A 72,089-nucleotide genomic window follows, 5' to 3' on the forward strand; every position below is an offset into this window, starting at 1 on the left:
TCAATCTGACCTTGATGGAACAGCATTCCATTTGCAGGGAATAGTGTGATCAAACATGCAGTGGTGGAGATTGCCATCAGATTGTAATATTCCAGTACCTGGAAAGTGTTGAAACATCTGCTTTCACCGCGGTCTAGAAAAGTGAATCTCAAGTGAAATGCAAGTATAATGGAGGCCAGTGCTCTTTGCTTTGTACACTGCTTTGATTCTACAACATGCAACAATGTAGTGATCTGTTTCAGATTGTCATTATTCGAGAGGGTTCTTAGTAACAGGAGTGGAAAAGGAAGACCTCTCTTCCTGTGTTTCTGCCCTATGCTCTTAAGCCAGAAAAGGTACCAACATCACTGACCTGACCTTGTCTCAGGTATCTATCAGAATCTACTAGAATCATTCTAGTGAAAGGTAACTAGACGTCCAAAGGACTTAAAAGGTACACTATAACCTTTGTATACTTTATCTACCTGGTGAAACAAAAATGTCACCTGTGTGGTCCCCTTCCCTAGAAATACCAGTATGTTTTTCCAGTGCATGGCAGAACTTTGCAGGTAAAACTGGGATAAAGGTGAAGAACAGTCTTAAAATTCTAGTCCTTGAACAGCACCTAACACACAACAGGTTTTCAGTAATCTTAGCAACAGTATTCACAAATAATGACCATCAGCGTAACTGCTCTCTTGTGCCAAAATACATTACCATATTACTTTTTTTCCTTCAGCTTTACAACTTGGGTTCTATTATTGTTTCCGTTTTACAGATTAGGAAAGTGAGGCTCAGAGATGCTAAGTCACTTGGGCAAGGTCACAGAGCTTGTAGGAGGTAAACCTGCACCCTTACTGTTGGATCCTACAAACCAGACCATAATTTAAGTCCTTCAAAATATACCTCAGAACATTTGAGTAAATTAATGAATAAATCCTCCTAGTCAGACTGACCAGATCATTATATTAGGTTCAGCTGTAAGTGGAGGAAAGTCATAATCATAGTTGGACAGTTAATACAGTAATTTACTTGCTTTGAATTTTCTAAATGATGTTTAGCTAGTAGTTTCATGATGATAACCATCGAATAAAAACAGGCATATTTTTGGTGTTTGGGATAAGATCTCATATTGAGTAAAATACATATTGATTCCTAGACCTATATGATGTGAGTAACAGATGACATTGAGATGCCATCTAGAAGTACTCCTGTGCAGTTCATCATGTCAACCCAGCTAATAATTTTAGAATGTTCAGAGTGAATAATATATGCAGCCATAAAGCATATTTCTAATCAATGCAAATAAAATTTTTCCTATGCTAAACCCAGAGTTAAGTTATAACACGCATCATAAGATTAATGGGCCATTTTTTCTTCATCACTTTGCTAAATTACTTAGTCTGGAAACCATTCAGAAGGTTGCGAATTGGGGCTGAGCAGTAGTAGTGAGACTGTGCCTCTGATGATGAAACTATTTCCACCCCGACCCCTACCGCTCCCTTCTTGGGAAAGAAGGCAACATTTCTCCTAGAAAAAGTCACAGGTTCATAAGCTGGCTTGTATAATACGTTTGGAGGAATAGTGTGTCTTTTAAGCAGCGCCTATCTCGGCATATAAAATAATTTTTACCTACCATTTAATGAAATTAACACTCACTTTGAGGCTAGGTCTTTTGCCATTTGACTCCTGGATCACGTCTATGGATATATTTTTTTCTTGAGACGAAGTGTGAACCCAATATAGGATCCATCATTCAGTCTATCTAGCTGATGTACATCCTCTGAAGCACAAGCTCCGTGAGGCCAGGCACTTGATCTGCTCTATCAGTGTAGCCCTGATGCCTAGTGTCTAGCTTTTGGAGATTCTTAATAAACATTTGTACTGAATAAGGTATGTATATGGCGAGCAAAAGTTGGCTTCCCATTTTACCGTCAAGAGTACCCCACTCATGTTCTGTGAACACTGGATAGCAGGATCTTACTATGTTATTTTCCTGCTCCCTTTGCAAGTTTCCTGAAAGGGCATTCCTGTCCTTAGAATGTCCATCTCCTCCCATCTTCCTGGAGAATAACTCTTCTTTCTTAAATACTTAGCCCCATTATTGACTCTTTAAGATTGAATGTATTACCTCCTTACAAACAGAAAAATGCAGTGCTTTTTTTTTTTGGACATTTATCACCAGAAAATTATTCTAACACCTGAAATTCTGGACCGAAAATGCCTGGACTAGTGGTTCTCAAAGTCTGGTACCCAGACCAGTACATCAGCTGCACGTAGGAATTTTTAGAAATGAAAGTCTTGGGCCCTGCTCCAGACCTACAGACTCGGACACTCTGGGGGTGGGCCCACTACCTGTTTCAGCAAGCTCTCTTGGTGATGCTGATGCATACTCAAGTTGGAGACCCACTGCTTAGACCTAGAACTTAAGGTTTAGGCTTTGGACAGATCTGAGTCCTAAACACTACAGAAACACTGGAGTGACCACGAGCAAGTTACTTCTGGGAACCTCTTAGCATCTGTGTGCCTTGCTTAGCTAATAGTGATTTTAATTAATTAGAATAATGCACACGGTGTACTCGAGAGTAACCAAAGCATACTTTATGTTCCATAAGTTCTAGCTGTTTACCATTATCATCAATCAGAGCTTACTGACACGTCCTGAAGACATTCTTCTAATAAGTGTAATAATGTGGTTTGTAAAATTAACAGCTTAGAAGAGCATATTACGAAGTTCATCAGACAGGGTCTCAGCAGCAGATCAGGGGTACATCAGTAAGGATAAATTGAGCCCAATGTAGAGAATCAAGAGATAGCGTAGTGCCCTGGGTTCGGTAAAAGTGTGGCTACTTTATAGGAGATGAAAGAGAAAGGAAGCCTTGCTGGAGAGAGAGTCCTCCCCAAAGATGCTGTGACGCCCCACAGAGAAGCACTATATGTTAGTTGGGGGATGCGGCCAACTCCCAGCAATTTGGCAAGAATTAATACCCTAACTTCACTCCCCTCCTTCATTCCCTACAATCTTCTATTGGTACTCTTCATTGGTGAGCCAAACAGAAGCCAGAGCAAGGACACTTACTAAGCTAGGCCATGCAAGCCATCCATATAGAGTTGGGTGGAGAAAGGATGTGGAAGGGCAAATAGGACATATTTCCCGCAGGTGGTGAGCGAGCTGTAAAATCACTCGCCCTTCTAACATCATTGCCATTGCAGGAGCACGGAGGAGCAAGTGGTTAGTTCTGACTTGGCAGATCCAGGAGACTGCAGGACAGAACTGGTATATGAGTTGGGCTTTAAAGGTAGATTTGAATTTTAATGGAGAGTATGGAGTAAGAGATGGTGAAGAACCAAGGGAAAGGGAGATTCATTGCAAATGGAGAAAAGAAAAGTGGCATAAAGACAAGGAAAGTCAAGACTCATGGAAGAGATAGCAAATACTCTGCGTGTGACTGGAGCAGAGAATGGGTAGACGAAGGCTGGAAGTTAAGATGAAGTCATCCTTGAATAACATTAAAGTTTCCTCCTTTAACCTCAATTTCCACCTTCTACTCGCTTCATTAACATTGGAAAATTAAAAGTGAATTTGAGTGGGCTGGTGACAATGGCAGTATGAAGCAAAGAGAAGAGAATAAGAGTAAAAAATTTAGTAGTATCTTGGTGAAGCTGGGTAAATGATGGGTGGTGGTGTCACGTCAAAGCATGGGCAAGTGATTGTGACAAATACAGGCTTATTTCTTGACTATATGACTTCAGTTAAGGTACTTAAGCCCTCTAGGCTGCAGTCTCCCAACCTGTAAAATGGGGATAAAACCTCGCTTCCTCCAAGGTTTCTGTGAGGATCTAATGATCAATGGAAGTAAGAGTTGAGTCCAGTAATCAGTTTTTAATACATATAAACTAATGTGAGGATAAGGGTAAGAATACTTGCTATCATTTATTGAATACTTATTATGTGTCCAATATTGTGCTAGTCTATTTACATATCTTTTCTCACTTAGCTTTCTTTTCTCTTATCTGCCTTTCTATAGGCAAGAGATAACTGATGGCTCAGTTATGAGGAAACGCAGTTGTGAGGAAAATGTCAGAGGGAAAATGTACCAGAAAGTTAATTCCTAATGGATCTGTCAGCCTTAAACAGAGCATGTCTGTGCTAAAATGTGTAAAATATCTGTGCTAAAACTACTTAATTGGACAAGTTTTGATAAAGTATTAACTTAATGAATAGGCATAAACAGCTTGGAGCTTTTTGGAGGGTAGGTGGTAATATTAGTATTGGTGTGATGACTTTTGAAAGTTCTATGGCGTATAGAATTCAAAAAGAAGACCCGGAAAGGGGGAAAACTCTCTCTGAAAGTTATTGGGGAAGTCTGGCTAGTAAGACTCCAAAAGGGAGAATCAGTAAGAGGCCAGGTTATTCATAGGCCTTCTAAGAATGTGTCCATGAGAAATATTTACAATGATTGGATGCCGGAATAAAGGAGAACACTGGCTCCACAAATGGTAACTTATTTTATACAAACAGGCTAATGATACAAATAATGAAAATCTGATGGAGTTTTGAGAGTTTCACTGACCAAACTGAGACAAAAGTGCATAACAGCTAGATGCTCATAGTTTTAATCAGTTCACTTTGGAGTCAAGTAAAGATAGCACCTGAAATGGTAAGGGACGTTTATGCAAGGTCACAAAGATTTGTGGTGGTGCATTTGGGATATAAACCCATTCCCATGAGAATTCTTTCAGAAGTCAAATGTTTGCTTGTCAAAAATAGCATGAACTTACTTCCAGGAAAAGTTCCTAAGAAAAAATAATTTGAGTAATGAAGCACACTGATGTAACAGTTAATTTAAGAACCCAGAAATAGAGGTAAAGAGTACAGCAATTATGGGTTAAGAGTCTGCATAAATTCCCCTGGAAGGGGGATATGGTCAGAGATGGCAATTTGAAAACAGTGAGTCACCAAAAGTAAAAGTTTAAATTACAAGCTGTTTTGGGGGTCTTCAAGAGAGATTTTATAGATTGAACAACAACAGCAGCAAGGATAAGATATAACGCTGTCATGTAGACTGCAGCCTGAAAAGAAAGCATTGCAGAGAAGCCACATCATCCTGAATTTATATTTCCGTGCATTTGAACAGATTGGAGAGCAGTAAAGTTGTTTTAAGAGCGAGTGATTTAAGTCAGCCAGCTTGTGAATAATATGAGATATTTTTGCATTTACATTAACTTATGTCCATAAATAACGAACTTTAACAATGAACAAAATCCATAATCCTGATAATGCTAAGAAAACTGGAAAGATACCTTTACCTTGAAAAGACAGGATAAAGAAGACAGCATAGAAATTTAGGGAGATTGCAGTTTTGGAAAAATCATATTAACATTTATTAGCTGCTACAGCTTTGAAATGTGATGACTTAAAGAAAGAAGTAGACTGTTGATTTCTAAAAGGTAATGTGTTGGCTGAAAGAGAAGAGAATCTTGTTGAGACCTAAAGTGTTCTTTTAAGGATATATTTCAATGTCATTTCAAAAAATAAACACATTTCCCATAACCAAACAGTGAGGTTAATGGAGTAATGCAGGTGGAAGCTTTTTGGCCCAAAGGAGTTCCATCCTTTGGAACAAAGTTTTATTGTTAAACACACCATGACCCAGGCCTGTGAGTGCCAGCACAGTGGCTGTTTTTACAAGATCTGGTACAATATTCACAGTAGTTCTGGCCTTAGCACTAGGCAAGGACCATTCTTTTTGTATCTTCCTGATTGCTTCCTCTACAGAAATGGGATAATCCCTCCTCTTCTAAACTGGAAAGTAGTTTCTTCCCTCAATAAAACTAGTTTCTTCTCCAGGTTGAGCTTTTCCAACTCTCAGAGGTCTAAAATGAATGATATGAAACATACTATATTTGCATCTATTTTTATTTAAGAGTTATCTAAGGAGATTTATCTAATTAAATAGGAATTTCCTAACAGATGCCAAAATAAACAATCAACAAGTTTTCTTTAAAGATCATATATATTATATAACAGATCCACCTAAGAGTTACAATATAAGTAGGTATACAATTTAACTATTTGAAGATAATTTTTCTTCTTACCACTGAAGCAATAAGCAGGTAGTAGTACAATTTGGGGAAAACAATATTTCTGGCTTTTGTTTGTTTTATTTTAATTTGTGATATTCATGAGATCTTTTGTGAAGCCTTTGGGTATATAGTAAAATTAATGGGTTTTTAACTTTGTATTGACTCGTATGTTTGTAGGTTTTAAATTTTTCTTCTGGCTTCAATTTATACTATCTCCTTTTACTTCTTCATTTAGAAATAACGTATTTTTCTCAGGATTGCAATCTCAGTGCAGTCCTCTACTTTTCTGTTTGTTGGACGTTCTCTTAGACATCTACATTTTTGTCTAGTTAGTACATTTCTAGTTTTTTATATAATTGATAAGAACTCTTTAATCTTATGAATTCTTTATATTTTCTCTTTGGAGACAAGATTTATAGGGATTTCCTTGGGCTTAAACTAGAAAGAAAAAATTTGCATATGAAATGTTGAAGGCTTTGTTACAAAGTGGGTTAACATTATATGTATGTTTGAAATAAACTCCTTCAACCAGAGCACCTAGCTGTTAACCTCCAGATTAATATCTATCATAAAATATGTGCATGCTTCCAACACATGGCATTGCCTCCTATTACTGCATGTCCAGGAGAAATGGTTTTGTCTTGTAGCAAAAGGCATTAGCTCTTTGCACATTTTTTTTTTTTTTAATGACAGCTATCCAAAAATCAAGCTGAACCCTTTTACGTGAGGGCAGAAAAGGACAATTTTTAGACGGGTCTAATATCCACTTGTACCTTTCAGTCACTTAGAGAGAAGGCTTAGACCCCTGAAGCCCAAAGTCACAGGTTTTTTAGGATTATGGTGGTATATACCTCCAGTTTATAGGAAAAAAATGCGTTGTAGAAAATCCAAGTTAAATTAGGACTAAAATCCAAGTTAAATCTAGAACTAAAGTTTTACTGCTCCAAATACTTGTAAACTCTAGGTTACTGCTCTGTTGTCCATTTCGTCAGTTGCAGAATATTCAAGTTAGTCTTTCAGTGCTAACAAGAACATAAAAATGCATTATGTCTAAAAGCAGAACGTGATTGCCAAGCCAGATCTGCGCATTACCTGAGAGTCTGGGGGGCCACCCAAGCGGCATCTACTTGTCTGCTACTGACCTTCAGTTAGACTTGCTCAAGAATTGTTACAATGTAATAACATACACCCTTATGTACTCTTGAGTTTATTGAAAACACACAGCAGATGTGCACACACACACACATACACACGAGCACACCAGCACGCACCTACTCTAGAGCCTAGCATTTTAAGAGTCAGAACTTTTTATTTGCTTCTGGATTAAGATTGGAGCCTGTATTTCCTCAGCATGCCAATTAGAAACTCTATAAACAATTCAAAACCAGCTTCTTAAAATTCTGTTTTACAAAAATTGATGTTAAATATTGTCCTCAGAGAGTTCTACTCTGACTTTTCAAATTGTTTTTTTCTCCCTTCATGGGATAAACAGTTAGGGTTTCTTTTTCTTTGTTTTATCTCTCATTGTAAAAAATTCTATCTTAAAAGCTGATTTATTATTTCTTCCTTTGCATGGATGACATGGGAACAAAGATGATATTTCATCAGTCTTGTTTTCATTTAAGTTGAAAGGTTATATATTTCTACTATCTACTGCAATACTGCTAAATATTTTTATAGTGCTTGTAAATCTTATGACATTATTTTTTTAGTTTGTATTTAAGGCATTTACTCAAAAGGGACCATATGCCTCAGTTCATGTCACTCTATCATCAGTGTGTATGGTCACTCTATTTTCTAATACTTTTAAGATTGGTTTTGGCCCCGATGTTCCTCTGCCAGATTTATTTCCTTTATTTTCCCCTATATAGCACCATTTGGGCCATTTAATATGTAATTTCCCAACTCACCTTTCATAGTTATTTTAAACATATGTATATATTTGAAATACCGAATTGTTTTGTATTTTCTAATTTTTGCAAAAGTAGTATCGACTAGAAATCACATCCTATTCTTTTATTTTTTCTACACAAAATTATTGTTTTAAAATTTGTCTACGTTGCGTCATAGAAATTATTGCTTCTGGCCACTGTCTAATATTCCACCATATGTTAATACCATGTTTTGCTTATCCATTACCCTGGTGATACATACTTAGGCTATTTTCAACACTTTATGTCCACCATAAAGCATTAATACACTCTTTCCACATGTCCCCTTGAGTAACAGTGCAGAGTAACAGTGCAGCCGTGGAATGGCTGAGGTAGAAGTCATATATATGCCTTATTTCACAGATTCCTCCCCAGAATAGCTGTACCATTTTCCCCTCACCAGCAATACTTGGAATTTCTCTCTTGCCATATCCTTTGTCACCACATGCTGTTAATCTGCATTTTTAAAAATTAATCAATTTATGTATTTTTGGCTGCATTGGGTCTTCGTTGCTACACTCAGGCTCTCTCTAGTTGCAGCGAGTGGGGTCTACTCTTCGTTGCGGTGCGCAGGCTTCTCATTGCAGTGGCTTCTCTTGTTGCGGAGCACAGGCTCTAGGCGCGCGGGCTCAGTAGTTGTGGCTCCCAGGCTCTAGAGCGCAGGCTCAGTAGTTGTGGTGCGCAGGCGTAGTTGCTCCACAGCATAATTTGCATTTTAACTTCTGGAAATTTGGCATGTGTGGATTCATATGAAGTAAGGTGTTTTAATTCTGCATTGCTCTGATTCTAGAAAAGTTAGGTCTTCATATACTTTCTTGCTATTCATGTTTTCCATTCTATGAATTGCCTATCATGACCTACGCTCATTTTTCTATTGAGTATTCAGTGTCTTTAGAGATGTAGAAGTTTTTGTATTCAGATTTTGAGTCCTTTATTGGGTTTTAGATAATGTATATGTCTTCTACCCATCAACTGTTTTTCAGTCTGACTTTGGTATCCTTTATTGTACATAAAATTCTAATTTTTTATTAAAGTATAATTGATTTACAATATTATGTTAATTTCAGGTGTACAACATGGTGATTCAATATTTTTATAGATTATGCTCCATTGAAAGGTACTATAAAATATTGGCTATATTCCCCATGCCCTACAATATATCCTTGTATCTCATTTATTTTATACATAGTTGTCTGCACTTCCTAATTCCCAGTCTGTATCTTGCCCCTCTCGCTTCCCTCTCCCCACTGGTAACCACTAGATTGTTTTCTATATCTGTGAATCTGTTTCTGTTTTGTTGTATTCATTCATTTGTCTTATTTTTTAGATTCTACTTATAAGTGATATCATTACAGTATCTGTCTTTGTCTGACTTATTTCATTAAGCATAATACCCTCCAGGTCCATCTATGTTGTTGCAAATGGCACAATTTAATCATTTTTTATGGCTGAGCAGTGTTCCATTGTGTATATATGGCATGCATTCTTTATTCATTCATCTGTTGATGGACACTTAGGTTGCTTCCATATCTTGGCTATTGTAAACAATGCTGTTATAAACACTGGATGTGGGTGCATGCATCTTTTCAAATCAGTGTTTCTGTTTTCTTCAGCTATATACCCAGGAGTGGAATTACTGGATTATATGGTTGTTCTGTTTTGTTTCTGTTTTTATTAACATCTTTATTGGAGTATAGTTGCTTTACAATGGTGTGTTAGTTTCTGCTTTATAACAAAGTGAGTCAGCTATACATATACATATGTCCCCATATCTTCTTCCTCTTGTGTCTCCCTCCCACCCTCCCTATCCCACCCCTCTAGTGGCTACATCAGTTAACATTCCCACCAACAGTGTACCAGGGTTCCCTTTTCTCCACATCCTCGCCAAGGCTTGTTCGTTTTGTTCTTTTTTATGATAGCCATTCTGACATGTGTGAGGTGATCTCTCATTGTGGTTTTGATTTGCATTTCCCTGATGGCTAGTGATGTTGAGCATCTTTTCATGTGCCTGTTGGCCATCTGTATGTTTTCTTTGGAAAAATGTCTCTTCAGCTCTTCTGCCCATTTTTTTAAATCAGATTTTTTATATTAATAAATTTATAATTTTAATATAGTTAAATTCATCACTTTTGCTTCATACAATGTATGCTTCTTTATTTTTCAAAGATCTATTTCATCTCTTACCCTGAAATCACAAATAAATTACCTTGCAATTTCTTTTATTCTCTCTAGATTTTATTTTTCACATTTAGATATTAAAACTATTGTATTTTAGTTTTGTACATTAGGTGGAATTATATAACATAATGGTTAATAGAATGATTTCTGTGGGGTTTAAGTTCCAGCTCCACCATGTACTTCTTAGGCTAGTCATTTTATCTCTCATACCTCAGTTTTTCCACCTGTAAAATGAGGATAATAGTTTATGCCTTGTGGAGTTTTTTGTGAAGATTAGGTGAGCTATATAGGACTGGGTACAACATAAGTGATATCACTAGGTTAAGATCCAGTCTCATATCTCTTTTTAAAATGAGACTGTTGGGCTTCCCTGGTGGCGCAGCGGTTGAGAGTCCGCCTGACGATGCAGGGGGCGCGGGTTCGTGCCCCGGTCCGCGAGGATCCCACGTGCCGCGGAGCGGCTGGGCCCGTGAGCCATGGCCGCTGGGCCTGCGTGTCCGGAGCCTGTGCTCCGCAACGGGAGAGGCCGCAGCAGTGAGAGGCCCGCGTACCAAAAAAATAAAAAAATAAAAAAAAAAATAAAATGAGACTGTTTCCCCAAAAGCTGTAATTCAGCTTCCTCCATTGGACTATGATTCCATCTCTTTCATGTGCCAACTTCCTATCTGTATATAGCTCTATTTCTAGGCCACCTGTTTGATTTGTTTTCTTGTTTGCCGTTTCTTCCAAGGGCATCACACAGTTCTTATCTATCATGACTTCCCAATATATCTTAATGTATAGGGCACATTCTCCATTTTGAGCTTATTTTTCAAAACTACCTTAGCTGTATGGAGAACTTTATTCTTCCAGATACATTTTATTTTATTTTATTTTAATTTTTTTATAGGAGATAGAGCAATCTGCTCTTTTTTTTTCTTTTCTTTTTTCTTTTTGGCTGCATTAGGTCTTCATTGCTGCGTGCGAGCTTTGTCTAGTTGCAGCGAGGGGTGGGGCAGGAGGCTACTCTTTGTTGTGGTGCACAGGCTTCTCATTGCAGTGGCTTCCCTTATTGCGGAGCACAGGCTCCAGGCTCGTGGGCTTCAGTAGTTGTGGTTCGTGGGCTCTAGAGTGCAGGCTCAGCAGTTGTGGTGCACCAGCTTAGTTGCTCCGTGGCATGTGGGATCTTCCTGGACCAGGGATTGAACCCATGTTCCCTCCATTGGCAGGCGGATTCTCAACCACTACGCCACCAGGGAAGTCCCCCAGATACGTTTTAGAATCACTTTTTTATGCTGTCCCTCAAAAAAAAAAAAAAAAGCTTGGCCTTTTATTACAGTTGCATTTAATTTTATAGATTAATATAAGGACATTTATATTTTTATAGCAAGTCATCTCATCCGTACCTGTGATATATATTTCTTTTACTCATGTGTCCTCTAATAAAGTTTTCATTATGAAGATTTTCTGCATAATTTATTAGGTGAAACCCCATACTCTCTATAGGTTTTGTTACTATGGTAAATTCATCTTGTATTGTATCTAGGTATTGATGCTATGGAGGAACACAATTGATTTTGGTGTATTAATTTTTTTCCAGCCCCTATGTTGAGCTCTTTTCTTAGATTTAATAGCTTATTGATTTTCCTGTGTTTCCAATGAAATACATAATCAAACAATCTATAAATATGACATTTTTATCTATATTCTTCTAAACCTTCTCTCTCTTTCTATTTCTCTCAATACACAGCTCCAAAAAGGTCAGTTCCAATAGACCAGTAATGTTAGAAATCTTTATCTCAATTCTCTCCTTAAAGGAAATGCTAATTTTTTAAAAAAATTAGTAGTATAATAATTTTTGTTAGTGTATACATGTGCCATGTATTTTTGGTATATAGCCTTTATCAAGGAAAGATAGTTATTATTTGGATCTAGTTTTATAAAATTTACCCTCCCCAATAGATTTTGAACCTCATGGGATGCTTTTTATCTCCTCTATCTAAAAAGAATGATGATATGATTTTCTCCTTTTTTTTTAACTAATACAGTGAATCACATGAATTGATTGGCTGATACCGAACCAACCTTGCATTCTCAAGGATAAACCCACTTGACCAAATCGTATTAGAGTATAGATTAGCTTTTGCTGTATTACAAACCACCTCACAACTTAGTGGCTTAGGGAGATCAGCTTGGTGCTTTGTGACCACCTAGAGGGGTGGGATAGGGAGGGTGGGAGGGAGGGAGACACAAGAGGGAAGAGATATGGGAACATATGTATATGTATAACTGATTCATTTTGTTATAAAGCAGAAACTAACACACCATTGTAAAGAAATTATACTCCAATAAAGATATAAAAAACAAAACAACAAAAAACTTAGTGGCTTAAAATAGGAATTACTTGGCAATTTGGGACTGGATTCATCTGGGTAGTGTTTACTTTTGGTTTTATCTGGGCTCCTTCATGCAGTTTTAGTCAACTGATGGATCAGCTGAGTGAGAGCTGGTCTGAGACAGCCTCACTCACAGGTTTGGTGGTTGGCATGGACAGTGGGAGCACCTGGTCCACTTGTCTTCAGAACCTAGTGGGCTAGTCCTCGGCAACTGAGCCATCAAGCTCTTTTGCTATTGTCTCATCATGTGGGTTGAGTATGCCAAAGCCCAGTCCTGCTGAAGTGGTGACTCAGCAATGAGGGTGTCAGAAGGGGATTGTACCATAATTTTTGAAACATCCTATCACAATGTTTTTAATATACCTTAAAACTCCGTGGAATAATAGTGTATTTAGGTTTTTGACTTATATTTTTAATAAGGAAAATTTGATTGTAATGTTTTTTTATATTGCCCCTGTTTGGTATAATATTCTTCTTGCACCTCTAGCCCCATTATTCTAGCTTGGCGTACTTAAAATGTATTGAAGGGAATAGAACTGAGTATTGCATCTTAAATAAAATAGTCTTGGACAAGTGGTTCCCACTTATCACTGAGGTTGTTCAACAGGCTGCACTCTCACAGTGGACCATTGAACCCTTATGCACACCAAGCATTACATCTCACTTACACCTTACTAGCATTCTTGTGCTGGTTCCTTGATTTTAATTTAAAATGTAATAAGTACTTGAAAAAATACAAAGTAAGAAGCAAAAACCCTCCATCACCATAGTCTCTTTCCCTCACAGGGGAAGCAACTATAAAGTTAAGATGTCAATTTAAAAATATTTACAAGATGAAAATGATTCTTAAAAGTCCTTGGGGGCATTTAATCATTGAAGGGTATGCTGAAGAAGGTAAGTGACAGTTTGACCTCCAATCCAGAGACTATTGGCAATAAGTGTAAACAGCGCTCTAACAACATGGCCTAATAGAACTAAAGAAAAAGCTAGGATTAGGATTATTGGGTCCAAATTCACATTATTCCTAATGAAGAACCTTAAAATCATGAAATATTGACTGATCTCTAATTCTAAGTCATTCCAGAATGCTATTTTCTATGTCAAAGAGTGGAGTTTGAGAGAGAAATAAGAAGGAATAAAGTCCAATTTGGTTTTAAAGAATCACGGAGAAATGAAGATTGTTTCTTTCATAATTTCCCTGTAGATAGAGCTCTTCTATGAGTGACTGTTTCACTAAAGCAGGGAAATACAGGGGGTTATCCAGAAAATCATATCAGTTTACTTCAAGTCAGTCCTCTTCTGGGCAAACACATCTTTAACTTCATTTGTATTATATAGTATTTTAAATTATGAATTGTTTTGTCTTCTCAGGTCAGTTTCTTCTAGCCACGTGGGTTTGTTCTCTATTTATTCCTTCCGTCTTCCCTCTCTTCCTTCTTCTCTCCTGTACTCCCTTTTTTATTAGTGAATTGGAAAGACGATTTCCTTATATATGCTAAACTATGCAATAGCAAAACCCCAAAATATAACTAACATTTTATGAAGAAGACAATAACGAAAAAAATTATAGTGGAAAAATCTTAGGAAACTGGAAGGAATTTGGGGGTCTTTCTGTCTCGAAGTAGATTTGGAATGTGCATTTCAGGCTCTCTTTTATAATGCAGGGTTGCTAGTTGAGCCTTTATTTTGTTTCCAGAAAAACAATCAGCTTACATATTTTTTTTAAACAAGGTTTTCTTCACCTTTGGAAATTAGTAATGATTAAAAAGAATATTATACAGTTAAGTGATGTCTAATTTTTTTCCTCATGAGTTCACCGTACTTCAGGTTATAGCCCTGATCTGTTTAATCCTCCAACAATCCTGAGAGGGAGCAAAGGGGCAGATGTTCTTTCCTCATTTCACAGATGAGAAAACTGAGGTTCAAAGATTCAAAGTGAGGTTAAGTGCTTCTGCCAAGGTCATTCTCTGAGGTGAAGCTGGAGCCAGGAATAGCACCTCATCCTGTTGTTTTCTCTCATGTGATTCTCCATCCGCTGACCCACTCTGACTATAAAAACGCACTGTACCAGGCCTCACACAGTCCCTGAAACGTCCTTTTAGTAGGACACTATGGTAGTGACAAGATTGAACAGATATAAAGAATGCTGTAAAAAAGGACCTGTCTTTTTTGTTGACTCCATCCCATAAAATTCCACAGCCACACTGCATGAGAAACATGAGACATCCATTAAGATCATGTTCCCATTAGTTCCCCAAATCTAGCTAGAACTAGATTTTGCAGAAATTGAAGACACATCTTGTGGCCTGACTGCTGAAAATGAGTGTCTCGGGAGTCAGAGAGGCATTGCTGCTCAACGAAGTCAAGAATGCCCTTTGCTAATTGTTTCTCCTCCATTTCTGAGGGAATTTAAATCCATGATCGGCACCATATATTATACTTCAATACTGTTCATCATCCATCTTGTACGTATTTGCAGGAAAGAATGTTGCCCAAGTCATTATATCCCGCCATGATTCACAGTCGTATGACCTTAGGTGGCAGCTCAGCAGGAGCTTACCGGTGCCTTAAGTCATCCCTGTTGTGGACATACAAGAGCGTGACCTCTGACTTCCCAAGCTGTCTCTTCATGAAATGAAAATGGAACTGAGAGTTTAGGGGAACGTTTTGAAAGTGTCTGGCTCTTGTAGTCATCTAATGAGGTCCTCATTTCTAGCTGCTAAGCATGCCCTTTAATTGGTGGTCACTCGAAAATCAATGATAATATAACTGTCCAACTCTTTGGAGCTATTTTTCTCTCTGCTTTCTATCCTGCAAGTACACGATAAAAAGCAACCACCCATTCAGCCATTATCTTGTGTCACTTACTATTCAGAGATCAGTCTTCCTTTATGTGCTCCTTCAGGAAAGACCTGGGTTGTATTTTTCACTTGCCTTTCAGGCAGAGAGTAGAGTCCTTGGCACAGATTAAGTCCTCAAAAATGTTAGATGGGTGGATGGGTGGGCAGTGGATTGCAGCACATGAGCAACTACAGTAGCATTGTGATACATGACAAGGAAATGACCTCAGTTGGGGAAATAAATGCCTAGCACATATGCCGCCACTTTCCCCTTCCATCTTCATTACAGTCCTTACTAATCTATTATGACATTTTTCCCCATTGGGTCTAGACGTGACCTCAGGATGCTTGTAGAATATAAACAGTCCTGTGCAATGTAAACCTGGTATAATGTAAACAATGCTTTACTGTTTGATTTGAGTTGGGACACGAGAAGAATCCTATTTTCCGTCCATAACATAGACGTTGGGAATAATAACTAATGCTCATGTAAACATATAGATTCATAGGATAGAAAAAATAATTTTTAAGAAATGACCTAGTACAGACTCAGGGGGAAAATATATGTTAACTTGATTATAGAAATTTGGTTCAGCCACTCAGCTTCAACCTTCAAAAATCATGTCACTTTTTATTTTAAATCAACGTATGAATCCAAGGAATAGCAAAATAAACCATTAACCTTGCAGAACAGGGCCCTTCTAGATACGATCTCGTTAGGACCTGATCCTCCATGGTTGTATCTACACAGAGGGGTAATGCCAGTCCCCTACTGGGAAGTTGAATTGGAGGAAGAGATAGACAGAGATACTATGGATAATTCTAGACTGACATGGTCATCAAGAAGTCCTATGAAAAATAATTTCTGGTGAGTATAGAGTAAATCATCAATGAGAAATGGAGAGGATTGGAATTAAGTAGACTCATCACTAGTCCGTGGTTATTACCAGTGTACCAGTTTAGCAATGAATTACTCAAGGTAATTGATGCTAGGTGGTATAACAAACACTCCTGAAAGCCAAGTGTCTTAACTTAATAAATGTTTATTTCTCTTGTCAGAGACCCGTGTGAATTAGGTGGTTCATTCTTAGCAGATTGCTTTCAAGTAGTGAATCAGGAACCCATGCCCCCTCCACCTTGAGGTGTTGTCTTAAATGCATGACTACCTAAACTACAGCAGAAGGGAACATGGGCAATCATGCATAATATCTCCTGGCCAGGCCTGAAAGTGGTAGACCCATACCCTTTCGACAAGAATGCAAAAACTTGACCTCTGCCTGGCTCCAAGGGAGGTTAGAAAAGGTCATTGTTCTGTGTGTCCAGGAAGAGGAGAATGAAATGCATCTCACTGTCTCATCCATAGCTGAAGGCAGGTAATCTGTGACAGAGAGCAATGTTTGCAGATGGTGATACATGAAGATTGAGGAAGATTGATTTCTCAGTCATTGAGGAGTACTGTTCCATCTAACTGAGTTCGGAATGGTAATAAAGTCATCCACTGAAAACTTACCAATCTAGTTTGTGTGCAAGGTATTATGAATTATAGTCTTACCGTTAATTTAGCAGACCCACAAATATTTACATCTACCAAGCACCGTGCTGGCAACTGCAGCTTACCAGTACTTCTTTCCTGGGCCCTGGATAATTTCCAGTAGTTGGTATCAGGATCTAAGCTATCCACTTGATGTGGACACTAGTCCCCTTGTAAGCCCTCTCACAGGAGCCTTTAACCATTCGTGGCCAAAAACAAAGGAAATGGGCAAGAGTTACTGCTCTGCTTATCAGAAAGTGTCTCCTAAAGTCTTGTCTCCTAAATCATTTTTCTGGCCCCTTTATAGTAATTCTTTCTTTATTCACATTTCTTGGCCTACTGAACACTATAATCAAATCCGCCCTCAATTTTCTTTTTCCTGAAGTATATAAAACTACATTTTCTTCAGCCTTTTTTTAAAAAAAAGGATAATTATCTTGTTTATTTGTATTTGGAAAATCTAATGAGATCACACATTTAAAAATCACATACTATCAAAAGATAGATAGTAGTAGTAATTCCTTCTGGAATATTTTTCCCCCTCATCCAACCAATGTTAGGTCCCTTACCCCCTTTCTTAGCAACTTTTATTAATTTCTTACGTGTCTATCAGAAGTTTTTTGTGGCAAAGGTACATGTGTATGTTTCAGAGGTTACTGTTGTCATGAATTCACAGAAGCCAGAGCCTGGAAAGCATTAAGTGGTCCTGAGCACCCCATTTCCAATGAGAGAGCGTAGCAGTGCTCAAACGGCTGGGTGTCCTATAATTCAACTCAATTCTGGCACTATCTACCTGTAGATAGCATCAGATCTCACGTTAAGGGCTCAGTCCAGCAGGAATGCACACACACACTTCAGGTGCCAGTCACCAAGTATATGTTGTCACCTGTGCTTCTGACCCTTGTACCACAGATCAGAGGTTCCAACGACCCCCTTCTTAGCTTTAATTAATTTGCCCAAGTGACTCATAGAACTCACAGAAATATTCTATGAACTAGATTAACCGGTGTATTATAAAATGATAAAACTCAGCAACAGCCAGATAGAAAACATGTATAGGACGAGGTATGGGGAGAAAGCATGGAGCCCACTCTCCCCAAATCTCCATGTGCTCACCAACTGGGAAGCTCCCTGAACCCTGTCCTTGGGGGTTTATGGAGGCTTCAGTACACTGGCGTGACTGAATAACTCATTGGCCATGGGCGATTGAGCTCAGTCTTGAGTGGCTCTTCCCTGCCCTGAGGGCAAGGGGGTGGGACTGAAAGTTCCAACCTCTAATCACAAGGTTGGCTCCACAGGCTGCCCGCTCCCATCCTTAGGTGCTTTCCAAAGATCACCTTGTTAACATAACAAAAGACACCATTATCATCTCATCACTTAGGAAATACCAAGGGTGTTAGAAACTCTGTGGCAGAAACTGGGACAGAGACCAAAAATATAATTCTTATTACTCCTAAAGCACAGTTATCTAGGTAAATGTTTGTATCACCCCAAACAGGCAGTAGTCACCAGGGAAAATAAGTTAATTGCCAGTCTTTTCTATTAATTTTTAAAAATCAGATTTAAGAAGAGAATTTTTTTAATGGCCAGTGAAAATGTCTCTTACTTTAGCTCTTGCCCTTTTCTACTTATTATTTATTTTTTCAATTTTTAGTTTAGTTTTGAAAAGTGTCTTTAAGTTATTTTAAGGTTAGAACCGAACCTTCCAGGGTTAAAAAAATATTGCGTCTCTTGAAAGAGATTATTTTAGACTTAGTGAAATGGATTTGATGCTAGAGAACATGTGACATCATACATTTGACCTTTTTGAAATGATTTACGTTATATCAGCTACACTTTAAGTCCAGCAACTGTAACCAAAAAAAAAAAGAAAAAAAAACCCTACTAATTAAGGCAACTTTGCAGATTGATGGCATTAGATTATCAATTAAGATCTCAGTTTTAAACCAGATTTTTCCTCTAAATAGTGATCCAAAGAACACTAGTTTTAGGGTCAGTCTAATTAGTCAGACAGCTTCCTGATTGTTTAGCGCCTTCACTTGAAGTTTGTTAAATATTTTGAATATCACCTATGCTCCCATGGGACATTAGTGAATGTGAAGTCAACAAAAGAAAAAAAAAGTAAGAAAAAGGATTTTGTAGTAAAATAAACTTGAGAAATCCTGGGTTCAGTAAATTTAAACATGTTTCGTGACTGCAGGACTTTTGAGATGTGGAATGAGCTATAATGTGCTCTGTGAATTTCACTGCTAAGTAGAGTTTGGTCTGAAGTGTTTTTAAACTTTATTTGGCTCTACAACCCTTTGTCAGTGGAACATTTTAAAGGCCTCTTTGTTTCTAGCAACTTTGGAAAATGCTGTTCTGGTCTCAGTTAAGCCCTTGAAATCTTAGCATTTGGAAGGAGATCCACACACAAGCTCATCCAATTTCTGGTACAGAAATCTACCATGTATCCATGCTATAGGCTCACTCAGCTGTGGATGAGTATTTTGATAACAAAATGCTCACTACCCATAAATCAGCTGATTCTATAGTCGGAATGCTGGTCTGTTAGGAAGTTTTAACCTTTTAAGTGCCTTTTACTATTAGAAAATTTTAAGTTTTAAAATTTGGTCTATTGGACCTAGATCTGATCTCTGGATTAAGATAAGTCCTACTCAAGTAAAAGAATCCTTATTTTTCAAGGATGATTTGTACATGAAAAAAAAAATCCATATACTTAAAATCATCTGTAGTGACTGAAGAGTAATTGAAAATACATTTGAAAATAATTTTCATTTGAAATTTATGTCAAAATATGTTATTATATAAACGAATCCAGTATATTTTCTGTTATAGCCAGTAAAATTTAGGTTAAATTTTAATTAAGCACAAGTGCCACAATTAAAAAAAAAGAATTACATTTTGTTTTGAGTGATTATTTCAGCAAAACTGGTTTATGGGACAGTAAACTGTCCTTCACTGCATGTTCAATGTTAGCAGCTCAAACAGGCTAATTCTGGTAAAAATTCAACAGTTTTCCGAGGCCTTCTCTTAATTATTTGATACTCAATTGTTTTTTCTTTTACTTCTATTGTATCTCTTTTTTAAATTGTTAACTACACATCCTCATTTATCAATGGCTTTGTATGTTTAACCCAGCAGATCTCTGGTATTATTTACAATGGCTTCATGATATTATATCTTTAAAATTCAGAATTCCACTTTAAAGTTGATTTGAATTTTATTTCTATTATATGGTATTATGTTTATGTTATGAATCCATCAGTGAGTAATTTGCTGAAACAGGATGATCAGTTTGCTGACTTAGAAGGGCTGGAATCTATAGACACCTTAAAATTAGGATGTAGATAACGAATAGTTGGATGACAAGAAACCCTGTTATATGAAAACAGGGATAATGAGTGTTCCAAATCTTATCTTTTCTGTTCTTACTTTTCTCCAAAGGTTAGCTCTAGAGTCCTTAATTCTCCATTCAGCATTAAATTACTGACTATTTTGCCACAACTACTGAGCCTGCGCTGTAGAGCCTGTGAGTCACAGCTACTGAAGCCTGTGTGCCACAACTACTGAACTCCATGCACCTAGAGCCCGTGCTCTGCAACAAGAGAAGCCACCAAAATGAGAAGCCTGCACACCGCATAGAAGAGTAGCCCCCGCTCACCGCAACTACAGAAAGCCCGCGTGTAGCAATGGAGACCCAACACAGCCAAAAATAATTATTTTTTAAAAAGTGGATGTATTTAAAAAAACCCCAAAAGGTCCTACTGTATAGCACAGGGAACTATATTCAATATCCTGTGATAAACCATAATGGAAAAGAATATGAAAAAGAATGTATATAAATGTATAAATGAGTCACTTTTCTGTGCAGCAGTAATTAACACAACACTGTAATTCTATACGTCAATAAAAAATAAAATTTAAAAAAACTGCCATAAAAATCACCACAGAAGGGGGACTTCCCTAGTGGTCCGGTGGTTAAGACTTCGCCTTCCAATGGAGGGGGTGAGGGTTCGATCCCTGGTTGGGGAGCTAAGATCCCACGTGCCTTGCGACCAAAAAACCAAAACATAAAACAGAAGCAATACTGTAACAAATTCCATAAAGACTTTAAAAATAGTCGACATCAAAAAAAATCTTTAAAAAAAATCACATAAATCAGAAACAAATGAAACATAATAAAGTCCATACATTAACAAAAAAGAGCATGGGTTCTGGTCACATCCCAGCTTCCCACTTACTTACAGCTGTGTAATTCTGGGCAACTCACATAATGTCTCCTCAGACTCCTCATCTATAAATGGGGATGGTAATAGTTCCCTACCTCATACTGTTGCTGTAATCCATAAACACGGTTAAGTGCCTTGGTAAATTGTTTGATGCTCTCTGTGAATTAAAATATGTCAATGGCTTCTGGCCATACGATTTATAATAGTTTGACAGTTAACCAAATGGTAAAACTATGCCATTTATTATTCCCATCTCTTTTTACCCCTTACCCTGTTTTGTTGTTTATTTTTTCTCCCACCACAGAGTGTTAGTTCCAGGAGAGCAAAAGCTTTATTTTGTTCACTGCTGAAAGCAATAGCACCCAGAAAAGTACTGTATATATGAAGCCCTCAGTAAACACTAGCTGAATGAATGGTGCAAACTGTCACAAGGAAAAATACACCAAAACTTTCATTATAATAAAAAAGTATAGATAAATCTTTCTCTAATGGCTTCCAGTCAAGTATTTTAAAACACCATATGCTATAATAAAAACATAAGTAATTTATTAAAATTTGAAGGCAAAAACATAATTTTAAAAGATTTTAAAATATTTAGACCTATGTTAGGTGTGATGGAATACGGATGCTTTCTGGAAATTCACAATCAGATCCAAGAGTATCACTTTCAGAATGTTCTAGTAGACTGAGTTTACTTTTAGTTGTCTTTGAAGAAACAGTCACTATTGTACTCTCTTTCTTAACAGAAATGTGTTTTTTCGAAGACTCACTTCTAATTGGTTCATTAAGCAAAGAATTATTTTGCCCAATTCCTTTGCTTTTCTGCTTTACAGGTGAGTCAGAGCAGGAATGCAGGTCCTTCCCAGGTTGTTTCTTAGCAGAGTAGTTTTTGGTATATTATGCTCTGGTCATTTTCTCTGAAGAAGACCTGCTATATCTAGGTAATTCCTCTTCTTTTCTTTGACTTCCAGTTCCAGAAATGACGTCTGCTGAAGGAGAACATGTTCTAGCAATGAAATCTTCAAAAGACTCCTGCTGCTGCTCTGTGACTGCGACCCCCAGGTTGTCTTTGGAAGTTTCTAAGGCCTCCTGAGTAGAGACTGGGACATGGAAGGAGTCGACAGGCAAAGGAATCCCAGCATCACCTGTAATTTTCTGAAACTGGAGGGAAAGACAAAAGACAAGACAAAAATTCAGTGATGAACAAAGCCAACCATTAAAAAGTAGAGTTCAAAACTTCAGTGTTACTCTGTGATCTTATTATTAACACAGTCAATTGATTATTCAGAAGATTTCAGAGCCAGTTTTTCTCTAATTATATCCTGCCAAGTGATTCTCAGCTTAACCTAGCTATATCCAAGGCTATGTCCGCTACATTTTCAGACTTTGGTGACTGGGGTAGTTATTACCCATTTCCTTCCCCTCACGAAAAATAAAACCCTACTCTGTAAGAAAATTAATTTCTTTGCTATCCTCCAGGCACATGTGAACAGTATATAATATAGTTTGTGACCAGACTGTCAGTTCCCAAGACCAGTCAGTTCCCAAGACCAGTCTGAGATTGGCTGAGCTGGGCGAAGGGGGCTCCAAGTGAGGCTGGAGGAAAAGCTGACAGGTTTCCCCTCCCATTCCCATGACCAGGTGAGTCACTGTAATATCTTACGTATCAGCTATGTCAAGATTACTTATTTTAAAAATTATATCAGTACGTGTACCTCCATTAGTGTTCCTTCATTGTTAAGCTGACTGCATACAAATAGAAACCTAGATAAAATATGAATAGAACAGACATTTATACAACTTAAAATTTGGAATATTTTCTGTAATGTTTTCTTTCTTCATTAAGGAGAGTTTGCTTTAACTCATACACTTTCTAAAGAACTTCTAGTTTTCTTATGTACAACAATACAGTATCATGAAACGGGTCCACATTTACTAATCTCAGATTTGGAGAGGACTCCAGAGTCTTCTAGCTCCCGAGCATGTGAACTATTAGAGACTGACCATTATTATTTTCTCTCTGACTTGGTCATTTCCTTTTTGCTAATCACTCTTAGAATCCTTAAGTGCTGTCCTCTCCACTTACTTGGAGATTTTGCGTTGGTCCTGGGGCACTCTGCTTTGACTCTGATTTTTCTTCTTCAAGTGCCTTCTTTTCTTCTTTAGGTGGACTACTAACAGTAGAGTTCATCTGGGGACGACCTAGTAAATGAAAATCTGACTGATCTATACCAGCCATTGTGGCCAGCTGCCCAAGCCTGGACCAGAGGAGGAGAGGAGAAAAGATAAAGGTTATTATAATCACAGAAGAGCAGTTTAGATTTCCCCAGACCTACAATCATGAAATACTTCTAAAATCTTAAAAGCCAACATCCTACTCCATACTACAAGCCTCTCTCTCCCCCAAATTCTCAGCCCTTTCCAGATTCATCCTCTAGGAGACATCCCACTGTCTCACTAGCAGCTTCAACATGTACCGTGCACCCCGTCCACTGCCAGTCACACCTCCATTCCCACACTTCTTTACCACCTTTCCTCCAGTTTCCAAGAATGTGTTTGTTCCTTCCTTCCCAACACCAACTCATTCACTGACAAAACACCACTCCATCAACTATCAATCTCCACTTCCCTCTTTCAGCAAAATTGCTCACGGTTGAGAACCACTGACCTATATCTTCCCTGCAGATTAATAATAATTTTTATGTCTAAGACAAAAATAACTTTAATTCAAACTTATCAAACAAGCAAAGTAAATGAAAGATAGGAAAATTCTTATCCATTCCCGAATATTTTCAATGAAAACTGCTTTCAATTTAGTCTTTACAAAAAACTGTACCTACTAATTACTCTGTCTACAGGTTACTCTTTTATAATGGGCTCCCCACTCTACCAAAGCAGGCTCCCCTATTTGCATTTCTTAAAAAATTTAATTCCTCCTTTTAAAACGTCAACTATATTACCTATAATTACACTAAATTTGGCTAAATATGGCCACGTAAGTGATGAAAATTGCTCCAGTTCCTCAGCAAACTACCATTATAGTCGCAAAGAGAAGAACGCCATGAAGAGAAATGAACTAACCCAGCATCTTTAAGGAGATCCAAGAAAGCATGGAACTTCTGAAAAGAATTCTCAATGCTGCCCAAAACACCTTCATCATCCAGGATCATGCTTGTGGACATGAAGGGCTTCAGACAAAGAGAAAGTTACATTTCTTAACTGGGCATTTTCATGTTCTAACTATAAAAGAAGACGGAAAATGTCTGACATGATTTTTTTCTCATTGTCATCAAAAGTAGTCTTGCCTAGTTTCAAGGAACAAAACTAAAACACTCAAAATGTAATTAATCTGTAATTAACCTAACTCTCCACCAGTAAAGACAGAGACCATTATCACATAATAACCAAAACCCCCAGGCACCCAACAAAGTTTCCTATATAACGCTTAGGTGGTATATAAGTAAACCAAAGTTATCGTTTTATTAATGATCTTTCACGAAAGATCACATTTCTAACTGGTTCAATTCATAATGGAGCCTCATTCCACATCAGAAAATTACCTGCTTTAAGTTTCCCTTAAATTAGAAAGTGAATTATATAATCTGATCTGAACAAAACATATTACAACTCTGCTGAATGTTAAGAATTAACTTTAGTGAACAAAATATCTAATGCTTACGTTTAAAAGTCCTAAATCATACCCAACCCAATTTATTAAATGTACGATCACCAATGTTTTCTTTGGCTCCTTCAAAATATTCACTCCTGTGCACTCTTCCCCTTCCGCTCATCACCTATGCACTTAAAACCCCCTATAAGCTCAACTCCAGTATTTCTCAGAAAGGCTGTTATGTTCATGATGCCCCTTTTGCCTTATATAAGCAGGTGCTCACCATTTATTGAATGAGTGTCTGCCAATCCAGTGGATATGCACTTTGAAAAATTCCTCCCTACGCTCAACCTCTGATAAAGTATATTTAGAACTTTTTAGATTATGCCCTGCTTTCATGCACATTACCTAATGTAATTCTTATAGTATATATTTTTATCTTTCATTGCATTCTTAGAAGTTTTCCAATATCTTAAATTTATTTAAATGATTCACTTTCCTAATTCATTGCCAGGAGAGTCTCATCATGTCTTTTATGCTACTGTATATATAGTATATGCACAAAAAGTGCTTTCTTGAATCAAAGAATCATGAACAGATCATAAGCTAATGTCATAAAGCGCATGTGCGCGCGCACACATATACACACACACACACACAACGAGATTTTCATATTTTTAAAAACATGCTTTCTGGAATATAGATCATATGATCACTAAATACCAGTAAATGCAAAAGTCCATATGATACAACCAATTTGCAACATATTACAGTTTTAAAGTTTACAAACTATGTGTATATGGATTAAAATCAAATCGAAATAAAACCAAAACACTCCCAAAAGTATAAGAAATTGTTTACTTCATTGACTCATTTATCAGCCTTAAGTCTTATTACTCTTTCCTCCTTTAACTGCTTTAGGCACTCCTCCAGTTTTTCCTAAACAGAGTAAATGTTATAACTAATTCGTAGTATAATATCCAAAAGCCTTTCCAGCTATAGGACTCATCAGGATTTAGGGGCAGAGCCAGAAGTGAACTCAGCTTTTAGTCTGCTACTGGTAATATCATACCATGCTAGTGAAATGAATTATCAAAATCTATCAAATTAGCATAGTAAAGATTTATTTAAATTCCACTTTTTCCAACATAAATTTGTGGCAGCCCACCATAAAAGGCATATGCGTATAACATAGCAAGTCAGAAATAAATAGTTAAGAACAAGAAAGAAAAGTTCTATTTTTATTTGTGGGTCTCTTTATAGTAGGAACTCCTATTAATGAACATGCTTAACACACCTGAATTGCATAATTGCAGATTCAAAAGCATTTTTTTTTAAAGTAATCACTTTATTTTATTTTATTTTTTTTATTGCGGTACACGGGCCTCTCACTGTTGTGGCCTCTCCCGTTGCAGAGCACAGGCTCCGGACGCGCAGGCTCAGCGGCCATGGCTCACGGGCCCAGCCACTCCGCGGCAAGTGGGATCTTCCCCGGATCGGGCATGAACCCGTGTATCCTGCATCGGCAGGCAGGTGGACTCTCAACCACTGCACCACCAGGGAAGCTCCAAAAGTGATCACTTTTAAAGCAATTTACAGTCAAGCACTGTTCCTGGAGTTCCCTGGGCATTAAATCTAATCATCAAAACCCTAAGAGGGGGCTTCCCTGATGGCGCAGTGGTTAAGAATCTGCCTGCCAGTGCAGGGGACACGGGTTCGAGCCCTGGTCCGGAGAGATCCCACGTGCCTCGGAACAACTAAGCCCGTGCGCCACGACTACTGAACCTACGCTCTAGAGGCCCCGAGTAAAAACTACTGAGCCTGCGTGCCACAACTACTGAAGCCTGCGCGCCTAGAGCCCGTGCTCCGCAACAAGAGAAACCACCGCAATGAGAAGCCCGCACACCACTACGAAGAGTAGCCCCCGCTCGACGCAAGTAGAGAAAGTCCGAGAGCAGTATCAAACACGCAGCGCAGCCAAAAACAGATAAATAAAATTTAAATAAATTTTAAATATTTTTAAATAAATTTATTTAAAAAACAAACCGTACGAGGAAAGAACAATCACTAACTCCATGTAATTTTACAGATGAGGGAAACAGAGGCAGAGAAGTAGAGTAAGTAGAGCAGCACAGCCAAGGTCACACCACTAAGTAGCAGAGCCACACTGTGGACTCAGGAAGCTGGGTGCCGTTCCTGCTCACGGAGGTGGTAGTCTTCCCATTCACCAAGGTCACTGAAATAAAATGAACACTGATAAACTCCCTTAGGAGTTTCAGGAACTAAGACACTTCGGTCCGTGAAGTGGGGACACTGCTTGCAATAGGCAGAATTCTAACAGAGCCCCTAAGACTCCTACTTACTGAAGTACACAAACCTTCCACTTATCCAATCAAACTCTAAATCTAGGTGCTGTGCAGTGAAGGGATTTTGCAGACGGAATTAACGTTCAAAATCAGTTGTTTTTTTTAAGATGGGGAGATTATTCTAGGTGGATGTGACCTACTCAGGCACCCCATGAAAAGGACCTGAACTCTTCCTGAATTGAAGTACAAAAGGGACAAGAGGGAGACTCTCCATTGCTGGCTCTGAAGAAGTCCAATGGTGTGGCAGGGAAGGCAAGTGAGAGGCCTCTAGGAGCTGAGACTGTCCCCCGAATGACAGCCAGCAAGGAAATGGGGACCTCTGTCCTGCAACTGCAGAATCTGAATTATGCCAACAAGCCGAAGAATCTTGGAGCCATTCTTTCCCAGAGCCTCTGGATGCTAACACAGCCAGACTGACATCTTGATTTCAGCTCTGTGACCCGCACAAACTATGGTGAACATCCAACGTTTGGGGCTCAATGTCTTACACTTAAATTTCACGTGCTTTAACACTCTCAGGAGGGAACTCACATGTTCCCGTGTGTATCTGAGCAGGAAACCCAGTCATTGCTGTGCCTGGACTTCTGACCTGCAGAGCTGTGAGCTAGTCAAATAGGTATTGTTTTCAGTCAGTAAGAGTGTAGTAAAAGAATCAATATCCTACTCAACCTCCAGGTTCGTGAACAAAATAAATGACTGTCATTGTTTTAGGCCACTGTTTCGGGGTGGTTTCTTATGCAGCGATAAACAATCAGAATTCCTATACTTATGAAAACAGTACGGTATATTTATACCTTTTAACTGCTTTGAACAATCACTTAAAGAATGAGGAACTCTATTATATGCCATCATTGGGAGAGGAACTGGTATCACTTTCTGAAGAGTAACTCTTGGTACCTAACAATAATCCTACATCAGGGGTTTACCCTAAGGAAATCAAAGATGTGGGCAAAGATTTATCTACCAGCATGATGTCATAAGATTGTTTATAACCAAACCCTAGAAGAAAGCTAAGAGCCTCCAAGTTGGGACTGGTTTAAAGAAAAACAGCTCACCGTCTGAAGGAATGCGCTATGAAGCCACTAAGAAAAGAATGACAAGAGGTCTCAACCAGAGTTAATGAATGGGCTTCAGGAGTTCTACATTCATAATATATCTGTGCGTTTTTCCTGGGAGATGATGCAAAAGCTTAATCAATCAAATTCTCTGATGTAGAAGAGTATTTAGTGACATGGCAAAATATTTTGGATACTTTTTTAAGACAAAAGAGCAGATTAGGTGTGTGTACATGCAGAGGTGGCTTCTATTTCCTTCAAGAAGCTGTTCATTGTTTACAAACATTTGCTCAATGAATGAACATATATTTTTATATTCAGAACATGTTTAAAAAATTGAGAGTCTAAGAACTTCAAATTCTTTAATGTTCCATTACTAAAGCCAGTCAAGTTTTCAATGGGGAAAAAGGAAAAAAAAATGCAAAATTCCTCTACTTTTAATACGATGGTTTAATCAATCTTCTAGTTGTGTTAGAAGTGTTAAATTTTTGTGAAAAAGTGTATCCTCCTCCTACAAAGTATTCATAATTCATGTCCCTTACACGGAAATATGGAACCAAAAAAGTTAGAAAGTAAAATTGCTTGATATTCTATTACTTAAGTAAGACTAATGATAAGCCTTTGGAATAATTTTCCTTCCTGTCATCTGCTCTCCTTCCTCCCTTCTGTACACTGGCTAGGGTGATTTTTCTGGGACAAAGCTTCCATCATATTGGATATCAAATTTTATGTTCAACTTTTCTCCATTTAACATTGAAATCAATCATTTCTCATATAATCAGGGGATTCATAACCGTGATTTTTTTTTGTGGGCTACAAAATATTCCACTGAGTGGGTTTACTGGTTAACCATTTTACACATTTAAATTCTTTCCAACTTTTCAGTATTATCAGACAATAACCGTTTTTATGCATGAAAGCTTTTTTCCATATTGAGAATAACGTTCTTACAATAAATCCATAAAAATGAGTTTGAGATCAAAGCAAATGAACATTTTTAAGGCTCTGAGGTACCTGTCTCCAAACTTCTTTCCAAAAGATTTCTGAGATTTTACACTGCCATCAGCGATGTATCACTTGGTATATAACCTCTACTATAACTGTTGGCTTACTTCCTCACTTAGAGTGCAAGTTATTTGAAGATAGGGGTGTATTTTATTAAGTGTTTACCCCCAGCACCTGTGCCTAGCACAGCGTAGACGGTCAATAAATAATTGCTTAATAAGGAAAATCCCTGCCAATACAAGATGTATGTGTGTGAAAGACAGACTGTGTGTTTTTCTCTAACTGGATAGATGAAAACGTGTCATCTTCTTTAATGTGCAATTTTTTTGCTTATAATTAGTAATTAAATTTCTCTTTTAGATTATATTGTAAAAATTCAGATTCTCTGAGGCAAATGGGCCTGGCACTACCCATTAGCTATATAACCTTGGACAAGTTCTATAACTCTAGGCCTCAACTTCCTCATCTATAAAATGGAGATAAGCTCCCATATCACAGAGCTCTTGTGAGGATTACATGAGTTAAAACACATATAAAATTAGAAGAGTGCTTGGTACACAGAATATGTTCAATTAATGCTGAATGAATGAACATGCGAATGCAAACAGTAGTGAAGGGCTTAAAATGAAATGGTCTCATCCCACTCCCACATCCAGCACTCAAGAAGCAACCGATTCTTTACGCAGGTTTTTAATTGTAAAATACGGTATGTGTACTAAGAAGTGCACAGAACAAAACTGTCAATGTGACAAATAAAAAGAGAATACTCACATAAACACTACTCGAATCTGAAAGTATTGATACTTGTCAGCATCTCAAACCGCCCCCCCCATATCCTTTTCTCATCACAAGCTCCTTCCCTCTTCCAGGTTAAACACCATCCTCACTTCTTGACAATCATTTCCTTTAACCTGCATGCATCCCTAACAAAAGAGTTTAGTTTTGTCAACATCTAACTTTATGTAGAGGATCATAGTATATGAAGTCTTTTCTATCTTATTTCTTTCTCTCAACGTTGGTTTAAAAAATTCATCCACATTGCTGCCTGTAGCTCTAGTTCATTCAATTTTATTGCTGGATAGTTTTCCCACTGTACGAATACACAAAATTTATTTAATTTTTGACTCTTAATGGACATTTGGTTTGTTTTCAGTTTGTGCTAATGCAAATCATGGACAGGAATCCTGCTGTACTATTCTGATGCATTTACACAGGGCGGGGGTGAGGGCTGCTGGCTCACAGGCTATTTATGTACCTTCAGTTGATGGAGAGTGCTAAATGCTTTCCAAAGTAGTTGTGTCGATTTGTACTCCAGTATAAACAAACAGGGTAGAAGATTCTCATAGTACTTCAGGTCTACAATACCTGAAACTACCAGACTTTCTTTATGTATTTGTCAATCTGATTGGCATGTAGTTTCCTTGGTTTTGACTCACTTTTCTCTTATTAATGAAGTCATACACTTTTCTGTGTTTACTGGCTGTTTGGATTTCCTTTTTCATGAGGTTTACATCAATATTGTTATTTTTTATTTATTTTTTTATTACTATTTATTTATTTTTGGCTGTGTTGGGTCTTCGTTGCTGCGTGCAGTCTTTCTCTAGTTGCGGCGAGTGGGGGCTACTCTTCATTGCGGTGGCTTCTCTTGTCATGGAGCACAGGATCTAGGCACGCGGGCTTCAGTAGTTGTGACACGTGGGCTCAGTAGTTGTGGTTCGCAGGCTCTAGAGCGTAGGCTCCGTAGTTGTGGCGCACGGGCTTCGCTGCTCCGCAGCATGTGGTATCTTCCCGGACCAGGGCTCGAACCCGTGTCCCCTGCCTTGGCAGGCAGATTCTTAACCACTGCGCCACCAGGGAGGTCCAACTATTGTTATTTGAATTCTTCTCCATTTCCAAGTAATACTCTTACATGACTATTTTCTCACTAATTTGGAGGCATTATCTGTTCACTTTCTAACTTACTAATAAGTAAGGGTTTAGTTCCTTTACACTCTTTCCTATGTCCACACTGCTCTGTAAAGTTATGTCATCATGAGTTATTCCACTGCTCATGATCTCTTTGACTTGTAGTGATATACTTAAAAACCTACATTGTTGATCAACTATAAACTCTCTCAATGTCACGCTTTGTAAAATGAGGACATTCATACCATCTTCCCTTTTTTCTACCTCCTGTCTACCTTCCAAACCTAGCTTTTACGTTGTCAAAGTTGAAATTTATACTCTGTTCTATGTGCAGTTAAGTCTTCTGTTATTCGAGAGTCAGTAAGGAGTAAGGTTTAAGAGAACAGGCAGAGAGCCTCAACTCAAAGCCTCAATCCAACCTTAAAATAGGTACAGCCTGGGCAAGTTCCTTCCCTGTCTTAGTTACCTGTTCTCAAAAGTGGGAATGGGGCATCCCTGGTGGCACAGTGGTTCGGAGTCCACCTGCCGATGCAGGGGACACGGGTTCGTGCCCCGGTCTGGGAGGATCCCACATGCCGCGGAGCAGCTGAGCCCGTGAGCCATGGCCGCTGGGCCTGCGCATCCAGAGCCTGTGCTCCGCAACGGGAGAAGCCATAACAGTGAGAGGCCCGTGTACCGCAAAAAAAAAAAAAAAAAGTGGGAATGATATTAGCACCAACCTCATAAGGCTATTCAGAGGATTAAATGAGTTAATATATGCAAAAACACTTAGAGCCTAATATATACTAAGTACATACTAGTACACAATACATTTCAGTACATACCAACTTAATACTAATACATACTAAGTACAGTTTACTTTAGTTATTAGTGATTACATGCAAGTTGACGATAAAAGCTGCAAACCAAGACAGTATTGCCATTATTACAATTACATTAATATTGCCCACTGCAGATGTACTGTGTCTCTGTGTACAGACTACACCTTGTTCCATACTGTGCCAGTGTCACTGCCCTTGTGCAGGGTGACCACATACCCCAAGCCGCCTTGGGCTGTTCCAGTTTATACCTGTTGTCCTGATGTTACAGCATTAGAGCGCCTCCTTACACTATTCAAGTGTAAGGAGTTTGGACAAGTTCTGGTTTGGACAACAAATTAGACAGGTGGTCATTACCCCTGTGTGTCACTGAAAAGGGGGACATCTATAGTGTCAAGTTTAAGTGGATTCTTCTCTTCCTCACCAATAGTACGTTAAAAATCAATGATAGTTTAGTTTGCTTCATGTTTATGTCCATATAGCCTTTCGTCCTCTGGAGTTCAAGTTCCTTCTCCTCTTCCTCTCCCTCCTCCCTTCCAACAGTGCCTAATACCAAGTAAGTACAATATGCCTCAAGGTGTTTCTCAGCTCTCAATCACACAATCAATAGAAGCCTCTCCACCCTAGACTAGCTGCAATCTGCACCGAATCCCCTACTACCTTCCTTCTTGGTTTATTGCCTCATTTTGCTGGATTATTTCTATAAATAGCTTAAGGTGTAGCACAGGAGGCCAATTTTTCAAATTTCTTTTGTGTACAAAATATCTTCTTCAGCCTCCACTTATGACTGATAGTTTGGCTGGATACAAACCCCTAGGGTGAAAACTATGTGCCTGAAAAACTTTGGAGGTATCTTTCTAATGCCTTCCAGGATCCATGGTGCTGATGACAAGTATGATAAGGTCAGATTTTAACTCTTTTTTTTAGGTGGCCAGTATTTTTCTCTCTGGAATGGATGTATCCTCTCAGTATCTTATTCTATTTTAATTTATTTTTTCAGTATTTTAAAGTTTCACAATGAAGGGTGCCTAGGTAAGAGTCTATTCTTGCTCATCTTGCGTAACTGTTTTCAATCTGAGGCCTGATGTCTACTTTCAGCTGTGGGGAATTTTGTTGCCCTTTGACAGCTTCCTTCCATTTTTGTTCTGGGTCTGGAGTTTCTAATAGTAACATGTTGGATCTCCCAGATGCAGCCTCTCTAACATATTTCTATCACTTTTTCCATTGTGTCTTTCTTTTTTATATACTGAGAAATTTTTTAAATTCCTACTGAATTTATTTCAGCAACCATATTTTCATTTCCAAGAGACCTCTCTTGCTTTCTGACCATTCTCTTTTTAATTAACACCCTAATCTTATTTTATAGCTTTTTTACAGCTCTTTTTAAACCTCTCTCAGGATACTAATTAGGGTTTTTTCTTAAATTATTTTGTTCCCTAAATTGTCCCTCGTCCTACTAGGATACGTTTTCACTCTTTTTCCCCCTCTCACGTTGGAAGCTTTACTCAACTATCACGCAAATGACAGTTATTTTCTATTTAAGAATGAGTGCAGAAAGCTCCCTGAAGTCAACGATTGATTGGTTTCTTATGCAGGAAAAAGCGGGGAGTAACTGTAATAGGATCTCCCCCAAACACAATTTTCTAGGGTGTAAAAACTCACACCAGCTGCCCTAGTTCTTGCCAGTTTCACTGGTTTCAAAATGAAATCATCTCATTTCAGGAGTGTGAGGGCGGGGCTGGGAGTCCACTCCTCCAAACACAACCCTTCAATGAGCTCCCCTATTTCAGTCACACTTTTAACTAACTCCACCCTCTCTCCTACATGCGCATCTGAGCATGGGCCTACTTCTGCAGGTGGGGTCAGAATCCTCCGCAGTTGCAGGTGGTCGCTGTGCATATTCTAGGTGATGCTTTTCCTCTGTCCTACTGCTTCAGTTTCACACTCTTCCACTTGTCTTCCGTCTTTCAAAACTATGTTGAAATCTCTTGATTCTTGTGGGCTTATATACTTAAACCCTTTGATACCATCATTGTAGTGTCTTGTGAAAACGGAGAAGAGCTAAAAGGGTTCTCAGTACCTTCTGAATCTGCTATTCTGTGGTCCAGTGTTTAAACTTCTTGGTCTTCCCCAGTGTCTATCATTGCTTTTAGAAATACAATCTCCTGGTCTATTCGTGAAGGAAATGAATACATCACATCTAAAATGACAAGGAAGGCGGGTTAGATGCTCTAGGGCCTTGTCGTACTCTGCCATTTACTAATAAACCACTACGTGCTACAAATTGTAGGTGCTCATTTATAAAACGAAAGGGGGTAACCCTACACGAACTATAGATTTCTCCTACTCTAACATTTCATAATTTTCTAAGTTCTTTTCTTAAAATTTCTCTATATTATCATTAATTTTAATTAAAAAAATAAAAATCTAACTTTCTCTTTTGAAAATCAAAGAGTAATTCCCATAGTCCTACAATAATGGGATAATTAGTTCTGAAACCTGTCAAGTTTCATGTTTCATATGAAAAGAAAATCACATTAAATAATTTTTAAAAATTAAACATGAACTCTGTAGCACAAAGACAAGGTCCCCCCAAATGGTGTTCCTTTATTTACTAGAAATGTTCAGCTCTGCATTAAAGCTGAAAAAAAAAGAAATATATTATTTTTGAGGTACAAAAATTTCTTATGAAAATCAATTTTTCTTTTCTGTCCATACAAACAAAAATATGGAATGACATTAGAGGTCAGGTTTAGTTGGTAATAGAATGTAGCTTCTTGATATTTTTTATTTTAGGAAAGGAGAATATCAACATCAAAACTTTTTTTTTACTTTTATTTAAAATGAGGCCATATTTTCCTCTTATAAAAACAGAGTTCAGCTAGAACTGTCAATTTCCTCATCTGTAAAACAAGAACACTGAATCAGCTGACTATATTCATTCAGAACTCAATTTCTTTATCGTATGATCACTAAGGTTCTCCCTAAATCTAATATACTAAGGTTCTAAGGAAAGGAAAATATATTACTAACGACATGTTTTGATTTTTATTTCTTAGAGTTCAAATGTCCACCATTCACCTTGGTCTAAGCTTAAGGAACCATTCAAGGGGATACAATGCAGATGGGAGGGGAAAACAGAACCCTCACACAAGCTGTGGCGTGTTGCAATCAGGCTTCCATTTGAAAAAGAATCTTCTCTATAGCTTTAAAGTGATAACTTTGTACCTGCAGTGCTTCTTGTTTCAAACGGATTTTCTCTGGCTCTTCCTGAACACTTTCTGAGGAATCATCGACCTCTTCGATTTCTGAGGAGGAAGGACTCTCTACTGTCACAGTCACAGGAAATTCTGATGGACCTGAGTGTCTGAAGAAGAAGATAGGAAATCACAGAGTTGTAACACTAAAGTGCAAAGAAAGAAGACAAGATTGTAAAAAAAGATAACACAAGCCAGATCCAAATATCCAAATATTAGAGAACATTTAACAAAAGTGATCTGAGGTATCATTATTTATAAATGTCTCTCATTGCTCCTTAGTCTAAAACAGGCAATGACTAAGTAAAATTACAGGAACTTATTTTTGCTATGTTACTGTCCAGACCTCTGTTGTACATGGTTAGGATTAGTAATGGGAATTGCCCATATTATTTTATTAAGTTTCTTTCACAGAAGCCAAGTGAAGAGCCAAGGTAAACATTTTTTCTCAGATCAACTTTATACTGCAAATGAAAAATTTATTCTTCACCATCAGACACAAACAGTCTGGAAGAAAATGTAGTTTTTCAGAGGAAAATACATCAGTAAAGGGACTGATGAATAATCAGAAAGTCAACATATCTAAGCTGGGAATAACAGACATTAGAATTTTAAAAAAGAAATCACATACACATACACAATTAAAACTAACCCATCAAAAATTTCATCTTCTCACCACACTTAAGCCAAAACAAGGGTAACAGTAATACAATTCTCCCATCAAGATTCACTGCCACTGCAATGTTGTTCAATAGGACAGTTCCAAACATTTAAAACCTGACCTGGCCACAACCCCATAAAAGTCTACAGATCATAAAGAAGCGTGCTGGGATTATATAACCATGCAGAAGACAAGTCACTAGGACATCATTTTGACAACAAGCAGCAAACCCTGCAGCACAGGAAAACCGTAACAGGAGAACGAGGTGCACACCTCTCTCTCTGGGCATGCAAGGGCAGGACTGACACCCAAGGTGCTCTTCTCTCAACCTCAGCAGTGGTGCCTTTCACAGAGCAACTATGCAGTCTCCCCGAACCACTGGGAAGGAGAATCTGATACTGACAGTATTAGCTTGCCATGAGGCCGTAAGCGAGGGAATGTGTGTGGCCTTGGTGAGAAAGCAGAGGTTTGGGAGATGTTGCTTTATATTGGCTTTCAGATCAGGAATTTGTACATATAGCCCGCAAACAACGTTTCTTGAAAACGTGAACATTCTTCAGTATGAGAGCTCCATGTGAGGGGGTCAGAAATGGCACTCAAGTTCGTTTCACTGGGTAACAGCTGATTTGCGGACTGGAAAACAGGCTTCCTTGTTTACAGGCATAACCACAAGGCTGCCAGTTGTGTGCCAAATCCACACAACTACACAGTTGCATTGGGAGAGCGACCAAACATGTTTTACATGGATTTATTTCAGAGAGGGAAATGCTTCTTGTAAGGCTCTGTCAGTTTAAAAAGCAAGGAGAATGACCATCCACCTTTCCCAATTCAAGTCCTATATATCATAAATATGATAGCTAAACACCAGCAACTGATTACATACATCACGAGCTTTGATGAATGGAAAGCCCCTAAAAAGATATCAACAAAACGAAGTTAGATCTTCATGTAAATACATCACCAGTTAAACCCAGTTAATACAACTATTTAGTATTATGTACAGTATCCACACAGAATTGTGTATAAAAATAAATAAGCTCAAAACAAGGACCTGGAGGGCTCTGCTATGGAGAAAACCGAACAGAATTCAGGGGACTGGCTCGGTAATAACTCTCTGAACTGCTGAGAGGCCCCTTCAGTTCCTACGTTCAGGATGCTTGGGATTTCAGTCTCACTTCTGTAAATGGTGATATTAATCATTCTCTAATTTACCACCCTGTGTGAGGAGGATGGATGTGAGATTAAGTGTCTCAGGAAGAAGATAGGAAACCACAAAGTTGCTAAACTCAAGTGCAAAGACTGGGGATTCAACACTATAGTTTATGCAACAGCAATTCACATTACCATTTGCGAAAAAGTAGTCGGTTGTCCAATGGGGATTACAAACATCCATTTAACATGAGCTACTGAACAGATAGTTCACACAGTAACTACTTCAAGTACTATTTAAAATCAATTCTCTTTGTTTTCTTAAGCAATTGTTAATCCCCAATTTCGTGAGTACTACCAAGTCAGTCACTTGAAAATCATCTAAAGCAATCTATTTCACTTAGCAAGCCTAAAGCTATAGTTCAACCATTTTATTTACTGTTCTGTGACAAAAATTACTATGAACAGCTATCCCCTGGATAAGAAATCAGGTAAAGCTAGTTTGACTCACTAAATCTGATTTACTGAGTTAATAAGCCAGTTGTTTTAGAATAGGTCTAATGCATAATTTTCATCCATTCTGTATTAAACTATTTCCCCTGTCTAAAATGTCTTTTTGCCCATTCGTACATATCCAAATTCCTACTTCTGTGCTGTAGGGCTTCACGCAACTACACCTGCCTTTAATGAAACTTTCCTCACATGCACAATTGGTGATAATTTTAGTCTCCTCAAGACTCCCACGGGGTTAGCTCTGTTGTGACACTTGAGAAACAACTTGAAACTCCCAATTACTTTTTGTTTTTCTTCCTTAGGGGGCTCATTGGGCAGAAGCCATGTGTGAGTTATCTTTTTTCCTCTATAGAAAGCACCAGAGACCGCTCACATAACAGAAGTTCCAAAATAAAGGACTCTGAATGATTGAAAAAGACAGGGAATGCAAACACGTTACCTGTTGCTTTTTGCACGTTCTGCAGTACGCCACGGCCGGAAACCAGACACACCAGGTGGTAGAGGTTCAGGACCATAACATTCTTTACCAGCAGAGTGTTTCCTTCCATTACTTACGGGTTGCTTTGCGGCCAAGCCTATGTTTGACAAAGCATGAAAAGAAGGAATCAAGATGCACCAAAGGTCTACAGAGCAACTGTCACATGTGTACACTTTGAAAGGAATCAAACAGGTACTTGACAATGATGCCAAGGCCATTAAAAAGAGGATCGTTTTGTACAAAGGTTTTACATAAGCCAGCATTTTTAAAAAATATAAGTTCTCTACAGTAACAAGTTATTTTAACTAAAACAAAAGTATTGAGATGTGCAGAAATGCAAAAATAAATTTTTAAAATAATCCCGAAGTATGATACATTTTATGTATTATGCAGAAACACTCAAGTTTACTGAATCTTAGAACACCTTTGGCATTTCTGAATCTCAAGGACACAGAAACACAGATACACCCATGACTTCTGCCAAACAGAATCTTCAGAATTAGACCAAAATTTCAATTTAAGATGAATTTTTCTATGTAAAAACAATAAAAGTTATAAGGCTGCAAGTTGCTGGGTGGTAGGTGAGTCAATGTTACTCTCCTATAAGCCTGTCAACCTTCACTGCTGCTTTGATTTCATACAGAAATCACACAAAAAACAAATGAAACCCACTGGATAAAAGAGTGAAATGTGGAGACTTATCCTATATTTCAGTAGTAAAGAGGCAAGTATCTTTATATGAAATATTTGGTTGCAAAAACTAGACCTACGTGTTAATATTTTATTTAGAACAAGCCACATATTAAAATTCACATTTAAATATTGAATTTGAATTTACTGAAAACAAACATCATAGGTTAAAATGGTTATATTTATCCTTCAAAGCTACTATATTTTGTGTTATTTTATTTATTTATTTTAATAGATCTTTATTGGAGTATAATTGCTTCACAATTCTGTGTTAGTTTCTGTTACACAACAAAGCAAATCAGCCATATGCACACACATGTCCCCATATCCCCTCCCTCTTGAGCCTCCCTCCCACCCTCCCTATCCCACCCCTCTAGGCCATCGCAAAGCACCGAGCTGATCTCCCTGTGCTATGCTGTTGCTTTCTACTATAGTTTAGCAACATTAGGATGCAGGGTAAAATGGAGTGTATGTGGTAATATAGGACAAATATTTCATAGAGTGTAGCTTATTGATAATCACCACACGATCCTGTGTGATTTACATGCCTCTTAAAAATATATAGTTCAGTTCATTTTGTGCTATTTTATTGTGTTTTTTAACTTAATTACGGTCAAAAAAAATGTTTGTATGCATGTGGTTTGTATGTGTATACCCTTCCTTTACTTTCAGAAACGAATGCAAATACATTTGTATTAAAAGTTTTTTAAATTACACTTTTCTTGTTAGGAGATAAAAAAAATTTCTAATAAAAGTTCCCATCTGTTTTTAGGCATACATCATGACAATATAAATGTGACAGAATTCACACCATTATTTCACCCTACACTCACCAGGATCTAGGTATATACCCAGATACTGATTGGCTTACCTCTATGTCTCCAAATAACTGAGGCAAATAGAAAAAAAAAGCCCAAGAAATAAAATTACTCTTAAAATAGCTCAATGAGTTTGTACATTGCAGTTATATTTCCACTTTGTTTCATCATGCTAAATAAAAAAAAAACGTTTAACTGTTTTCTTCTCATTCCATGATGCCCTATTATATACCACCAGGTACTAATTTTACAGAATTCCTAATATACATGCTTTATTAATATATATATTTCCATTTCTAGTATCATAGCAAAAGTCAACTTAGCTATTTTAAGAATACTGTACACATGATATAAATTTTTAATAATAATATCTAATTAGTGTGATACCACAAATCTTAACTTCTTTGTATGTACTATTTGATTATTAAAATATCACTCTCTTGAAATAACAATTGGCAGACAATCATAAGCTTTTTTTTGACTTCATAAACACTCTTAACAACTTATTTAATACACTATTGTCCAAGCAAGTTGATTAACAGAGAATCAAAAACATACATCTTTAAGTAGGAAAAAAAAAGCTGTATTTATGAAGATGTTTACAATAGTTTATTTTAGGTTATTTCCAATTGTCCACCAATTTAAAAAATTGACCAACTCAATGAAACCTTGTGAATACAATGTTAAAAAGTATAACTATGAATCACAGAATTTAAATTTAGTATGAAAAGATAAGAATGGCAAATTATATTGAAGTTATGTGGAATTATGTTTATAGACAGCAGGAAGAGAAAATAAAAATGTAAATATTGCTAGATAGGATAATGCAATTAGAGGTGGTCTTTTAAATTTTTCATTTTTATGCTAATACAATACCTTTATAAAACCCAAAAATCTTCAAACAACACATTTTAAAAAAATTGTGGTAAACTACACAAAACAGAAAATTTATCATTTTAACCATTTTAAAGTGAACCGTTCAGTGATATTAAGTCAACAAATTTTTAAAACTTTCAGAGGGAACCTGAATAAAAGATGAGTTGTCCATTGGTGATTTTAATGTATCCGGTATATAACTAAAGTCACCACAAAACTCTTTCTGGGAAATTGGCAGATCATAAACATAAAATATTTATTTTGCTTTATATCAAACCTTATTGTTTTGCTGTTTCAAAGTTCAAATTTACTCACAAGAAAGAGTCAGTTTCATATTAGATTTGGTTTCACAAATGCTGCTCCTGCTATTCATTCTTATCACCAAAAAAAAAAAAGACTATTTGTGACTAACGATAATATGTTCCAGAAAATAAAAAGTTAAAAGGTTTTCAATCTGCATTTCTGGGAACCTAAATTAAAGCATCACACAACATTTTCAAAAACAAAAGCCATTTGATTTGACTAAAAACTTAGTTTTAAGATGGCAGAAAGTACCTTGATAATTTTCTTTTAAGAAAGAAAGAAAAACAAGCCATTAAAGAGAAATTCTTCTGAGCGAACTGAAACATGTTATGTATGTCTGACTTGGCACTCCTTCCATCTGGAGAACTTTTTTGATAATTGCTTTCATCACAGAATGATCTAAAGTAAAATGAATTGAAGTTAGAGTAATTATTTCCCAATGAGTGGCTATTTCCATTTAAAACCAAAAGCCAACTAATTATTGCTTTTCCCATAAATTTAAATATGAAATCTACATTATGTAATTATACCCTTAATACCCCTTTGTGTATTCTAATTTCTTCCTCAGAAACCTAAGATGCCATCTTGCAGACTGCCCACAATGGCTACTATTTTGGCAGCAACAAAGGTCAACTTTAAACATTTTGCATCTAAAGTGGCTTTGGATACCTTTGGATACAAAGTACAGTCTGAGCACTGTCCAGACACTTAGATACCTAAAGGGCATCTAAGATAACAAATCAAAGTCCTGGTATTCCCTCAAAAGCTGCTCCTCTCATCAGCCCCCTTTTTCTAAGTGATACCACCCAGTTGCACACATAATCATCAACGACTTGTCTCCTTGTTACTATTCCCTTCATACCTCACAACTAATCTATCTGCAGGTCTTGTTAGCTACACCCTGAAAACACAACCTGAATTCAACCACTTTTCACTTGCTGCAAACTTCCAACCTAACCTAGGCCATAAACATCTCTTATTTGGACCCCTGTGATAGTCTCCTAACTGGTCTCCCTGTTTCTCTTCTTTATCCTCCCAAGTCCATTCTCTATACCAGGTCACCTTATTCAGATACTATTTGGATCATGCCTTTTTCCAGTTCGAAACCCTCTACTCATTTAGAAGAATCCACATCTTTACTCTGGCCTTCAAGACTTTACAAGAGCAGACCCCTGGCTAGCTCCTTGACCTCATGTCACACCACATTCTTCTTCACTCAGTACTCTGCCCAGACTGGCCTTCTTGCTTTTCCTTAAATACTCCACCGACCTACATGCCTGCATACTCATTGCCCCCTTGTCCTGGAATGTGCTTACCCCAGATCTTCCATGGCTTGCTCCTCTCTTCATTCAGGTCTCCATTCAAATGCCACTTCTCCAGTGAAGCTGGCCCCTAACTAACCTGTCCAATGGAGTCCTACCTGCCCCCCCTCCCTCTTCTTACATTTAGATATTTTTGCACTTCCTACTCTCTAAAATTATATTACTTATCTCTTTACTAATTTCTATCTGAACTCCTTCACTAGAATGTAAGCTCCATGAGGGCAAGACTTTTGTCTGTCTGGTTCACTGCTTTATCAGTAGTGCCTAAACCCGTATCTGGCACACAGAAGGTATTTAAAAAAATTACTTGTGAAACTGACAAATGAATAAAGTACTCCTTGCAAGAATTCTGAGGTTGCACAAGAAGCAAATAATGCTCTTGGTGGAAGCAGGCTTAGTATCTAGGTTCACCTCTATTCAGAGTAGAGATAAGAACAATTTACAAGTATAAATCACTTTAATCAGTGAATTATCTGCTCAAACCATAAGGGAAGTACAACATTAGAAAAGTACTGTTTTCCAGGATACAAACAATTAACAAATTCAAACAACGTGTGTATAGAGAATACACACTAAAAACCTATCATGAAAGTATGATGGTCAAGAACTCTCGCAGTAAAAGGTCAGACAAAAACCAGAACAAATGATCATGAATTCTAGTAGTTCTGGGGCTGAACAACCTACTCATTTAATCAAAAGGGATCATCGCAAAAGCACAGGTATTTAAAAATATTACATGAAAGGAAACTATCATGAGTCATTTAAGTGTTGAGTGGACCATCACATTAAAATAACTAGAGTCTTTCAACGCCCCATGACATACAGAAATAGCAAGTCAGACATATGGATCTAACAGCATATGATACAACCCTTACAAACTGTCACTACAGAAGAAGGGACGCCCGGTGTAATTAACCAACTAGCCAAATGAATACAAACAGCCAGTAAAACTCACCAGTAAATCAAATGAATACAAAATAAAACAAAATGTGGTTATTCTCCTATCAGATTAAGCCAAGATTCTGTAAGAGAAGTCTTTAAAATGTCTATATCCTTTTGATCCAAAAGAAATAGTCAGAGATATAGGTAAGGATATATATCAGAGTACTTTTTGTAACTGAAAAACTGGACATACCTTTTATACAAGATCGGATAAGCTATGTGCACTGTGGCATATTCATATAATGGAACACTGAAGGGTCACAAAAAAAATGATGCAGTAAGGCTTCCCTGGTGGCGCACTGGTTGAGAGTCCGTCTGTTGATGCAGGGGACACGGGTTCGTGCCCTGGTCCAGGAAGATCGCACATGCCGCGGAGCGGCTGGGCCCGTGAGCCATTCCCGCTGAGCCTGCACGTCCGGAGCCTGTGCTCCGCAACGGGAGAGGCCACAACAGTGAGAGGCCCGCGTACCACACACACAAAAAAAAGATGCAAATTTACTGACTTGCTAAGATGGTCATACTGAATTAACTGAAAAAAGTTATAAAATTTGGAGTAATCCCACTTGCATAAAAAAGGGAGAGGTACTCATTTTTGTAGTCTTACAGTTTTTTAAAAGTGCTACCAGCCAGTGTTTGTGAGAGGCAGGCTTCATTCACATCCACTCTTGGGGTGGACTACAAATTGGCATAGCCTTTCTGGGTGGTAATTTGGCAATGTGTATGAAAAGTCTTAAAAATATGTCACACTTAGTCATTCCACTTGTAGTACCTTATTCTACAGAAGTAAGCCCGATGGACACAGAGATGTATATACAACGTATTCACATTGTTTCTGACATGGAAAAGCAAACTGTCTCAATCTAATTGCAAAGAACTGATTATAGGACATCAATATGATGGAACACTACATGATACCTCATTAAATGAAAAAAGCAGGAATATGAAATAGCAAGTATACTACAATTCTATTTTTGTAATCCCTAAGTGTACAAATATATTTATAGAAAACAATAAAAAGACTGAGAATATATACACCAAAATGAACAGTGATTATGTCTGGGTGTTAAATTTATAGGTAATTGTTCTCTTGTTACTCTGTATTTTCTGTAAAGAATATATGTAACTCTTAGAGAAAGTTTAAAAGCAACATAAAAGCTATCAGAAAAATGAGGCCTTAAAAAAAGTCCTATCACAACAGTATCATGCCAAAAGCTAAGCATATATTACATTAAAAATTCAGTATTTTCAATTTAAGAATTTACCTCCAAGCCATAAATCCTCACTAAGAGATTCTGCAAAAGCACGAGCACCCAGGTCACCAATGAGCTTGTTGCAGTTCAGAGCGATGCGCCTCAAACCAGGCATACAGTCAAGATCAGGTCTCCTGGAACGAAGACTCTCAGCTCAGGTTTCTTCATGCCTTCTGGTAGTCTGATACTTCAAAGATCTAATGGGACAAAATTAAGATGCTTCAATAAGGAAACAGGACGTGCCTACTGAGCATGGCTTATTATGTCAGAGATTTACACACACACATATCACGCATATGTGCCAGGAGAATCAAGCTGAGAAATTAAACAGTCAGTTCTGCTTTACGAGTCCAGTGACCCACATTCTAGTCGGTCAGTGATTAGATTCCAGCCACTGGATGACCTGTTTTTGAACAGTTATGTAAAGTTGGATAACTCAATTACAGTCTAAGAATTATTTTCCTTATCTTCTAAGTCAGGGAATTGATTCTAAATTCTATCATTGCTGAGGCTCTAAATTTCATCATTCTGTCCTCCAATGGTCTCCAAACACCTGACTGGGCAACCCATAAGAAAACTTTTTAATATGCATCTTATTTTTCAACAAATTATATACACAAAGTTCTATGCATATAATTTAGGTACATTATAAACTACACAGATATTTTTAAATGATACAAAGCTAAATAGGTTCTAATATTTTCTTTTCCTAACTCCTAAGGCATTATTGAATTTTATTTATTTTTAAAAAGTATTTATTTATTTATTTGTTTCTTTGGCTGTGCCGGGTCTTTAGTTGCGGCCTGCCGGATCTTTTAATTATTGCATGTGGGATCTAGTTCCTTGAGCAGGGATCGAACACAGGCCCCCTGCATTGGGAGCACAGAGCGTTAACTGCTGGACCGCCAGGGAAGTCCCAGGCATTATTTTTAAAACTATATTTACAAAATGGATCTTACATGCTACCTAGGGTGTGGACACAAACTTCAGAGGCCTGGACTATGCACAGCCAGTTTGATGTGCCTTGGGAAGATAATGGTTTGACATTTAACCACAAGTCTTGTCTTAAAGACATTCAATTCTTTATATTCATAAAATCAATTTTGGTAACAGGGAACACTGACTTTAAATCAAAAAAGTCTTGTTACATTCTTGAAAACATAAAAGACTCAAAGTGCCTTTGACACTCTAAAAGCAAAATCATTAGTGTCATTTTCCTATTAACAATGGCTTATAAAAGCTCCAAGCAGAAATAACAGCAATCACTTACACAGTGCTTAGCATGTGCCAAGCACTATTTATACAAATGAGTTCATTTAAACCTCACAACGAGGCATAGACGTTAAGTGATTTGTCCATGGTCACTAGCTATGAAAAGGGAGAAAGGGAATTTGAACCTAGGCCATTTGGCTTCGGCACCCAAGTTCTTGACTGTTCTCTACCCGAGGGGTCAATGGACTTGCCCTGTATAGGCTCAAAGAACTTTTCAATTTCTAAAATCTAAATTTAAACATTTCCAGCTTTGTGGGCTATACAGTTTCTGTTGCAACTACTCAACCCCACTGGCGTAGGCTGAAAGTAGCCATAGCTACCATGTAAACAATGGGTTCCACTATGTTCCAAAAAACTTTTTACAAAATCAGGCGACGGGCCGGATCTGGCCCACCAGCCATAGTTTACCTATCCCTGATCTGCACCACCAAACTATTAAAAAGACTTCATGTCAAATTATTAAATAACTTAGGCCTCAATACAGTAATTATAACCACTGTAAAGTTGTTAAGGCATTAGTTTAAAAACTGTATTTACAAGTTGCCGATGTAGTGATGTTTATTAGTTTATAAACTACAGCAGCTAATAGACACTTGACTCATTTAAATCTTGAAGACTATAATTTAGTCTTGAAGACTAAATTAAATCTTGAAGACTATGATAAACTATAATAGTTTCTTCACAGCATCACAATCAATGTTTTCAGTAACTAAAAATACATAGAAGTATTATCATGTATTATATATTAAATCTCCTATTTCTAAAATTAAGTGGACTATCTTTACTAAATGGTAGAATCCCAAACTGAAAACTGGTCTTATTCTTTCAACAAAACGAAAGATGCACTCACAGGTATCAAAAGACAAAAATTAACTGCCATCTGTGTCAATGTATTAATGTGCTTCAATCACATATGTTTTCATGAAAGTTTAAACATAAAATCACCTTTAAGATCCTGTCCACGTAATCTGCTCCCTGCCATGTCAGATTATACCCCGTGAAGTTTACTGTCTTAAGAGTGATAGAGTTCTTTACACCTTGCCAAATAACTAAAAGGAAAAAAAAAACCCACACACACAGTAAGATGAAGAGCCTATACGTTTGTCAATCTTGACTTATTTGCTTTTCTTGAGTCAATTGGAGGTTTACAGCCACATTCTTAAAATCATTAACTACAATCTTCCCAAACAGGTAATTGATGAACTGATGCATTCTAAAGCTTGTCAGTAACAAAGTTATTCCAGTTTACAGCAACAGTTTAATTCTATTTAGATACTAAAACTGAATACACTGGATACTGCAAACTTTCTTCCCAACCACTCAGTAAAGTACTACATACTTTTGAGACAAAGGAAAAAAAAGAAAAACCTAAAGAGCATAAGACTCTTCCGATTTTCAGTTCCAATGATACATGCCAACCTTGATGATCAATCAGCGATTTAAATGTCAACTATAAACCCAGTATTTTATTAGCTGCTATGCAGTATACTAGAGCAATAGAAGAGGGAGGACCTCAAACCCTCTGTTTCCTCAAATTGAAAGGCAGGCTTCCTTACCCCTTCAGACCACTAATGGACACAGGGAACGTACACTAATGTTTCAGGACCCCAATCAAGAATCACCTGCTTTGTGATTAGGTCCATCATACACCCTCACCAACACCACTGAGTTTGCTGCTCCTACGGGACGTTACATATATTTCCTATTTGAACACATACCACAGTGCATTATAATTATGATTGCAGATAGATGTTCTAACAATTTAAAGAGAATGATGACTTTTTTGCTCTTTACATCTTGCTATTTCCCGTCCCATAATATTTCTTGAAGAGAAACCATAAAAATATAAAGAAACACAAAAAACAGGAAATATACAAAACGTGTGGTTTGTGGCTTAACACGAACTTAAGTAAGATTAATTCTGACAGTATCCAGCATGACAAACTTCCATGGTACAAATGAGAATGGACCAAGGTTTGAGCAGGTACAGGAGACAATCCACGCATGCACAACACCAAGAAAAGGTAGACAGACATGGTGTGTAGGAAATCACGAGACCAGTCCGATGGGAAGAGACTTAAACAAGACTGAAACTCACTTTCGAAACCTCCGTCTCCAACTGGACAATTCGCAAGACACAGGTTCACCAAAGTGGCCAAATATTCAATCCCTTTAATGGGGAGGAACAGTTTAAAATTTTATTGCTTTAGTTTGCCCCAAAAGCAACTATCAAAGGTGGGCAGGACACAATGAAGGCTTACTTTTGTTAACATAGTTAAGTCTCTCTCTCTCAGAACTAGCCCACTTAGCTCCAGGTTCCTTAGCGCACCCGATGCACTTACACAGCCTTCATGAGCTTTACACAACTGGAAGGTCACATCTTTATTTCTTATCGCAGGAACACGACTTCTGTAAACTTCATTTCTGTCACAACCTAAAGCAAAAATATTGTAAAATGAGTGGTTTAAACCATACATTTTATCATCATTAAAAAGCACCTAAATAAAAAGAAAAAAAGCATCTGCTCTGTGCTAAGGATTAGAAACGACTCCTGCCCTTAAAGCCTTCATTAAGGAGGAAGATGTATAAAATCAAAATTTCAGTCACATGAGATAAATAAACATAACCTTTATGCACAGAGGTGCCTATGGAGGCAAAAAGTTATATCTAAGTGACAGCTTCATGAGAACCCTTAAGTAGAATCTAGAAAGATGAGGCTATGCAGAGTTGGAGTAGGAGGTGCATTAACTGCAGAGGGAACATCTGTGAAAAGACACTCAAGCCTGACTCCTGCTGGGCACTGTAAATACTTCAGGTGGGGACGACTAAAGGCCAGGGGTCCAAGTGTGAGAAGAGACACAAAGGAAAATAGAGATGCTGGCAGAAGCAAGCCTGGGAGAGAGCATGGCTTTTATCCCACAGGTGATGAGGCCTGGGACTACCACTAGCTGAGTAAGGGTGCCTCCGCTGATTAGAAAAAGGCGCCCCGCTGCTGAAGGACCAATTAGACAAAGGAAGTGATCCCAAAAAGTTCCCCTTCCTCAGGGCCAAAGAACGCCATGACGGGGCTTCCCTGGTGGCGCAGTGGTTGAGAGTCCGCCTGCCGATGCAGGGGACACGGGTTCGTGCCCCGGTCCGGGAAGATCCCACATGCCACGGAGCGGCTAGGTCCGTGAGCCATGGCCGCGGAGCCCGTGCGTGCGGAGCCTATGCTCCGCAACTGGAGAGGTCACAACAGTGAGAGGCCCGCGTACCGCAAAAAAAAAAAAAAAAAAAAGAGCCCCATGAGGCTTGGCCCAGCACAGTTCAGACTACACGCCTCTAGGCAGGGCAAACGCTGCGTGGCTAGTATGCACTAACTCTGTGTGGGCAAGCCATTAGCAGCATTATTTTAAGCATAGCTTTTTATGTTACAAGATCACTCAACCCGAGTAGGCAGATGAACTTAGAGGAGCTGAGCCCAGGAGCTGCGAAACCACCCAGGAGTTTCTGCCATAGTCTGGGCAAAATGTAATATGGATGAAGAAGCAAATTTAAGAGGAGGCCAAAATCTACAAGCTAGCCCCACTGGATTCAAGACATAAAGGAAGTTCAGTGAAGGAACTCTGAAGAGAAAGGGCTCAACAATAAATTTTTGTTACATTCAATGTAAAATATGTGGCAAAATTAAGTACAGTGGCCTTTAAGGTCCCTTCCAGCTCTAATTTCTTTTGATTTCTAACTTATTACTCTGCTTAAGTAAAGTCCCTTCAGAGGTACAGAACAGTTCTTACACCTGAATGGGATGCAAAGAATAATCTGACTTCTGTTCACCAGGGGATGAATTGAACTGTCCTTGCAGGAGAGAGAACAGATGGTGTGAACCCCAGATCCTAGTAAAGGGCCAGGCACACGATAAGTATTCAGCTTTTCGAAAACAAACGAACAATCATTTCCTTTCCTAGATCTTCACACCCTTCCTCTGCTGGCTACTTTCTCTCAGCTTATAAACATCCTCAAATATACCCACTTAAAAACTCTCAGACCTATGACTCTTTGGATATTCTTGTGGATAACCTAAGTCTCTCCCATGCCTTCAAACACCTGTCCTTCCAGAAAGCCCAGATCTGTATCTTGGGCCCAGACCTGGCCCCTCTACCAGGCCCCTCTAAAGCACTGAAGATCAAGTAAGATCCTCTCCCCACCTCCAATCCCTCTCTACTGTGCTCTGTATCTCACAAAAAGATGCAGCCGTAAACTGTCACCCAGGCTTGCTGCCCTCCCTTTTCTAACTGCTCACCAGGCCTCACCCATTCTCTCTCAGATCTGCAAAATCCAGTTCCACCTTTTATAACTTAAGTGGGACCCTTTGATTACAATTCACGCTGCACCCAATCAACTGCCTTCCACATGGAGGTCCCAGTGAGCCTCTAAACCAGAATTCCATTTCACTGTTCTTTGGTGTTTCCCACAGCCTTCAGGATAAACATCCAAACTTCTGACATGACAAACAAGGCCCCTTTCTGTGGGGCCCCACTAGGTTTCCAGTATCAACTCTCATTGCTTTCCCAAACCCTGAGTTCCAGTCCTGTACCTGAGTTTTGCCATATTTTTTTATATTTCTCAAACTTTGACACACACTGCTCCCTCCTGCCACCCCAGGAGCTTCTACATATCCTTAGAAAGGATGGCACCTCCTCCAAGAGCCTACCCTGAACTTTCCCTTCCAAGATTCTGTGCTCTGCAAAGGGGAAAGATGGCGGGGAGGGATACATTAGGAGTTTGGGAATAACATATACACACGACTATATATAAAATAGATAATCAACAAGGACCTACTGCATAGCACAGGGAACTCTACTCCGTATCCTGTAACAAACTGTACGGGAAAAGAATCTGAAAAGGAATGGATATATGTATAACTGAATCACTTTGCTGTACACCTGAAACTAACACAATATTGTAAATCAACTATACTCCAATATAAAATAAAAATTAAATTAAAGAAAAAAGAGATTCTATGCTTTGTAGCACCAGAACTCACTTCTTCCAGAACACTGACTACTGTGCTTGTGTTTACTTGCCACCAGTAGAAGGGGAGCTTACCTAGGGCAGAAGCGTCGTCTCCAGCAGCCCTTGGTTCTGACAACTCATTCAAGTACCAGGATACTTTACACACATAACCTGTTTAATTAATTCTAAGAACCCACAGAAAGAGTGGTTTTTAATGTCATTTTACAAGTGTGGGGATTGTAGCGCAAAAGAAACCTGCCCAGGCCACAGAGAGCATAAGCCCTGGAATTCAAACCCTAAGCTGCCTTCACACTGGTGCTCTTTCCACTATAGGATACTATTGAAAAAAATTTCTTTTTCCTGAGCCCTGTTTGAATGGAAAGGAAATGAAGCTGGGATATATCAATTTCCTAATCGCTTTGGTCTGTACCAGGCAAAGTCATTCAACACACCAGGTAACATCTGTGCAACCATTAACGACGCTCCAAACTGTGCTAAGTGTTCTACATTGTAGAGTCTACAAGCATTAACAGAGTGAGACCTTGTAACCTCCACAGAGAGTGGGTCCTGTTAAGCCCATGCAACAGATGAGAACACTGAGACCTAGAAGCCTTAAAGCACTCGGCCGGGGTCACCGAGCTGGCAGGGGTCCTAAGCCGCACGCCCCGTCTAGTGCACGCACACCCGGGCACTGGGCACCGGTTCTAGTGCCCACCCTCCACCTTGCACCATCTAAAACCCCGCTTCTCAGCGCCCACATGAGGGCCCCTGGAAGCGGGAACTACAAACCTGTCTCGCCAAGCCGTGGCTGGAAGAAACTCTGGATACAGATCACGGGCAGAGGGTGCTCAAGAGCGGCGTCCAGTCAACCCCACGGAGGCGGTCGGCGTTGAAGTCCAGCAGCCCTCCCGCAGGGAAGCGCGACCGGCGGGCAGAGGCAGCGAGTCCTGCAGCGCACACAGCTCCTCACAGCGCCAGAAGTCGGCCACGCTGTCGCGGCGCAGCTTCACCGAGTGATCATGGCCGGAGCGTGGCCTCGGGGACGCTGGCTGCGGACACGATGCCCACAGCCGCCTGGCGGTCCCTGCTCGCCTCCCGGTCCCTCGGGCGCCCACCGCCCGGCGGCTGCGGCGCCGCAGCGTGGGCAGGACCCACGTAGCAGGCGGAAGACGCAGGGCCACGGGCCCCAGATACGCCGGCCCCCTCCATGCCACGACCCCGTGACCCCGCATCGCCGGCTGTTGGCGCCGGCCTCAACGCCCCGCGAGACGCGGCGCGGCGGTTTAAACTTCCGGGCGGGACCTTGGGGGCGGGGCTCGAGGACGTCAGCGCACGCCCTGTGCGCCAGCACGCAGCCCCGTCTCCCAAGGGGACCCGGCTTGAGGAGCAGTGGTGGAAGCTTCGAGACTAGGACGGCGCGAAAGGTAGGCGGTGTGGAGAATTTGGGGTTTCGAAAACGCGTTTGCTGACTGATCCAAACAAAAGTGAGACATGATTGTATCAGCGCATTTTAAAAGTAAACTCCCACTAAGTGTCTGTGCTCGCGCCGCCCAGGAGAGAGTGTGCACTTCGTGAGGGACACAGGAAAGGCTGAGTGAACGTTTGCCTGTGGTCCGTTACCTGGTGCGCGGGTGTGTGAATTTCTGCGGAGAGCCCTTAATTTCTGTAGTTTCTGCTGACTTGACACGGTGGTTGGCAAACGGTGACGTGTTCCGTGCATTCAGGACATGATCGTGGTTACTAATAATCACTTTGTTTATTTATTTGTACTGACAACCCCGAGAATTTACTACTGAATATCCACTTTACAGAGGAGAAACTGAGGCGTAGGAAGTGAAGTGACTGAGTGAGAGGAAGGACTCAGGCGATTGGTGTCAGTAAATTAACCCTGCAAGGAGGCCGTTAGACCGCAGTGGCTCTAGTGATGCGGCTGCTTACGTAAACCAACCAAAATCTAAGCCTGTCAACGCCTCAGGGTGACGAAAACCGCTGAGGACAACCAGTCACAAACCACCAACTAGGCGTTAAAGCCATAGCAAATCAGTCATTTCCTTGCTTTGCTTCTGCCCTTTTAAAATAAACATCTCTGCAGCTCCTGTGGCTGGAGTGCTCCTCACCTCTTCCGCTTTGTGGTGCCTGAATTGAATCTATTTTTGCTCACATAAAGTGTTAAAACTTTAAATATGCCTCAGTTTGTCTTCCAAGATTGGCCGTAGAAGTTGGATTTGTGTCCAGTTTCTAGAACAGTGGTCGTCCTCTTGTCAGGCCTTAGGCGTTACGTGTACAACGTTCCTCTTCTACCACCACCTTCTGGATGCCTCCACCCACTACCAGCTCCCACGCATCAGATCCCCTAGATGTGGTCAGCAGTGGCTTTTACATGCAACGTGCTCACATTATAACATCGCAGACACTCCTGTGTCCTCCAGCCAGTGTGTGAAGTGAAACATTACCATTCCTGTTGAAGAGTCCCTGGTGTGACCACTTTCCCAAACACAGCCACTCCCCAGCTGACCCTGGACTGTTTTTTTCATTGGGGTCTGTTTTTCTTCAGATGATTTTCTAGTAATTTATACAAATATGTGAATCTGGATAAACTAATATATTTTACTCTCAATTTCAGGTTGCATCCTTTGCTCTCCAGCAATCATTGGAGTGCTGTTTTCAATATGTCCACGCAGGGATTCAAAATAACAAAAATTCTTTTGAAAAATAATGTCGTAGGTTGACAGAGTGGTTTATAAATTATAGCATACGCTTATGCACTTAATTCTTCCTCACAACCCTGCTTATCATGGCTGGAATTGCTGCTACCCCTGTGGGGTCAGCTGTGGGCTGGCTGTAGCCGGGCCAGGGGACTGACGGGGCCACATGCCTCTTATGTCCCAGCTAGTAACTGGGGCTTGTGCTCATGGGGGTAGCAGGGCTCCGAGAGGGAGAGTAGAAGCATCGTGGGACCTAGTTCTGAGCTGGCACACCATCGTTTCTGCTGCCTTCTATTGGCCATGGCAAGTCACCTAACTTTAAGGGTGGGGAAATCAACTCTGCCTCTTGATGGGAGAAGTTGGAATGTTACATTACAAAGAGTGAGGACACAAGGAGTCAACCTGGAGCCATTTTTGCAATTTGGGATGGCGCTTGTTGCCTTCCTCGAGGAGGACGTCCAAAACCATTTTTCAAACATCTCAGGTTCCTATAAATCTCCACCTCTGATTTGGTGACCCATAAAAATTCCCAGTCAGTTTTGGTGAGGGGACACTTGGTGACAGTGTTGTCTTTGTCAAAATGAGTAGTTCCGTTACCGACATTACAATGCTCCCCATACATTATTTATAAGGTTTCCCTGTTTGTATGTATTGTACAGGCCTCTTTTTTTTCTTTCACACCCTAGAGATGTCATAGAGGCAGTAAATGTGTCCAACTTTTTGAGAACTTGGAACAATCAAGACTTACCTGTATGGAATGCTGTTAATGATGTCAGTTCCCGCGACAGTACCTTTCATCTGACACACTTAGGGACTGTTAACAGATTAAAAGCAGTAAAAGACGCGGATAGAGAGAATTTTCATTATCTTGTGCTCTGAAATGTTGGATTTTCATTGGTTTCAATGGGCCTGAAAATGTATTTTCTTTAGTAGGGACATAGAAGCCTCTAGCGGTATTCTTAACAAAGCAAGGTGAGTTATAAGCAATCATCTGATGGAGGGTAAATGTGCCACAGTCCAGTTTAAGAAAAATACAATATAAAAGTCTTACCATGGAAGAAAATCTTTATATGATCTTTAATAAAAAAAACTTCAAGAAAAATAAAGACACGGCACCATATTCAGTTTCAAGTCAGTGACTTGTAAGCAAGGCAAAGCAAAGACAGTCTGATTAAGGCCGTTGCATTGTTCTGGCATTTTTTAGGTCTCACCCATTTCTGTGGCCTTTTTAGAACCTAAGCTTCTAGGGCACAGAGAACTTCATCTTGGCGTAGGGCTGAGCAAATGCACGGAGCATTTCTCAATAAGTAGGCATTAAATTCTTAGTCCAGAAGGGGCCTTGAGATGCCCTCTCTTTACTCCTTGGTAGAACTGTTTTAACCATCCCCAAAAAACAGATTTTTTTCTTTAAATCTCAAAATTCAGAGATTCCACAATCAGAAGTTACTTCTCATATTGCCTCGTGGTCTGCTGTGGGCATCTGTCGAATGGTGTGAACTCTGCGTGGGGAGTCTGGCCTACCCTCCAGGCCCACGGTTTGGGCTGCGGTGGTGCCATGCTGTGCTCAGGGGCCTTCTTTTTTGGAAGTCTGGGCTCCAGTGAGCCTTGGTCATGCTCTTTTATGGAACCTTGGGTGCTAGACCACTCTGACCCTCAGTCTCATTTGCAGGTTCTGGGGAGGATTAAATGAGCTCATGGGATATCCAGGTGACTGAGGCAGAGAGGGTGACCCCGAGAGGAGAAAACATCCGCAATGTGACTACTAGGAACCAGCTTCCCTCACATGCAAGGGTCCTGTACCACTGCTCCCAACCATTCTGTCTGAGGCGCAGCAAGCCAAAACACTGAAATGCTGAGGTTTGCAGCAAAGAGGAGCTTTATTCACAGGGCAGCCAAGCGAGGACGTGACGTGACAATAGGTCTCAAATCCGCCTCCCCAAAGGCAAGGGGCTTTGGGTATCTGTGGGATAAAGAATAAAGAAGCAGGGCAGTATGAGGCATGGGGAGCATGAGGAAAGGTGATTGGAAAAACGTGTGCTCATCATTGTTCTGAGCTGGCATAACTAGGCTACAGGCCTCAGCACATTCTCAGGCTGGAGTTTTGGCCCTCTGATGGCAGGAGGTCAAAAGGCACTTGCCCAGGTGGAAGATCGGTGGTCCTCTCCACTCTAAACCAGCTCAGCCTAACCAGGCACAGCTGATTCCAAGTTCCTGGAGGATCACGGGGCAAACATCTTATTGCTTATGCTACATGCTACTTGGAGGACGTGCAGGTGTTCAAGCTACCTTGATGAGTGAAGACCGGGATTTGACTAATCATGACACCTTGTTTCACCTCCAGGCGAGCAGAAGAGAGCTGTAGGCTGAGTCTGGCTCCTGGCACCTGGAATTGGAGGCAGGTGGTTTAAAAACGGGCTCTCCCACCCTCTGTGTGATATTAGGTAGATAGACTATTGAACCTTCCTGTGCCTGTTTCTCCACAAGCAGCATGGGGACACTCAGAGTCCCTCTCTTGGGGGCTGTCATGGGGCTTCAGTGAGATATAGATGCATGCACAGGCACACGGGAGACACCCAGTGTGTGTTCCCTTCGTGCTTATTTTTATTAGGACACCAGTATTGTTAGAAGATTTCTGGTTTGGACAACAAATTAGATAGGTGGTCATTGCTATAGTTTATGCGAGAGCAATTCACATTGCCATTTGCAAAAAAGTAGTTGGTTGTCCAATGGGGATTATAAATATCCGTTTAACATGAGCTACTGAACAGATAGTTCACACAGTAAGTACTTTATTTAAAATCAATTCTCTTTGTTTTCTTAAGCAATTGTTAACCCCCAATTTCGTGAGTACTACCAAGTAAGTCACTTGAAAATCATCTAGAGCAATCTATTTCACTTAGCAAGCCTAAAGCTATAGTTCAACCATTTTATTTACTGTTCTATGACAAAAATTACTCTAAACAGCTATTCCCTGGATAAGTAATCAGCTAAAGCTAGTTTGACTGACTAAATCGATTTACTGAGTTAATAAGCCAGTTGTTTTAGAATAGGTCGAATGCATATTTCTCATCCATTCTGCATTAAAGTGTTTCCCATTCGTACATACCCACATTCCTACTTCTGTGCTGTAGGGCTTGGCTGAACTACACCTGCCTTCAGTGAAACTTTTCTCTCCTGCACAATTGGAGATAATTGTAGTCTCCTCGTGACTCCCACGGGGTTACCTCTGTTGTGACACTTGACTATTTGGTGGCATATTTTATTTGAAAAAGCCTTCCGTTACTCCAGGCACGTCAAACAGTAAATGCTTTCTCTTCGTAAACCTGCATAACAATTTTCTGAACTCTTCTGCTCTGGGCAAGATTCATCAGTACACCAGGCAAACATAGTGAAAGAGGAGACAGTACTTGTGTTGTATTCAATTGGGTCTTGATACCTAAGTGTGACTCTTAACCAAGGATTATGCAGTAGTTAAGGACACAGATTCAAGTTGTTTAGGATGTGTCCTAAAGTGTCAGTGGCAGAATTTAAGTCTCTACTCTGGAAATTGTAGACCTGAGACAAACTACTTCCCTAAACGTCATTTCCTACATCTGAGAAAGATAATAGTATCTACCTTGTAGTAGACTGAATAATACCATTGCCCCCAAATGTCCACATTCTACTCTCCAGAACCTGTGAATGTCACCTTAAATGGCAGAAGGCACTTTGCCAGTGGGATGAATGTAATGGTTCTCAGATGGGAAGATTCTCCTGGACTACCTGGATGGGCCCAAATATAACCACTGGTGTTCTCATAAGAGAGAGGCAGAGGGAATTTGTACTCCAAAGAGAATGTGATGACGAAGTTGGGGTTGCATTGATGTGGCCAGAAGTGAAGGAATGCTGGCGAGGAAACAAACAGATTCTCGCTTAGAGCCTCTAGAAGGAGGATGGATGGCCCTGTCGACTTCTGGTTTCAGCCCAGGGAAACTGGTTTTGGACCTCTGTCTTCCAGAACCATAAGAAAATAAGTGTGTTTTGTTAGAAGCAAGCACATTTGTAGTCATTTGTTACAGCAGCCATAGGGAACTGATGTCTACCTCATAGGAAGTAGTTCTCCAATTAAAATGTGTGACTGGAAACACACTTAGTGGCATGTGTGACACACACTAGTTATGCTACCGTAGGTCGTTCTTGGAAACTGAAGCCTTGGTTTTGAGAGATCATCAAAACCAGTACAATGGTTGCCATGTTTCTCCTTGTTCAGCCTGGTGACCAACCCGGTAGAGAGAGCTCCATCCTTTCCCACAGGACCCCACCTGTGGGTACGTAGAGGGAAGCGGTTATGTCTCCCTTAAGGCACCTTTTTCTTTTCCTTTCTACTTTTGTCTTCATTAATCTTCATCCAACTGACCTTTCTAAATTTTACAGAAAACAAAACCATTTCTCCATGGATTCAGATACTACCCCAAGTTAATATTCCAACCAAGTTCTTGTTCTTCCGGGTCTCATCACCAGAAATTTCTGAGCCTAACTCTACTCCAGTTTCTAGGATCACTCATTTTCTCATTTCTCCCTTCTCCTTTTAGTTCAGAGTCTTGTCAATTTAGTTCCTTCCCTAACCACAACTTATAGTACGGTGACACAGCAAAGTGATGAAAGTCTAGACGGTCTAGTTTTAATCCCGGGTTTTGCCACCTACTTACTGTGTGGCATTAGGCAAGCTCTTCAACGTCTCTGGGCCTCAGTTTCCCCCAGAAAAGTGAACATTATGAATATTCCCTACCTCTAGGGTTGCCATTATGAGGAATAAGTGAGTTAATATTTGGTAAGCCCTAAGAAAAGTACTTGTTATAGTCTAAGCACTACAGATGTGCCTGTTAATAATAATAAATGAAATTCCAAGCGTATAACTTACTCAACTTTCTGTCATAACTTTGAAGTGTTGGTCTATCTGTTCGCTCACATCGCAGGTAAATGAGTCGAGGCATGGGCTGAGGCATTGCTATCATTGGGTGGTGTGTTCCCAGAACTTGGAACAGCGGTGTGAAATGGGTAGCGGTTCTATTGTAGACAGGGCAGACTGGAAAATGACAGCCTGGGAAGGAAGTGTGGTGTCCATAGCTTTGGTGTTGGAGGTGCTGCCTGCTGAAGCACCAGTGCCGGGCTAAGCCGTAAATGAGGTGCTGGGGTAAAGAGGAGCAGGATGGAAGATGACAGCGTGGGAAGGAGGTGTGGTGTCCATAGGTTCGGGGTCTGATGTGCTGACTGCTGAGGCACCGATGCCCACCAAAGGCGTAAATGGGTTGCTGGAGAAAACAGGAGCAGAATAGAAGATGACAGCGTGTGAAGGAGGTGTGGTGTCCATAGGTTCGGGGTCTGACGTGCTTCCTGCTGAAGCACCGATGCCCGCCAGGGCCGTAAATGGGGTGGTGGGGAAAACAGTAGCAGAATGGAAGATGAGAGCGTGTGAAGGTGGTGTGGTGTCCATAGGTTCGGGGACTGACATGCTTCCTGCTGAAGCACCGATGCTCACCAGGGCCGTAAATGGGGTGGTGGGGAAAACAGGAGCAGAATGGAAGATGACAGCGTGTGAAGGAGGTGTGGTGTCCATAGGTTCGGGGTCTGACGTGCTTCCTGCTGAAGCACCGATGCCCGCCAGGGCCGTAAATGGGGTGCTGGGGAAAACAGGATCAGAATGGAAGATGACAGCGTGTGAAGGAGGTGTGGTGTCCATAGGTTGGGGGTCTGACGTGCTTCCTGCTGAAGCACCGATGCCCGCCAAAGCCGTAAATGGGGTGCTGGAGAAAACAGGAGCAGAATGGAAGAGGACAGCGTGTGAAGGAGGTGTGGTGTCCATAGCTTCCATATTAGAGGTACTGCCTGCCTGATCTGAGAGCAGAGAGTGAAAGTGGTAAAGCCTCTTCCTAGATTCTAACTCCTCTGAATTTATAGCACTGGCTCTGCCTGGCTTTATGACATATCCATTGTAGGTGTCACAGAGAAAGAGCGGGCGGGGCAGGGGGTGAGGCAGGGGTCACATGCAAGCCCAGCTGCTGGCTTAACCCCGGCCCAAAGGCAAAGGGCGGGGCCCCTTCTGGACTTTCTAGTGGCTGGGACTACTGGCTGTGGGTGGCAGGTGTTTGGCACCAGATGGGCCACCATGCAGAGACTCTTGGGGACTGTGGAAGCCTTCTCCAGAGCTCACCCTGCCTGGGGACTGGCTCTGCAGGCCCCTCAGCCCTGCGTATTTATCGGCCAGGCCTTCCCCACCACGGGGCCCAGAGGCCAGAGCCTGCTCAGACCTGAGGGCAGGAGGCAGCCAGAACTTACCAGGGTGTGGGCCACCTCGTCCGGAGACCTCCCCAGCTCCTCTGCGAGTCCTGGAGACAGGATCGCCTTCTCCAGGTCTGCTCAGCTGCCAGCATCATCATGAGCCAGGTGGCCAAGATTTCTGAGCAGGAGATGCAGAGCCCTGATCCGACTGGATGCTGCAGCCCACGATGTCCCTTCCTGGCAGATAGGTTCTTTCTTCACTTCTTTTTTGAAATTTGGTAAAAGAACATTTAAACCTTGGCCTGTCCTTCAGGGTATATAGATGGTAGTGGCTTAGCCGGGATTCGATCCAAGCCTGTGTGATTCCAGAGCTTGTGCTCTGGACTGTGGTGCCTCCTTATCGTATATGCTTCATGTGTTACTTGTTTTTCTTTTCTTCTTGTAGTCCTTATGGTACTTAGCCCTAAGTGCCATACCTGTAACGAACAGCTACACTGCCCTGTAGGAGGTCTTCTTTTGTTCAACGCATGAATTGGTCATCCACCACACTGTGTTCTAATCTCAGAAGATACAGGTCAGGGACCACCAGTTGTCAGCATGGCACCATTCCATATTTCTAACTGAGGCTTGAAGCCCGTATTTTCCCTTTGTCTAGTTTGAGGGATCCAGATATGTAAAGATGATATTCTAGATAAATCATGGGTTATCCTGAAAGAAATTCACCAGTGAATTGTTCCGTATGGATTAGAAGCCAGCTTCTCTGGCCTTCCTGGAGTATATCCAGTAAGGCGTCTCATTCATATGTCTAGAAAGCAAATATATCATTTATTGCAACTTCAGCGTGGAGCGATGTATTGGTATAAAGTACGATCAACACAATTTGGTCATTGTGAGTATGACAGCTGGGTCCACTCTTTACTACCCATATGTAACTCTAGGGATTCTTATGCCCAAGAGAGGAGACGTACTCTTGGCTGTCTAGGACAAGGGAAGCATGTGTTGTTATTCAGGAGCTGGAAGCTTCAGCATGACAGGTAGGAATTGAACAATCCTGGTCTACACATCACTTGACCTTGCTTAAAACTTGTTTCTTTGGCTTGCTTCATTGGAGTGTTTTCTCCCTCCTGGGGCTGACATTGTCTGTTATGTATCACGCATGTGACACGTAGAAGTTTCAGAACCCAAAATCATATAGATCAGTAAAAAAGTATGTGTGTGTATATATATGTGTATATATATATATATATATATATATATATATATAAACCTATTGAAACTCACACTGGGCATAATTCATATATTCCAAAATCAGTTTGACCCTCTGCTCATGAGATTCTTTTTATGGTATGTCCCAGCAAATCTGGGCTTCCATCCCCAATAAATTTTGGGGTTGGAGGACACAATAGGTTTTGCTCAGACCTAAATTCTGTCTGAAAACAAGGGAAATATTATAAGCCCTTTGTAACCTCTCCAAGAGCAGAAATGATTTACAGCTGTGGCATTGAACCATAATTCCTCGATCTCATTTGAGAAGAGTTCAGTTAGAAACAGTGTCTTGATTTTTGTTTCTTTTGTTTCTTCCCTGTTTTCTTGTCTTGCTTACCAACAATCCATTGTAATTCATGAGTTAGTATGGCAGCAGGCTGAGTGTTCCCTGGAGCTCATTAAATGAAGTGTTTTTCCTAAAATGATGTTTGTCTCCTTGTTTTCAGCCCCTCTTCTTTCCTCTGCCCTTGACTATAACCAGAGCTCAGCAAAAGCTGAGTGACTTTGTGCAGACCTTACTTAGGCTCAGCCTTTTTTTCTTCATTATTTTATTCATGGCTCCTCCATTTCATTGCTTGCCTTCTCGAAATGTGTTGAAATCTTTCTGTGGTTGATGACTTCCAGAATATCTTGGCTTTTATTGGTTGATTAATTTTGGTATTTCTACAGTTTTATTTAGATATGGTTTCAGGAGGAACAGAAAGTAAATATATTTCCTAGTCTGCCATCTTGAGCTGAAAATCCCTGTGGATTTTAGCATCCAATGTTCCCATGGGAAAACACCCAACCATGGCCTTAATAGATGTAACACTCAAGATTTCAGCTTTTCTTGAGCAATCACTCAGGATTTCATATGTGGTCATTTCTAATGGGGAAATAATAACTATCTCATGACATTGATTGGAGGATTAAATTAGATAATGAACATGAAAATGCTTTGTAAGATTTAAAAATCAGTAAAAATGTTTTTTGTTATTATTTGATTTGTTGCTATTTCAACTTCACTTGACAGTTGTTTATGACCTTGCCTATGTGAGAAAATGTCCTCTGGGTTATTTTTCTGAAAGCCAGAATGTATTTTTCAATAGCTCAATGGAACTGGCATCATTTGTGAAGGTTAAGGGTGAAGGGGTAAATGTTTCTTGACACCTATCACTTTACAGTGTTTTCAGGAACTAACTGACTCATGTATTCCTCTTCCAAATTTGGTTGAGGACCTCCTACCAGCCACATGCTTTACGTCAGGTGTTGGAAAGCATTTTCTGGATTTTAAATATCTTAGGCTTTGTGGGCCATATACAGTTTCTGTAGCTTCTCCTCCTCTTTCCTCTTCAACAAGCTTTCTAAACGTGAGAACCATTATTAGCTCACAGTCCCACAGATCCAGGCTGAGAGCCTGATTTGATTCGTGGCCATTATTTGCCAATTCCTGCTCTGCGTCTTCACTGAGGAGGGGGACCATGTTTGAGTAATCATTTCTTTGAATCAACTGTTGGTCTTCTGGGGTTTGTCCTTGCTCTCCTACAGTCTCTAATCAGCGTGGCATCCAGAGAGATCTTGTTAAAACATAAGTCAGATCATGTCACTCAAATTTCTTCAGTGGCTTCTTCACAGAAAATGCAAAGTCCTCAGAGTGCCTCCACAGACCTAGAAATCTGGGCCTCTGTTTCCTCTCTGACTGTTTCGTTCTCCTCTCCAATTTGCTCGCTCTGTTTTCCACACGCTGATATCCTTTCTGCTCCTTGGATACTCCAAACCTACTCTTGCCTCATTGACTTTCTGCCGCACGCCAGCCGCAGAAAGAGGATTTCACCGCCCAGGGTCAGAAGGGAAGGGGTGAGGACCTGAAGTAGCACTGACGAATGGGGTCAGAAGCCCATGGGGTCAGAAGGCTGCAATGAGAAGCCTACTCACCGCAACAAAGAATAGACCCCCGCTCGCCGAAACTAGAGAAAGCTCGCATGCAGCAATGAAGACCCAATGCAGCCAAAAATAAATAAATAAAACATAAAGTATAGAATCTTAAAACAGCAACAAAAAAATCGATAAAGAATATTACGAGAATAGAATCACAGGCCAGTTTCTCCTTTGAACATGCATGCAAAATGTGTAAAGAGAAGCACAAACTGTATCCATGGTATGTAAAACAATCATATATCAGAATCAAAGTAGCTTTATTCTGGCAATGCAAGGTTGCTTTAATGTCCAAACATGAAACTGATCCCAGGAATGAATTAGAGTGGGGAAAGAAGTCATTTACAACTGAAATCTTGGGACTTCCCTGGTGGTCCAGTATTTAGAACATGACGCTTTCACTGCTGGGGCCCTGGGGTCCAATCCCAGGTCAGGGAACTAAGATCCTGCAAGACATGAGGCAGGGCCCCGAAAAAAAAAAAAAAAAAAAAAGATAGAAAGAAGTCTTAACCAGGAGAAGCACAAGATCGAATAAACATAACAGATAACACCTTATGGAAAGTAGGTGAAGATTATGGAATATTCTAAAATTTAAAACAAAAAGAAAGTTTTAAAGATTCAAAAGGATGTGACAAATATTGTACATAGGCAAAAATGAAATGAAATAAAATATACAAATGATGGGAACCCAAAATTCCAGATGCCCAAGTCCTGTCTCTGAAGAGTCTCATTCAATGGGTTCAGGATTTCCTCTATATTTAAAAACCTACAGGTGATTCTGGTACGATTCACAGACACAATGTAAAGCTTCTCTTTTACAGGAAAGAATACCAGATTATTTTGTTATCTCATAGTTATACTAACAGGTTGTACTATTGACGGATAAGTCCGCTGTCAAAATGCACCCCCACTAGGGGTAAAAAAGGAACTAGTAGTCTCTACTGCTACTTGGTGGCAGCATGCATGTATTGCAAGGGCAATTATTGTAGCAATCCAAATTAGTGGAACATTTTAGAATTGGAAGACTACATACAGATCATCTAGTCAAGCTTCCAACTATTAAAGTTGTGAAAACTAAGGCCCATATAAATGACATGATTTATCTCCAAAGAACATTAGTGAAAGTATGAAATAAAAAAATATCTCTGAACTTTTAATTTAGTGCTGTTTTTATTAATCTCAAGTATTAGCTTAAACTTCAGTGTGACAGATTTGGGATTGAATTCTTGCTCACGTTTACTGGTTGCGTGCCTTTTAGTAAGTTACTAAAACACTTTTCTTAAAAATAGACGTATTTATTTATTTATCTTTGGCTGCCTAGGCTCTTCGTTGCTGTGCGCGGGCTTTCTCTAGTTGCGGTGAGCGGGGGCCACTCTTTGTTGCAGTACGCGGGCTTCTCATTGTGGTGGCTTCTCGTTGTTGCTGAGCACGGGGTCTAGGTGCGTGGGCTTCAGTAGCTGTGGTTCACGGGCTCTAGCACACAGGCTCAGTAGTTGTGGCACATGGTCTTAGTTGCTCCGTGGCATGTGGGATCTTCCCGCATCAGGGCTCAAACGTGTGTCCCGTGCACTGGCAGGTGGATCCTTAACCACCGCGCCAACAGGGAAGCCCTACTAATACACTTTTAACTTTGCTTTTCACGTATGTAAAATGGTGAGCCTTGACTGATATAGAATATGAGATAACCTAGCACTGTTCTTCACACATATATGTAGTTAAAATGTTTTGGCTCTCATCCCACTTAAACAGCCTCTATCCCCTTAATAATGAATGTGTCTTTCAGCTAGCAGAACCCCACAGCTGACCACATTCTGGCAAGAGATATAGGATTCTTTTTCTTACTGGGGGTTCTTTATACCTGATATTTGAAGTGCACTTAAACATGAACAACTCTTGTTTATACTGTATTAATGGATTTGATGGATGAATTTTAGAAAGTAATATGCAGGAATTGAGCTGCCTTACTCTCAAGAAATATAATTCGATAGTGGTGGCTAGAACGATAAACAGTGTTTGGACAGGGAGTCCATATTGGATGTGAACTTCCTGTACTCCCATTCGTCTATTAAGAATAAATAGAATCCTTTCAAAATGTGTTTTAAAGGGCAGTTATTTCTTTCTGCCTCATTTAAGTTACCTGCAAGAAAAAGACAATCTCCTGCATCCTTGTTTAATAGGCTTTTAACGTAAAGCAGATAATTTTTTGCAACATTTCCCAAACTTTTCGTTATCCAATTGGCTGAGGCTTCTCAATGATTATCATTTCACAACAATATCTCCATCTTCAGCTTCTTTCAATGAATTGGCCTAATAGATGTGCCGTTAAAACAGAGCTTCACTCTCAACGTATTTTTAATTTTGTATTCAAAGGGTATGAAGGATTCAGCCCTAAGAGTGAGTGGATTTCTGATACATGCTACATGATGGATGCAACTAAGTGAAAGGAGTCAGGCATGAAAGGCTACATATCGTATGGTTCCATTTATATGAAATGTCCAGCAGTGGCAAATCCATACACACAGAAAAGATTCTACATTAGTGGTTGCCAGGGTGTTGGAAGAGAGGGAAATAGGGAATGACTCCTTAAAATGGGTGTAGGTTTCCTCTTGGTTGATGAAAATGTTTTACAGCTAGGCAGTGGTGATAGTTGCACAACACTGTGACAGTAGTAAATTCCACTGAATGGTACGGTGAATTGTAAAATGATCCAAATGGTGGATGTTGTGTTATGTTCCTTTTACTACAATAAAAAGGAGAAAGAATTCGGGAAAGACTTAGAGTTTGGGAAACTAAGGTGAACTGGTCAAGAAAAAGACAGCTCTATTGTTCAGTTTTCTCTCAGCTCTCCCAGTGCATTAATCCTCAGCCAAAAGTAGCCTGAACTTGTAGATGATAGTCATTCAACACAGTCCAGGGAAAAGTAAATAAAATGAAACCCAACTCTTCTTCTTTAGCACATGTAGGAAAGGTTAACTTGCTGCTCAGCCACGTGGACATTCATGAAGACGTTTCACTTTAGCTGTCCTCTACTTCAGTACTTTACTCACTTGAGCTCATTCACACATGTAGGCAACAGCATTCCTTAATTCGATGGAATCTGCAGCACTGGTTGTGATCGGTCTCATGGAAAGAAAAGGAAAGGTGGCGCGGAAGCCAAGGGAAGAGATTTTCAAGACAGAGACGTTGTTTAAGATCTGACTCGGCTTGGCGGTCACAAAGATAAGGATTGAGAAGTAGTGCCCTGGACTTGTCAACGGAGAAATCATTGGGGGCTTCAAGGAGATCAGTTTCACGAGAGTAGGGGGGCAGAAACCAGACCGCAGTGTGGATGGGAGGGGAGAAATGGGGTGCAAGTCAAGAAATTAATGGCAAAGGGAAAGAAGGGAGGGGTGGATAGGAGGACAGGAGAATGGAATGGAGGAGAGCAGTTCCTTGTGGCTCTTTAATATGGCTGGGAGGGGCCAACAGAGAAGGAGAGCGTGAAGATGTAGGAAGAGGGGGTGGCATCCCGAGCCCAAGGAGGACTGGCCCCTGTCTTCAGCTCCCACCAGCTGGATGTTCCCTCCCTCTAGCTTTCCACGTAGGCTGTGGAAGTTGCCCCTTGCCTCCTTGGATCAGCCGCCCTTGATTCGTTCGTCCTTTTCTTATTTCTCAGCACACCTGGTTCATACCTTATGTGAAGACAAACAAATCACCACTGATGCTTAATTTTCTTGCAAAATCCCCAGGCAGGTACCATTTTGGAGAACTACATATTGTGCCTCAGCAAGCCAAAGTAGCCCATTTTTCCTCTCTCATTGGGAGAGATTGCTGTTTCTTGGAGAACCTGATGAAGAGGGTGACTCGCACTTAGGAATAACGTTGCTTGAAAAGTGCAAAAGGTGAGGTAGTTTGGCTCTGAGGGGCCTCTGAGGCCTGAGACTTCCTGAGAGATGGCAGACTCACAGCTCCCATTTCCCTCTGCCCCTGGGCTATGAGCTCATCAAATGAGATGGTAAATAAAGTCACTGACATGGTTTAAAGGATAATTTAGTTCTCTCTTGTTCACTCAGAGCAAATTGAATGGGATTTGCATACAACATATGGATGAAATATCCATACGATGGGGCTTGACCATATCCTCATGGTTCCCCTTCCCTTTTCTACATCTGGCCCCTTTAGCTCTGCAGACTTAACCCCACACCATCAGTCCACCCAGTCGGTCCGCTGAACGCCGCTTCCTCCTTCGCATCTGGTCATTGTCGTCACCTTGTTCTCCACTACCGCCTCCTGCAGTAGCTGTTAGGTCCAGAGAGGTTGGTTCACTGTGAGCAAGTAACTGTCCACTCCATGGACAGGTGGAAGTGACTTGGCAGCCGGGATGCGCCCATCCTGAGTTCATTATACCCATGAGGGTCAAGGAGAATGGGGATGCAGCTGGTCTGCAGAGCCCCGGCAGTTCTGAGACACATGCTCCTGGATCCACACGTTGCTCCATACTCAGCCTTGCCTTTCTTTGTTCTCTCTCTTGACTCCATCCAGGTTTCTGCTCTCCTTGTCCCTTTGGGGAGGGAGGCCAGTACCAGCCCAGGTGTAGTCCCCCAAAGCTTCCTACTTCCAAGCGTTACGTAGGCTTGTATATCCACTTGCTTGGGTTGCCCTGGCATTCGTGCCAACAAGTTGAGTGGTTTATGCCCTAGGCTCTCTTTTCTGGCAAGAATGTGCCTAAAAATCTCCATCTCTGGTTTGGTGGCCCCTAAAAATTCCCAGTCAGTTTTGGTGAGGGGACACTTGGTGACAGTGTTGTCTTTCGAAATGAGTAGTTCCGTTACCGACAATACTTTGCTCCCCATACGTTATTTATAAGGTTTCCCTGTTTGTATGTGCAAACTATTTGTGTGTATATTTGGAGAAATACATTGTACAGGCCTCTTTTTTATTTCTTCCACACACCCTAGAGATGTCATAGAGGCAGTACATATGTCCAACTTTTTGAGAAATTGGAACAATCAAGACTTATCTGTATGGAATGCTGTTAATGATGTCAATTCCCGCGACAGTACCTTTCATCTGACACACTTAGGGACTGTTAACAGATTAAAAGCAGTAAAAGACGCGGATAGAGAGAATTTTCATTATCTTGTGCTCTGAAATGTTGGATTTTCATTGGTTTCAATGGGCCTGAAAATGTATTTTCTTTAGTAGGGACATAGAAGCCTCTAGCGGTATTCTTAACAAAGCAAGGTGAGTTATAAGCAATCATCTGATGGAGGGTAAATGTGCCACAGTCCAGTTTAAGAAAAATACAATATAGCTCCAGAGGAAGATGGCGGAAGAGTAAGACGCGGAGATCACCTTCCTCTCCACAGATACACCAGAAATACATGTACACGTGGAACAACTCCTACAGAACACCTACTGAAGGCTGGCAGAAGACCTCAGACCTCCCAAAAGGCAAGAAACTCCCCACTTACCTGGGTAGGGCAAAAGGAAAAAAGAATAAACAGAGACAAAAGAATAGGGACGGCACCTGCACCAGTGGGAGGGAGCTGTGAAGGAGGAAATGTTTCCACACACTAGGAAGCCCCTTCGCGGGTGGAGACTGCGGGAGGCGGAGGGGGGAGCTTCAAAGCCGCGGAGGAGTGCACAGCAACGGGTGCGGAGGGCAAAGTGGGGAGATTCCCGCGCAGAGGATTGGTGCCTACCGGCACTCACCAGCCCGAGAGGCTTGTCTGCTCACCCGCCGGGACGGGCGGGGCTGAGAGCTGAGGCTCTGAGGCTCGGGTTTCGGTTTCGGACGGAGCGCAGGGAGAGGACTGGGGTTGGCGGCTTGAACATAGCTTGAAGGGGTTAGTGCACCACAGCTAGCCGGGAGGGAGTCCGGGGAAAAGCCTGCACCTGCCGAAGAGGCAAGAGACTTTTTCTTCCCTCTTTGTTTCCTGGTGCGTGAGGAGAGGGGTTTAAGAACGCTGCTTAAAGGAACTCCAGAGACGGGCGCGAGCCGCGGCTGAAAGCGCGGACCCCAGAGACGGGCGCGAGCCACGGCTGAGGGCGCGGACCCCAGAGACGGGCGTGAGCCGCGGCTGAGGGCGCGGACCCCAGAGACGGGCGCGAGCCGCGGCTGAGGGCGCAGACTCCAGAGACGGGCGCAAGCCGCGGCTGGAGGCGCGGACCCCAGAGGCGGGCGGGAGACGTTGGGGCTGCTGCTGCCGCCACCAAGGGGCCTGTGTGCGAGCGCAGGTCGCCCTCCACGCCCCTCTTCCGCGGAGCCTGTGCAGCCCGCCACTGCCGGGTTCCCGGGATCCGGGGACGACTTCCCCGGGAGAGCGCACGGCGGGCCTCGGGCTGGTGCAGGGTCACGCCGGACTTTGCCGCCGCAGGCCCGCCCCGCATTCCGTGCCCCTCCCTCCCCGCCGGCCTCAGTACACCAGAACCCCCGAATCAGCGGCTCCTTTAACCCCGTCCTGTCTGAGCAAAAAACAGACGCCCTCCAGCGACCTACACGCAGAGGCAGGGCCGAATCCAAAGCTGAGCCCCTGTGAGCTGTGAGAACAAAGAAGAGAAAGGGAAATCTCTCCCAGCAGCCTCAGAAGCAGCAGATTAAAGCTCCACAATCAACTTGATGTACCCTGCATCTGTGGAATACATGAATAGACAGCCAATCATCCCAAATTAAGGAGGTGGACTTTGGGAGCAAGATCTATGATTTTTTTCCCTATTCCTCTTTTTGTGAAAGTGTATGTGTATGCTTCTGTGTGAGATCTTGTCTGTATAGTCTTGCTTCCGCCATTTGTCCTAGGGTTCTATCCGTCCATGGTTTTTTCTTAAAATTTTTTTCTTAATAATCAATTTTAATTTTAAGATCGTTATTATACTTTACCTTCGTCCTTTCTTTCTTTCTTTCTTTCTTTCCTTCCTTCCTTCCCTCCTTTAGACAACGAATCATCCCAAATTGAGGAGGTGGTCTCTGACAGCAAGATTTATGATTTTTCCCCCTTCACCTCTTTTTGTGAGGGTGTATGTGTACGCTTCTGTGTAAGACTTTGTCTGTATAGCTTTGCTTCCAACATTTGTCCTAAGGTTCTATCCGTCCCTTTTTTTTTCTAATTAAGAATTTTTTAATTCAATAACTTTATTATACTTTATTTTATTTTTACTGTATCTTCTTTCTTTCTGTTTTTCCTTCTTTCCCTCCTTCCTTCCTTCCTCCCTCCCTCCCTCCCTCCTTTCGTTCCTTCTTGCCTTCTTTCCTTCTTTGGTTCTTTCTTTCTTTCTTCCTTCCTTCCCTCCTTTCCTTCTTTCTTTCCTCATACTTCTACTAATTCCCTCTACTTTTTCTCCCTTTTATTCTGAGCCGTGTGGATGAAAGGCTCTTGGTGCTCCAGCCAGGAGTCAGGGCTCTGCCTCTGAGGTAGGAGAGCCAACTACAGGACACTGGTCCACAAGAGACCTCCCAGCTCCACATAATATCAAACGGCAAAAATCTCCCAGAGACCTCCATCTTAACACCACCACCCAGCTTCACTCAACGACCAGCAAGCCACAGTGCTGGACAACCTGTGCCAAACAACTAGCAAAACAGGAACACAACCCCACCCATTAGCAGAGAGGCTGCCTAAAATCATAATAAGGCCACAGACACCCCAAAACACACCACCAGACGTGAACCTGCCCACTAGAGAGACAAGATCCAGCCTCATCCACCACAACACAGGCACTAGTCCCCTCCACCAGGAAGCCTACACAACCCACTGAACCAACCTTAGCCACTGGAGACAGACATCAAAAACAGGAGGAACTACGAACCTGCAGCCTGCAAAAAGGAGACCCCAAACACAGTAAGATAAACAAAATGAGAAAACAGAAAAACACACAGCAGATAAAGGAGCAATATAAAAATGCACCAGACCTAACAAATGAAGAGGAAATAGGCAGTCTACCTGAAAAAGAATTCAGAATAATGATAGTAAGGTTGATCCGAAATCTTGGAGATAGAATGGACAATAGAATGGACAAAATGCAAGAATCAGTTAACAAGGACCTAGAAGAACTAAAGATGAAACAAGCAACGATGAACAACACAATAAATGAAATTAAAAATACTCTAGATGGGATCAATAGCAGAATAACTGAGGCAGAAGAACGGATAAGTGACCTGGAAGATAAAATAGTGGAAATAACTACTGCAGAGCAGAATAAAGAAAAAAGAATGAAAAGAACTGAGGACAGTCTCAGAGACCTCTGGGACAACATTAAACGCACCAACATTCGAATTATAGGGGTTCCAGAAGAAGAAGAGAAAAAGAAAGGGACTGAGAAAATATTTGAAGAGATTATAGTTGAAAACTTCCCTAATATGGGAAAGGAAATAGTTAATCAAGTCCAGGAAGCACAGAGAGTCCCATACAGGATAAATACAAGGAGAAATACGCCAAGACACATATTAATCAAACTGTCAAAAATTAAATACAAAGAAAGCATATTAAAAGCAGCAAGGGAAAAACAACAAATAACACATAAGGGAATCCCCATAAGGTTAACAGCTGATCTCTCAGCAGAAACCCTACAAGCCAGAAGGGAGTGGCAGGACATACTGAAAGTGATGAAGGAGAAAAACCTGCAACCAAGACTACTCTACCCAGCAAGGATCTCATTCAGATTTGATGGAGAAATTAAAACCTTTACAGACAAGCAAAAGCTGAGAGAGTTCAGCACCACCAAACCAGCTTTACAACAAATGCTAAAGGATCTTCTCTAGGCAAGAAACACAAGAGAAGGAAAAGACCTATAATAACGAACCCAAAACAATATAGAAAATGGGAATAGGAACATACATATCGATAATTACCTTAAATGTAAATGGACTAAATGCTCCCACCAAAAGACACAGATTAGCTGAATGGATACAAAAACAAGACCCTTACATATGCTGTCTACAAGAGACCCACTTCAGACCTAGAGACACATACAGACTAAAAGTAAGGGGATGGAAAAAGATATTCCATGCAAATGGAAACCAAAAGAAAGCTGGAGTAGCAATTCTCATATCAGACAAAATAGACTTTAAAATAAGGACTATTAAAAGTGACAAAGAAGGACACTACATAATGATCAAGGGATCGATCCAAGAAGAAGATATAACAATTGTAAATATTTATGCACCCAACATAGGAGCACCTCAATACATAAGGCAAATACTAACAGCCATAAAAGGGGAAATCGACAGTAACACATTCATAGTAGGGGACTTAAACACCCCACTTTCACCCAAGGACAGATCATCCAAAATGAAAATAAATAAGGAAACACAAGCTTTAAATGATACATTAAACAAGATGGACTTAATTGATATTTATAGGACACTCCATCCAAAAACAACAGAATACACATTTTTCTCAAGTGCTCATGGAACATTCTCCAGGAGAGATCATATCTTGGGTCACAAATCAAGCCTTGGCAAATTTAAGAAAATTGAAATTGTATCAAGTATCTTTTCTGACCACAACGCCATGAGACTAGATATCAATTACAG

The 72,089-nt window shown here is 40.3% G+C and overlaps 1 pseudogene; it reads right to left on the minus strand.

Moving 5' to 3' along the window:
* Window positions 1-21,753: 21,753 nt before the first annotated feature.
* On the minus strand, window positions 21,754-51,667 carry LOC115850462 (centrosomal protein of 78 kDa-like; annotated as a pseudogene).
* Window positions 51,668-72,089: the final 20,422 nt, after the last annotated feature.

Source organism: Globicephala melas, unplaced genomic scaffold (genome assembly GCF_963455315.2).
Source record: "Globicephala melas unplaced genomic scaffold, mGloMel1.2 SCAFFOLD_214, whole genome shotgun sequence".
Taxonomy (NCBI): domain Eukaryota; kingdom Metazoa; phylum Chordata; class Mammalia; order Artiodactyla; family Delphinidae; genus Globicephala; species Globicephala melas.